Source organism: Myripristis murdjan, chromosome 11 (genome assembly GCF_902150065.1).
Source record: "Myripristis murdjan chromosome 11, fMyrMur1.1, whole genome shotgun sequence".
NCBI classification, from domain to species: Eukaryota; Metazoa; Chordata; class Actinopteri; order Holocentriformes; family Holocentridae; genus Myripristis; species Myripristis murdjan.
Window position 1 is genome coordinate 19667428 of NC_043990.1, and position 72089 is coordinate 19739516.

At 43.6% G+C, this 72089-nt stretch overlaps 3 protein-coding genes across 4 annotated transcripts; 1 reads left to right on the forward strand and 2 right to left on the reverse strand.

The window, feature by feature from the left end:
• Window positions 1-5356: 5356 nt before the first annotated feature.
• On the reverse strand, window positions 5357-13379 carry sp4 (sp4 transcription factor). The gene is made up of 7 exons (XM_030064267.1): window positions 12813-13379; window positions 12442-12512; window positions 11019-11363; window positions 9706-10918; window positions 9255-9453; window positions 7217-7416; window positions 5357-6698 (listed from the first exon to the last, which is right to left on the reverse strand). Exons 1-7 carry the CDS (start codon window positions 12817-12819, stop codon window positions 6427-6429), a joined length of 2307 nt encoding a protein of 768 aa, XP_029920127.1. The 5' UTR covers window positions 12820-13379; the 3' UTR covers window positions 5357-6426.
• A 10776-nt stretch (window positions 13380-24155) lies between these two features.
• itgb8 (integrin, beta 8) lies at window positions 24156-52744 on the reverse strand. Of its 2 annotated transcripts, XR_003929002.1 has the most exons (17): window positions 52070-52744; window positions 50560-50645; window positions 48004-48175; window positions 47782-47888; window positions 46779-46918; window positions 45454-45619; window positions 43923-44081; window positions 42995-43090; window positions 42733-42825; window positions 41279-41419; window positions 40188-40590; window positions 39849-40071; window positions 39642-39745; window positions 39087-39203; window positions 38201-38364; window positions 36567-37078; window positions 24156-24188 (listed from the first exon to the last, which is right to left on the reverse strand). XR_003929002.1 is itself a non-coding variant. In XM_030064266.1 (16 exons), exons 1-16 carry the CDS (start codon window positions 52161-52163, stop codon window positions 36959-36961), a joined length of 2385 nt encoding a protein of 794 aa, XP_029920126.1. In that variant the 5' UTR covers window positions 52164-52744; the 3' UTR covers window positions 35061-36958. The 2 variants fall into 2 exon arrangements, 1 of the variants encoding a protein (XP_029920126.1); XM_030064266.1 differs by lacking the exon at window positions 24156-24188 and having other exon boundaries at window positions 35061-37078.
• On the forward strand, window positions 30966-33686 carry sp8a (sp8 transcription factor a). Its single transcript, XM_030064268.1, has 2 exons — window positions 30966-30991; window positions 32229-33686. Exons 1-2 carry the CDS (start codon window positions 30971-30973, stop codon window positions 33486-33488), a joined length of 1281 nt encoding a protein of 426 aa, XP_029920128.1. The 5' UTR covers window positions 30966-30970; the 3' UTR covers window positions 33489-33686.
• Window positions 52745-72089: the final 19345 nt, after the last annotated feature.

The following is a 72089-nucleotide window of genomic DNA, read 5'->3' on the forward strand; positions in this document are numbered from 1 at the left end:
GTCCCTTGAAAGGCTTTTCATAAAACACATAATAGAGCTCATTAAGTCTTAATCTTAAATGTTTGTTGACGCCCTTTGATAATCACACTCGACACTCTTAAACTCTTGGATTGAACCTGTAATTAAACGTGCCATTTCATGCCCTGTGTAAGGAGCCAAAACATTTAAAATAAAATTTAGAAAAACAGGTTACAGTCATAATACTGTCAGAGCTCGCTGTACATTAAAATTTCTTTACACTTGAAGCTCTACAGAAGTGCCTGAGGCTGCCGCTGAGAGCCGGGTGTTTTTGAAGTGGTTCACAGAGGGTTATCTCTTCAAAGGAGTGGCACGTCCGAGGTATGCGTGACCCCGACGCTGTGACACTTCAACATTATGAGCTCACTCACACAGTGACCGGGCTGTGAACTCTTCAGTCACTGCTGCATCGTTGCTCAGTTACACTTGAGCTGTTTTTATATGTCATCTCTTAAGACTCCTATAAGGGACTCCTTAAGACTCTATAGGGTCCACACACACACACACAAATATAATTAATCAGTCATAAAAAGCTGGTGACTATTAGGGATGTGGAGATGTGCCATGTTTGTGACCAGAACTTTAAAAGGACATATAATTGCGAGGTCGCAGGTCCGATCCTCGCAGCAACGATTAAAGGGGTCAAATCAGCAGCCTTGTGTCCTGCTGATGTGCCCTTGAGCAAGGTGCTGAGCCCCTGCTAGTTGTAAGGTGCCTTCTGTAGCTGAGCTTGTGGAGGGGAGCAAGTGTTAAGATGAATTTTCTCTTTTGAGGATCAATACACACACACACACATTGGAGCTTCTTGCAGTAATTGTTCTCCAAGGAAGCACGGATACTCTGTCATCACAGCAGAAATACCGTGTGTGTGTGTGTGTGTGTGTGTGTGTGCATCTGCAGTGGTGTTATCAGGTCAGTTTATCGATTGGGCACTGTGTTTTTGTGACGTCTTCCATCTTTCAGGCTCCGGGGCCAAAACCTCAAATGCCAAGTGCAAACTTCAGTTTTTAAGGAGACAAAAAAAGAAAAACAATATTCTCAAAACCAGTTCTTATACTTTTTCTTAACCTTTTTCATTTTCTTAACTTAAAGGGCATTCTCACAACAGAGATTCTCTTTTTTTTCTTAACCTTGAGACAACACTTCATCTCTTAAAATGCCAACAGTGAAAAGCTTCAAAAGCCTTAAATCTCATTAATTTAAACACATTTTAGACACACTGGCTACAATTCAAAGTCTTCATGGGTTTACTCACCACTAACATTAATATTTATTGTACATGAATGAATTAAATTAGTGACATAAGGCAATGGGTTTGTAGCCCAATATATCAAATCAAGTCTTCAACTGTCTGATATACAGCTTAATATTTACAAGCATGCTTATTTAAATGAATATAAATATAAGTTTGGTCTCCTAACATCAGTGGAAGGAAACTTTTAATTACTTCAGGCCCTTTTCTGAGAAGTTCATAAGAGGGAAACATAAGTAATTAGACTGATACTGAGTGAATGTTTTAGCATTTCCTATATGAATCTGTCCCCGGGTTTCCATCTGTTTGGTTGACTTTTTAGATTCTTTCTGCTCTACTGAAAGTCACTGCATGAGGATGAAGCTGAGCTGAGAGATGGTCAACAGAGCTACACACGGCTCAGCGTGTGTTTGTGTCCAAAATGGCTCTTTGTTTTCCTTGAACAATGTCTTGTGCAGCTGCAGACCGACGCTATGAAATGCAGTTTAGCAGGAATGGCCAAGTGAGAAAAACCAGGCCCTCAACCTGGAGCAAAATACCAGCACATCAGAGGAAAGTTAAGATAGTTTTAATCACTTTATTGTCAAGTGTTATGCAGGCAAAGTATCTTTTCTGTTTGAAGTTGTCCTTTTTTTTCATTGACATAACACGTTTGTACAAACTGTTTTTTTGTTTTTTTAAAAATATCAATAAACTGGAGCCTTTGAGGCTAACCTGGCAGAAACCCATTATCAAATGTCATGGAGACGAACAAACATCTTAGAAAAAGATTTACAAATGAGATGTCACTAGAAAATATCAAAGAAAAAAAAGGTTGGTTGTCACACAAAATATTACCAAAAACATCTAAATTTGTTTGGTATCAACCATTTCAGTTTTGAACAATAATATCTTTTTTTGCGTTTCTTCTTCTTTTGTTATGTATTTTCTCAAAAAACACGTTATGGCGCAAAGAGAAGAAGAAATGAACAGCGATGGTCAGACGTAGAAAAAAGAAAAAGAAGCACAAAGAGTAAAGAAGAGAAGCAGCACTACGGCAAAAAACTGAAACATGCTGTACACAACCTCAGAATCAACGCGCACGAATACAACTTCCAGCAAAAAGGCAAATATTACAAATCAAGGATAAATAATAAATTAGCCGCACACAGTGGGGTCCTGTGTGTTAACATACTGGGAGGGGACTTTTTTAAAAACAATTAATAAATCTATAGCATAAAAGGATCTTTTAATTAAAAAAAAAAATGTACGCACTGAACTAACACAGAGCAACACCACCAGAAAATGTGTCATAACATCCACGTAGCTAAATAGGAACCACCCAGTCCCACCCACCCTCCCACCCATCTCCCGTCACCCTCTCTCTTCATCACCCGTTTCCTCTCTCTGTCGCTCCTGTCTGCTCCCTGTGTCACCCCTCACACCACAGGAGAGAGTCCAGCCTGAGTGTGTGTGTGTGTGTGTGTGCGAGACAGCCTCTGGGACTAAGATGGGAGAACATGACATCCTCTGCCATACACGCTCTGCTGCCTCTTGTACACACACACACACACACACATACACACACAACTGTCTGCTCTTTTTTCGCCTAAGACTCAGAGCTCACACATCACCTGCAAACACTGCACTTCCCACTGTACCACACCTTGAGTTAAAGGAGCTGTTCACCCAAATTATTAAGGAAAGACGTTTTAGTCCTTCTAGCCCTCATGCAGGGCTTCTCACGGTCGACCCAGACCCAGCCCGTACCTCACGAATACAAAACGTCATGAAGTGTAACATTTCTATTTTGTGTGTTTGTTGCTGCTGAGTTCACACATTAATGTTACACTGGAAAATTTGCTTTGGGGATGGTGCAAAGCTTTTATTGCACTTACAGTAGCATAACAAGTGGAGCTGTCAACTCGAGTAACGCTATCCTCACTGTCTCTCCTCTGCTCTGCTGTGTGTGTGTGTGTGTGTGTGTGTGTGTGGAGGGGCTGAGCTCCACTCTCGTTGAAACACAGAAAAGGGGAGAGAAACTAGTGTGACCATAAATGACAACTGATTGCAGGCAAATGCCATTTCTCCCTCTAGCCTCAAATGTGTTTTGACGATTTTGACTGTCTTGAACCTGAATGTATGTTGCTTATAAGTTTTCCGTGAGATGATTAAATGTTATTTGGTTGGCGCCAATCCTTCTGGACCTCTGACCTTGAATAAAAATCAGATGTGAACCTCTGAGCAATAAGTTTCAGAACCCTTGCAGTTATGCGATCAATCCATCCAGAAATGTTCAGTGTGATTTGGTGAGGTTACCAGTCTGTCACAACCTTCCCTGTCTCCCTGCACTGAGACACAATGGGGCTGGATGGGTATCATTTTGGAGCCCAAACAGTCAAAAACATGCCTGTGAAAAAGTCAATACTAAGGGCCAGTGTCCACATAGCAGTTTTTTCTGCACGCCAGCATCTTTTTGCTGCCATTCCGAGCTCATCAAGCTGAAAATCTCTGAACTTGTCTGAAAGGTGCTGGTGTCGTCACTGTTGCTCCTTTTCAGGCAAGCCAATCATATTGTCACCCTGGGACTGACTCATCACCTAGGTGACAGTGTGACTTTTGTAAACCACCAAGGGATGATATGTATGATGTCAGACAGACAATATTACAACAAATACAGAAAAGCCAATTTGTGTGAGCAGATCAGCTGGAAACTGGATGTTAAAGTAAGTAGAACATGGATAATAAAAAAGGGCAATGCTTGTCTGTCATGCAATAGCAGTTAGAGTGGTGATATGTTGATATTTCAATTGTCACAGATACAAAACCCATACACAGCTTTTTTTTTTTCTTCTCTGACTGCACAAGCGCTTCATTCCAGCACCCTGCTGCAGTGCACTTCTGCAAAAAAAAAAAAAAAAAAAAAAGCAAAAAAGCTAGGTGGACACAGGCCCCGAGGGTGTCATGATTCATTCCTTGCATCGATGCATGGAGAGTACATTCTGCCAATCTGCTGAAAGAAATAAATAGAACAAACTGCTTGGACTTTGGCCTGAATGGCTGTTGCTGCTCTGTTAATGCTCTGTATCGTCTCATTCATGATTCTTTAAAAAAAAAAAAAAAGAAAGAAAGAAAGAGAGAGAGACCTAATGTAGCAATCTACCAGGATACTTATTTTGCAACTTTTTTCTCTCTGTACATATATTTTTTTATGTATAGATTACAAAAATGTTAAAGTAATTCTGTTGCCTGGTTTCACATTTTAGAAGAGAAAGAATAGTCTTACATCAGTACAAGTGGCAGATTAATGGCCATAACACTTGGACAAAAATAACTGAATCAAATTGATGACTCAAAACACAATTTGCAAACTCGGAACTGAGTCATTCCAAAAAAGAAAAATCATTAATGTTGAATCGCTGATTTAACACAATGATGATGATGATCCACAGCGTACAGATGATGCCAGGAATCCATGCTGTGTACATTTCTGACGGTTTCAGCTCAAATGAATACTCATCCAGTCTCAGTGTACTGGGGGTGCTGAGAGACAGGGAAGATCGCAGCAGACTGGAAACCTCACCAAATCACACAGACCCTATCTCTTCCTCTATATTTTGGGTGAACTGCTCCTTTAAGGCAGTGGCGGTACACCAGGAAGGCTTACAGCTGTGGTGGCGGGGGGAGGCACGGCCGGAGCACCAAAAGCAAAACACAACATCGTTAACAGTGCTACCATCGAACAGACCTGCCCTGCACCGCCCACATACCATCCAGTGGTCGTTCATATGATGTTCGTGTTGCTCTTTGCAAAACAGACAGGTGTGTTCAGGTGATAGCACTGCCCTCACATGTTTTCCCTTATCTTAGAGTGAACTGGCTTGTTTTAGAATCAGAGAAAACTTCCCTCGGCAATGTAAACATGGTTTCACTAGGATTGTCGTTATAGTATTGCTTTCACTACACAAACTAAGTTGTAGAAAGCTAGATTGTTTCTCTCTATAGAAACCTTTTTTTTTTTTTTCTAATGGCCACTGTGCCTCAATAGGAATGCATCATTTTATAAATCTTTTTATATGTGCTTTTTTTCTACACTTCTTCTTCTTCTTTTTTTTCTTTTAGAATTATCCCCTCTTTTCTTTCTTAAATAACAGTTTATCTGTTGACTGGTCTCAAAGAAAACATCAACACCTGAATCTGATCCGAGGACTGAACCTGAACCTTGAACTGCTCCAATTAGTCTGATCCGCTCAACTGACAGCGAGGGAATACAAACACACTCTCACACACACACGCTCAGTCTCATATTACCAGGGGTGCAAAGTCATGAGGGCTGAAAAATGGGACCAGGATGTGAACCCCGCTCTCAGGTGTGGTGCACATGCCAAGCACAAAAGCCAGGAACTTTTTTTTTTTTTTAACAATTCAGAAGGCATTGCCCCACCCCTCCTTCCACAATGCGCGCGCACACACACACACACACACACACACACACTCTTTCAAAATCTCATTGAATCTAAATCACACAAATCAAACAACTGACCTATACTGGATTCGAAAGGGTGATTTTCACCAAAAGGTAACAAGGTTGCACCCCTGATTATATGCACACACACACACAGGCACACACACCTTCCCCACACTGCCCCTGCTCCGTCACCTGTCTGCAGCATTCCTGCATCATAATTGACCATCAGCGCCGTCCAAAACTGTACCAAACAGGAACACAACTTTGTGCATAGAGATAGATTCTGTTCCACTTAAAGAAATGTCTCTTCATGTTGGTTGATTTTAGATCCAGCAGGTTCCCCGTCTTGTGCTAATCCAAGTACTACTTACATTCCAATCCCCCTCCCGCATGGAATTATTATAGATCTCGCTTCATTTCATAAATGCCAAACTAATCTTTCATAAGCTTAGGCTAGATTTTTGTTGTTATTATATGTTAGTTTTTTGTTTTTTTTTAGATTGTGACGTTTATATTTTTCGGTTTCTGTTCATCACATGATCTTGTCTCTTATGAGTCCATGTTCATGAGAGAACGACAAAACTCTTTAAATGATGGTTACATAAAAAAAAAAAAGAAAAAAAAAAAAACAGCCACCACCACTGTCACCGAACAGACCTCCAAAGAAACAGGAAGCCAGCCTTCTGCAAAAAAAACAGGAATTGGTTGCCTATTCAAACTCCTCCTCTTCCTCCTCCTCTTCCTCCAGGTGATTGGAGGTGGTGGGCGTAGCCGGGTCAGAGTCACGGGAGAGGGTTGCCACGGTGACGATCCGAGGGGAGGCACCCAGACCTTCTTGGACGTCTTCCTCCATGTCGTCGGTGGTGATGATTGCCACTGAGGCTCCGCCCTTCTTGTTCTGGTGGGTCTTGATGTGCTTGGAGAGGTGGTCGCTTCGCATGAACCGCTTGGAGCATTCAGGACACTCGAAACGCTTCTCTCCTGCAGGGCCACAGAGACGAGAGGAGGAGAGGCACAGAGAGACGAAAAGGAAGAGATGAAGTGTGAGTGCACAAGAAGTCATGAGAACTCTGCAGTGTACGACATAGGGAACACAGAAAGGACCTCAGTGGGCGCTGTCTGGGAGATCAGGAAACCCAGTTACTGATAAATGTGAAATATATGACATCTGGGCAAGTGATGTAAGATTACAGAGAGATGTGAAAATGTGACTGTGCCTGGAAGAGAGCGAGCCACGCATCAAGGCTCAGTCCTCAATGCAGTGGCCCAGGTTTGACTCTGAGCCAAGCCCTTTGCTGCATGTCACTGTCTCTCTCTCTCCAGCCTGTCGCTTCCCCTCAGAGAAATTGTGACAGTAGAGAGAGACAGCACAGGCATGAACTCTGTGTCTTTCATACTGCTGAGAGGACTGAGTCACACACTTAGAAAGTTGTTGTCTTCCAATATGGCCACCAGAGGGCGAACTGCATCACCTGACAGCCATCTGTAAGAGTCCCTACCTGTGTGTGTTCTCCGGTGTCTCTGCAGCTCGTCGCTCCTGGTGAACCTCTTGCCACAGAAGATCCAGTTACAGACGAAGGGCCTCTCCCCAGTGTGCCAGCGCAGGTGTGCCCTCAGGTGGGACGTCTTCCCATAGACCTTCCCACAGCCCTCCATGTGGCAAATGTGCTGCTTCTTCTTGGAGGGGTCTCCACTGTTCCTACAACACACACTCTGGTCAGGTGTCATGTAATAAGTACATAACTGTATCACACTAATCAGAGAGGGACATTAGTTACTTATGTACACACACCCAGACACACACACATACACACACACACCAACTTTAGGTGACTATGTTAACCTCTGTTTTGCAGTGAAAAGTGATAGTTCCCCATATAGTGGTATTTTCTGGTCGATGTGACTGTAACATATCCACCAGGTTTGGTTCAATAAATGCCTCCCTGTTGCAACAGCAGCTTCACTAAGAGTGGATTTCTTCACAATGAAGTAGATATAGACCAGAAAAAATTTTGATTTATCATTGCTCAAAATCATTTTTGAGCAGTAATACAAAGCTAAAAAATTGTTTTGAAGTATGCACAGCAACCCACGCTTGTTGAGGTTTCACTTTCAGCGCTCTTTTAGGGAAGCTGGTTACCAAAATGGCCAAACTGTTTTCTGCCATAGCACTGCCTCTGTATCACCTGAATATGGCTGAATATGGAACTGGAGTGTCACTGCGTGGTGACACATTGGCAGTGCTAAGGCAGAAAATAGTTCTGCCATTTCAGCAACCAGCTGGCTAATGAATACGTCTATTTCATTAATTTTGGAGCAGTGCTGGTGAAGCTCCAGGACAGAGAATTATTTGATGGACCCAACTTACAAACTGGATGTATCACAAATGCCTGGAGGAGCAAACACCATTATATGGGTAAGAATCCAAACTATCAATTTAAAGTTGGAATAATTCATTCATTGACTAATCTAGCAGGTTTCTGATAATTCATTATTTTGGGACAATATGTTTGGCCCATTAAAGTGTTGTGTTTTGGATTGTGAGGGGTTGGATCTCTGACCTGAAGACAGAATTTGCACTGTTTTGTCCCACCAGAACACAATGAATGACCATAAGTATGTTTCAGGGAAAATCTTACAAATGGACTGTTTGGTTTGCAAATCATGGACTGGGCTATGAGTAACTGTGGATTTTGCAATAACAAAAAGAATCATGATCATTCCTGAGGCGGATAAGCTTTATCATCTGCTTTGGTGACAGCTGTGGGGCTAAGTGAGAACTTTAGGTGGGTTGAAAAAGCAAACACTCTATTCTTTTATCACAAAATGACTTTTTGACTTCCAAAACCCAGTCTCCTTGGTAACCACTACAACACCCTTACATGCACGTTATTAAAGCTGTACTATGCAGCTCTGAAAGTTGGTGGCTGCGAATGACAGCATAATGTTGCGGGAAATTTGAGATTTAATACCTAGAAATCATAATGTATGATTTTTACCTCTCCATAACGTGTCAGTAAACTGCACATAGCATGCTAATGTATATTGACTGGGGCCATCTGTGACGATTTTTGTCAAAGGAGGGCAAAGATATGCAAGGCAAAACATCTACTGCTGCTATTTAGGAGACAGTTTGTGTTTTGCTCATATGGTTTGATTCATCACTTGCTGTGGGCGAGGAACAGCGCATAACACCAGAATTTCATTTGGGTAAACAGGGCAAATCTATGGAGTATCAATTAGGAGATGGGAGCCCTAGTTTGTGCTTTAGCGTGATAAGATGGGTACATTTTTACATGATAAAATCTTGCCTTGTGCAGCTTTTAACAAATAACAAGAAATGCCATATGTATTTGTATACAATTTAACAAATAAAAAGACCAGAAATATATTTTAATTGATTTTTTGGTTTGATTTTCTTATATATATCTTTCACTACAAAAAAAATAATCTAATGCAAAACCAATAAACAATAATCCCTTAGGTCTCTCCTGGTGCATTTATGTACAATGTGCAGCATTTCTAGTGTATTCCTACCTTCCCTCTCCATCCCTGCAGTTAGGGCAGGAGCAGGCGACACGACGAAGCCTTTTGTTTGGTGGTCCTTCCTGGTCCGAGGAACTCTGGACAGAGCCCAGTGGGTCTGGACTCATTGATGAGCCTGGTGCCACGTTTCCCACGGTGACTGTCACCGGAGATGACTGAACTTTTACCCCCTCCTGACCCTGTGGTTGACCTGTTGGACAGTTGAGAATAATCAGCTGTGTGATCTAATTTTGAATGTGGAGGATTTTTTTTTTCATTTTGAAATGGTGGTAGGAACAGGGGAGTCAGTCGTGCATCAAATTTTCTCTGAGCCACAAGTCAATAGCTATTAATTCCCTCACTGCTCATGCAAATTGTTCTAACCACATTTCTGCCAAGGTAATGGATTCCACACACATATTGTTCACTACTCACTGTTCACACATTACTGACTTGCCCTTACCCTGTAGACCAGTGATGGTGAGGGGCACACCCTGCACCTGGACCCCCGTGGTACCCAGCCCTGCAATGCTGACTGTCTGCACCCCAGACCCTGGGTTGATCTGAGCTGCGCTCAGCGTCAAGGGAGCTCCACCAAGGGAGACCAGCCCTCCACTCCCCACTGCCGTCCCGCCGGCCACCGGGGCCAACGTTAACTGCTGGGGCATGGCCGCCCCAAGACCGCCCTGTAGGGAGACTCCTCCAGGTAGCTGCAGCGTCTGCCAGGTGATCTGCCCCGAGGGGGAAAGAGTGGGGGTGCGGATGAGGACCTGGGCTGGGTTCTGGAAGGCCTGGATGGGCTGCAGGGTCTGTCCTGGGGCAAGCTGCAGGGTTTGGATGTGCTGGGCCTGCTGCTGGCCCTGGGCCTGGCCCTGAGTTTGAGCCTGGGGCTGCAGCTGGATCTGCTGCACCACCTGGTGCCCCACTTGGCCAACAATGACCTGTTGGATGGTCCCTGCTGGATCTGTCTGGTTCTGTAGCCCATTGGCCTGGTTCTGGCTCTGAGAGTCCGCCTCGCTGCTCTGGGCCTGGCTGTCAACTGCCCCTGCCTCTGATCCAGCAGAAACCACTTGTGTCCCATCAGATACGCCGTCACTCCCAGCAATAGTGGTTGTGGTACCACTTGACCCTGTAACAGGAGCAGCTCCCGACACCGCTGTTGTCACCAGCTGGTTGCCATTGGCAACAGAGAATGTGCCATCAGCTGACTGGATAAGCTGCACAGCCCCTCCCCCTCCAACGTTATTGATCACAGGCAAAGCCAGAGTCATGCCTCCAAGGTTTATGGGTACTGTGGTCATAACGGGAGTCTGGGAGCCCTGCAGGGTCTGCAGCTGCAGAGGGAAGGACTGAGCGGGGCGGATCTGCAGCGGGACGCTCTGATTGGCTGAGCTGGTCAGGATGGTCTGCTGGTTCGCTGGTTGGAGGATGGCCTGCGTCTGGCCCGGACTCTGCGTCTGGATAAGTTGCACCTGCTCTGGCAGCCCCCCGATGGAGGCTGTCTGGGCTGGGCTGATGTGGATCTGCTGGCCATCTGCAGTCTGCAGGTGGGGAATAACCTGGTACTGGACCCCGCCCCCTGCGCTGGGCAGGTTTTGCACCTGGATAATCTGGAACTGCTGCTGCTGCTGCTGCTGATTGGCTGCTATGCTGTTGGACCCACCTACCGGCTTCACCTGCGGGACAGGAGAGAAACAATAACATTGAGAGGACAGATTGATGGCTAGATTACCAAAAACATCTGCTCAGACCTGCTGTTTCTTCCACTGGCTTCACCTTGCGTCCGCCGGGCGAGCTGTCATTGGCCACAGTCGTGGCCACCGTTACAGGCTGATTGGTGTTTTCTTTGGCCATAGTAGGCGCCGCTGTAATGATCTGCCAGCCGTTCCCTGTGAACTGAGCCGGGACCAGCTCCAGCTGCTGGGGCACCAGGGCCTGACCCCCAGCTGTGTCCACCACTATCTGACCCTGGAGCTGACCTGCCTGGAGCTGGATCTGACCCGCTTGGACCTGGATCTGCTGGGCCCCCGCCTGAGCCTGAGCCCCCTCCACTCCCCCCTGCCCTCCAATCTTACTGCAGGTGGCTGCTAGGAGAGCCAACGGAGAGGGCTGGGAGGAATCCTGGAGGAGAAACAGGAGGAGAGGGAGCAGAGTAGGGAGGGAGAGAGGTAAAGAAATAGATAAAGTGAAAGAAGGGTGAGGGGGGACAGGAAAGAAGGGTCAGAGTAAGAGATAGACAGAATTGCACACAGACATCACATGTGCATACATAAATAGAGAGTAAGACATGCAAGTGGAAAAAGCCAGAGGGGAGGGATGGGTATCCATGGGTCACATTATGCAAACACGCATACACACAATGAACATTTTAAACCAGGAAGAGAAAGAGAGAGATGGGTGGGGAGACAGAGAGAAAAAAAAACACAAAAAGCAGAGACAGAGAGAGTCAAAGCGAAAGAGAGAGAGAGAGAGAGAGAGAGAGAGAGAGAGAGAGAGAGAGAGAGAGAGAGAGAGAGAGAGAGAGAGAGAGAGAGAGAGAGAGCTGTCAGTGGAAGTGGGCGGTATTACAGGAAGCGAGTGGGTGGGCGTGTGAGAACCACATTTCTCTTTTCTCAGAACACTGGAAGAAAATGCCTCCTCTCTCGCTCTCCTCCCTTTCAAAGGAACTAGGTCGCAGGCAAATATTTAATGCCATACACCTCTCAACAGTGTGTGTAAAGAGAGCTTGGATTTCAGAACAAGTACAATGCCATAGAAAATATCATTGCAGCAATGCTTGTCATACACATTTAACAACAAAAGATGCACTTAGAAACAACTGCCAGGCTGAAAATAATCTCTGAGGTATATGCAACCTTTGAAACACAGCCGAAAATAGAAATACTATTGTTGTGTAACAACATACCAGAGCTGCAGGCCTTTAAAATAAATCCATATGCGGAAGCAAATCATTTTTGACCCTAATTCAAGCAGACAATTCAAAGTACAGTAGTTGAAGTGTGACAGCCGTATAAGCCTATTCATGAGGCTCTGGGCTGGCTCTCAGCAGGGCTGCACAGAAGCAGGAAGTGGAATCCACCAGAGAAACGCCCCCAGTGCTGTCTGGCTGGCTGGGAGGGAGGGAGGGAGGGAGTACATTTTTGGCCTACAGGCAGAAGAACAACTATAATGAAGTCTTTTTTTCCCTTTCTTTTCATACCTGTGATCCAGAACTTTTCCCCTTTTTAGATGCTTTCCCTCCTTCAGTTCCCGATGATTCCTTCTTCGAGTCTGCAAGGGGGATGAAAACACACTGTTACTGCCAGAATAGTCACAGTAGTAATTTCATCACATGTACATGTCTGAATAACACTGACACTAAGTCTCAGGCTGAGGTATGGTCATCCGGGCACTCTAAAGTGGCCCAAATAATATCAGATCTAGTGCAGATATAACACAACAAAGGTGATCAATAATGGCAGAGCAATAAGGAGTAACCTCATCATCAATATCAAAGGGGCTTGGAGCCTCCTATCTGTCAGACAGTGAGCGGGAGAGAGGGGTGGAGACGGAGAGGGGGAGGGTACCTACCACTCATAACGCATTAATATACCGAGAGAGAGAGGGTGTAGTTCACGGTAGAAGGCCGGCCGGGTACAGAGACGGAGGACGGCCTATATTTTCGGCGCTGGGCCGTGGCGGATCTGCCCGTTTTGACGAAACCACCCACCGGCCAGGAAGGGCGGTGCCAAGCGCAGGCACAATCAGGCAGCAAAATAACGGAAATAACGGGAAACTTCGTATCCGTCCGCGGCCCGTCGGCCCCTCGCAGCCCGTCGCGTATCCCTTTTACTGGATGGAGAGTCCATAAACAAGCAAATTTTCGCTTCGTAGAATTATATCCACGGCGGAGTTGGCAATGTGTGACCGTAGAGGCCCACCCACTTCCATTTAAGCATCAGGACAACACCCTCTCCGCTGCTCGGCTTGTCGCCACCGTTTCTCTCGCCGCATGAGCGAGGGACGCCGCGTCGCCTTCCGTCATGCACAGAAAACAAACCGTCACCAGTGTCTGTATTTTACGCCTATTCCGTTTTTATTCTTGCACAATTGATTTAGGGAGATACGGGTAGATAGCTGTGGCTTTTGTGGGCGGACGCGCTCCTCCCACATATTCAGATTGGATGGCAGTTCTCGGCGTGCGAGGGTCGAGATGGGAGTTGTATTTTGGTGAAGCCTCGCCTTCTCGAACGGGATTGGGCAGACGGGACTACAACTCCCATGATGCCCGTGCGCGTCAGTCGGTTAGAGCGGTGCGAGCGAGTAGTCATGTTGGTGTGAGAGGAAGAGGGAAGGGCGGTGACTTTTGTGTTGTGGGGGTTGGGCGATGGGGACGGGAGGTGTGTGTTCCCTCTCCCGCTGCACACTGAGGGTCACCCGGTCCGACAAACAAGATAAGACCGTGCAACTGGACAGAAGGGCGTCCAGGGTGCATCATGCATTAGCTGGAGGGACACCACATTTGAATTGGTTTTGTGCATGATTTATGCAAAGAGAAACTATTTCTACAAAGTCACTCGGGACATGGAACAAGGCTCCCCTCCAGGCTACTTTTGTTTTCACTTATCATGCATAGTTTCACTTGGCACCAGAGCTTCTGTCAGGTTGGAGATTTTGGTAGCAAATGATGCCATAACTTCACCAGAAGTGAATTCACACGAGGACATATCAGCCTACCTGTTGTCCACAACACAAATTATTATGTTCTGCTTAAAGTGGTCCATACACATGTAGACCAGCTCAGTAGTGATTACCTTTACGTTAACTGGATGTGTACCCATGGCTTTACTCTTTTAATATTTTAAGTTTAGTTTTTTATTTCATTGGTGAGTGATGGATATTTATGTAATAAGTCATAATTTTTGGCTGGTCACTTGAGAAGCTTTCGAAATGTGCATCAGTTATATGGGCCACTTTAGTAAAGACTTAAAATGAATATCCTTCCACACCTAAAAACAAACAAAAAAACAGTTATATCTATGCATCTGTATTGCACTGAATATTATGCAGGCCAGTGTGAAATGGTTGAACCATGGACTTTTTCATGCAGGGTTTGATAGGAGAGGGGAGGATAATTTAGAAAAGTTATGTGTTTCTGAAGCAGCAGTTGCAGAGAAGTTCCTGGCAATGTGTAACAGACTGGAACAGAAGTAACGTCTCCCACACAGCAAAACCAAAGCTCCTCCAGTCGGCTAGAGGGAAATGATGTGTTAAATTCATCCTGGCAAGCAGAGCTGCTAAGGCCTACATGAGCTCAGGCAGGTCTGCTCCCTTACGAAGAAAACCGTCCTGAGTCAGGAGTGACATCAAACAACTGGAGTAAAAGCTCTGGTGTGCCAAGTGAGAAACCAAACATCATTAGCAAGCGACCCAGTGAGGATGTCCCCCAGGAAACGAGGGACGTATTTAGGCCTGTAGCCTGTCAGACAGGACAATAATTTGCCACAGGGGTGCATGTTCACCGACGAATCTGAACCCAGTGCTGTTGGTACTGAGCCAGAACATTGCTGGACGTTGTTCAGTACGGATGCCAGTTCCAGTATTTTCATCGCGAATCGACACTGTATTTTTGTGATCGCTCAAAGCACGTTTCAGCATATGATGGAGTAAGATATATTTGTGCCATTTGCTTGTCTAAACAGCATCAGACTACGTTTGGTTGGTTTCTTTACTCAAAATGCTCTCAAGCCAGTTGGAAATTAGACATTCCAGTGTAGGATTTTGACATTTTGCAACTTTCTGATACATTTTAATCATGGCAATAATATGTGTAATGTTTTTTATCCTACTTCATTATGGGATTATGATGAACCTCCTCCTGTACAGACATGATGAGTCCACTATTTGCTCTTTCTCCATCATAGTCCTAAATGTAACCCATTAACAGCTCAGACTGAATTGACCACAGACAACATGAAAATGTTGCTGCTATATCAAATAGACCTAATACACTTTCTGCTCCTGTGGTTTCCCTGGCTCTTTTTTTCATGGGAGCAAACTGCTAGTAACCTAAGCATGTTTTGACAACTGAACTACACGCACACACACACCTGGGGTGTCCCAGAAGCACACACACACACACACACACACACACACACACGCTCTATAATTACTGCGGAAGCCAAATGCCTCGGTCCCGCCCCCTGGGCCGCTCAGCAGGGTCGTTGCTAGGCAACGGCAGCCTGGTCTGAAAAGGGGGTGTTGTCTCTGTGTGTGCGAGAGTATGTATGGCAGTGGTGATGGAAGGGGGGTGTGGTAGAGAGAAGACTATAGTCAATTACAGAAAACTGTGAGTGTAATGCTTGGCAGAAAAGCTCTGCTCCAGCACTCTGCTTCATTGTCTGTTTGAGTCGAGACTTCACCCCAAACAATATCACCCTCTGGGAAGTTACAGCTGATCTTGGCTGATCTTATAAATGGGAAAAGAGCTTAAACAAGCCTATAAATCGAATATAAACATAGTTTTTAGAGGGGAAAAAAACAGAAGTATATTAATATTTATTGGTAACATTATAACAATCTCACAATGTGTAGAGTGAGAGAGAGAGAGCTGGTTATTGAACTTGTGTTGCAGCCGTCACCACTAGAGAGCACCATATACCACGGTGCCTCTGTCTCAGTCCAGCCTTCATGGCACCTCACCACCCAGCCACAGCCTTACCTGTACCTCACCACACCTTTCAAAAAGACAGGAACCAGTCTTAAAATTAATATTTCTAAATCATGTCAAAGCTAATTATCAAAACTAAATCCTTTCTTTTTTGAGGAACTAACAGATAAACCAAAGCACTCATTGTTGACATTCCCTCTTTCAGTCCAAAATCACAGCCTCTTGGCATGCTGAGTTGACTTTGCGGTTTTGCTGTGCTATTCAGTTAAATGCACATTATAGTGGAAGAGCACTCATAACAAAGTGCATAACTCCATTTCTGAGACAGAGAAGTAGGCTATACATTTGGATGTTTTTCCACCTTTAAGAGCGCAGTTATGTTGCTAGCAGAAATCAAATTCAAATTGAAAATCTGTTTTCTGAATCATCAGCCCTGCACTTCAGACATAATGCTAGCCCTCTGAGCCTCACAGCATCATTTCAGACAGCTCTGATGGATTTGATACATAGGCTGGAAGTGATTGAAGTGTCCACCTTGGTTTCCAGATGTGAATACATAAAAACACACACACACACACACAATGGCACAAAGGTGTATGCACATGTGTAAGAATGCATGCATGTGTGAGTCAGTGCATGCTTACGTGCTATTCGGTCTTGTGTAACACACCTGGGCTTTTGCACACTTGTGTATGCGTAGGTGTGCGCCTGTCACACACAGCCTTGGCGTCAGGGTGTCTCCCTCTCCTAAAGGTTAGGGTGTATAGACAGAGAGATTTATGACCTCTACCATGACTTAATACTTTGGCAGACGCCTCTCTTGTTCATACCATCTGTATCTATGCATCATGTGTGCACACCTGGAGAACTTGTTGACAGGTGATAACAGATATGTTTCCCATAACCCTCCACATAAACAACCTATGTGCGTGCATGTGTGTGTGCGTGTGTGTGTTGCTGTGTGCATTTAGTGGTGGTATAAGTAGAATAATGCAATCCATCAGTGGGCACAGGAGTGGATCTTGCCTTTTATGTGTGCAAACTATGGCTATGGTGGGGACCTCTGTCTAACCACCCATGTTATAAGTCTGAAAGGGCAAAAATAAAAATAATGGCCAATGGTGCCAGGCACTCAGAGCACCCATTCGATTTCCACTTATGAGTGGGCATGAGTGTGTATGTATGCATACAGTGTGCATGAGAGAGAGAGAGAGAGAGATAGAGAGAGAGTCATGCAGCACTCATCCCTTTGTGCCAGTAAATGTGACTGAGAATAGGTGATGTCACTACTTGGCTATGCCTCATCATCATGACTTCCTACTGTCTGGCATTGCACCAGAGTGTTTACACACATGCACACACACGCGCACTGACACAAGTTGCTGAGTGATCGGGCAACCACAGTTGTAGATACATAAATCAATCCTCCTCGTTCCTCGACCTCTCTGCTCAAGATGAACTGTTCTCCCTTCCTCTGCTCCTACACCTGAATATCTCCTCCGGTCTAGGCGCATGTTATACTTACACTATAAACACAAGAATATCAGCTTGGGCATGTATTATGGTGTGCTGAAAGATCCTTTTCTTCTTCTTCCTGTAAAAATGACACATCGCTTTGAGTTAAACTGCTTGTGTGAAGCTCTGTGAAAGTTGGCAGAGGCTGACTGTAATGATAGTTGAATGATTGATGCTTCCTGATGTCTGGATAAAGTGGAAAACAACCGGCATGTCTCAGGTGGCGTGCCAGTTTAGGGTGTGGGCAGGTCATTGCCCTTCTCACACCTCTCTCTACGCATGACATGTTTTGTGAATGTTTTACTTCACTTTGGTTGATATTTCTCCATTTAGCACACGATACTCTGTACTGGTCATGACACTGGGGTCTGCCCCCCCCCAGGAGGCCTTGAGGGCCTTCCAGGGGGCACTGAGGAATAGTTTAATTCTACTATCATTTAATTCATCAGAAATTCTTATGATACAAAAAAGGGTGATTAAAAGATGCTTTAATCTCACCACTCTGAATCTATTTGTCAAAATATCTTTTCATATTTGGATCCTAAAGGCAATATCACATCAAAGGAATGTCTGCAGCCCAATGAAAGTCAACTTCAGAGTTCAGAGTGAGAAAAAGTTCAAAATCCGCTGTTCTGCAAGGTTTCACAGATGGATAATCGCCAGTGTCTCAACACCTATCACTTTTATTTTTTAAAACCTTCCAGCATGTGTCCTTTCATAATATAAGATCTTATAAAATTGTGGTACCAGGAAATATTTAAGTAACATTTTGGGCCTGTGGTGTAATTTATTTCCTGTTACTGGGAATGTTGTGTCCTCACTTCCCCAAAGACTGTCAAGTGCATCATCACAAAACAGGTAAAGGAGACAAAGCTCTTAGGAGTCATATTGGATGACAGTTTGTCATGGTCAAATCAAATCAATAAAACTGTAGCTAAGATGGGATCCGGTATTTCTGTTGTTAAAAGGTGTGCAAAACTCTTAACAAACACCTCACAAAAACAGGTAATGCAAGCATTAACACTGTCAAACATTAATTTTTGTCCTGTAGTATGGTCAAGCACGACTAAAGAGAAGATCAAGAAATTACAAATAGTACAGAATAGAGCTGCCCGGGTTGTGTTAAATTGTGATGTTAAAACAAATGTGATTGCAATGCACAATGTACTCAGCTGGTTAACAGTAAAAAACAAACTTTTGTTTTCTTTAATAATATTTTTCAGAAACATCTTAGTTACAAAGACCCCAACTATACTGTATAATAATTTATCCTTGATTTCAGAAAGACACAGCCATACAACCAGGCTCGCAACACAAATAAATTTCACACTACCCAGAGCAAAAACAAATGCAATAAAAAGGACAGTAATATACAGAGCAATTAGTGAATGGAATGCATTACCTAATCATATAAAACAAGAAAATAGCAAAAACAGGTTTACATTCTTACTAAAACAATACCTTCTGTCAAAGAATGATACATAAATTCTAATTATATTTAACTTCTCTGGGTGAGTACTTGTGTTGGCCTTTGTGCCAGTTGGGTATGTGTGTGTTGACTGTGACTGAAGTATCTATTATATATATTCTGATGTATTAAAATATGAGCTACAGGTGTAAGATTGGTGTCATTTTACCCAATGGGAATAATATCTTTAGTTACCTCTCTAGGGTACTAGCAATTATGCCTGTATTTAAATTCAGCGAAATCGTTAAACAGTTGTCCTGTTTTGTGGCCTGGATGTTTGTCTACTTATTGTATTGTATTTTCTTTTAAACTGTGTTGCGTCATATGTGATGTGATGTTATATGTTGTATGTGTAATAATATGATTTTGTGTGATGAATGCGGACCCCAGGAAGAATAGCTATGTTTACATGCTAATGGGGATCCAAATAAACCTTGAAACCTTGAAACCTCTAAGCAATAAATCAAGGATTTTATGTGGGCCTGCAAGAGAATAGTTTAAATGTTTTGTTTTTGCTGTAGAGTATAGCCATGCAGAATAAGTTGTAAGCACTCCAGAGAGACAGCGTCCGACTGAAGAAAGCTTTTTTTTTTTTTTTTTTTTTTTGTTAGATCAGATGCTGGTCCTAAATTTTGGGGCAGCAGGATCACACCCTTCATACTTTTCATGTTTCTGCTGGAAATGTTACAAAGCCCCATTTCAGACCAAATGCAAACTGGTGCATGGTGCATTCAACAGATGTCTGTCAACAGGATACAAATTTGATATATTCTGACATTTTCAGTGTCCTAAACATTTTTTTTTTCAAGAGAGCTTAATGATCTGGAATAATAACTAAATAATAACCAGAGAATAAATGTGTGGAGTAGAGTGTGTGTGTTTGTGTGTGTGTGTGTGTGTGTGTGTGTATGTGTGTGTGTGTGTGTGTTTGTGCGTGTGCATGTGTGTGCATCCGTGAGGAGTGTGCCAGTCTAAACTCAAATCAAACGTGAAGTGTTTCTGGGGAATTCTTTTGCAATTACCCACAACACCCAAGTGCCAAGGAGAATGTTAACCACAGTTGTCATGGTTGCGACAAGAGAAACATCCAATCAGTGGTTGGATCGGGGCGCATCGCGGAGGCTTGGCATGGACTCTGACTTGAAGGTTGCTTATTGAGGTCTTCATCATTTTTCTGCTTCAGTCCAAACTTACAACTTGTCACAAGATTTGTAATTCAGTGTCCTGCAGTCTGCTGCCCACAGGATCACATTCATCTCTGAATCCATCCATTTTCACAGTCCATCACAGTGAACTGAGCAATGTTTAGCCTACTTTATTTGATGAAAAAGTTCCTTTTTTCTTTTCTGCAAATAACTTTGATGTTTGACAGTGGCATAAGTAACAATTGAACTGATGCTCTCAGCAGGGGGATGTAGTTTTAATTGGAAGGGACTGATATGAATATTACTTTTGCACATACACATTGTGGATGAAGAACTAGAACTAGAAGTAGTCAGCACTCACTTGGTTTTCGCAACCTTGTGATAGAATATCAGATGGCATTGCAAACTGTGGAAGTAATTCAACTTTTCGTCAAATTATAACAACAAAGCAGTGCTGCTCTGGTGAGCACAGTAAAGGAAGTAACAGAAGGCACAGTATTGCAACTAGTCACCTCTTGTTCATTCCAAAGTTATGAAATATGACCATTTAATGGTATGTTGGTAGAGAAGAGAACATGTCAGAGCTGACCTAGTTAGCACAATGATGGAACAAAGAAAACATGCTTTGAAAATCTTACGTTTCATCTTTTGTGAAATGTAAAGTCAATCAAGAAAAGCACTTTATGAATAAATTTAAGTGTAGTATTTTTTATTATTAGTAGTAGTACAAGTAGGCCAAGTAGCAGTAGCAGTATCCAATATGGATTTGAGTCAATGAATGTTTTTTTTTTTTTTTTTTTTTTTTTCATTTGCCACTGTGTGCCTATAAATATTATCCTTTAAAACTGCAATTCATACTTGAATACAAGCAATCAGTGACTTTAGGCCCGTTTCCACCAGAATGTTCCTGTTAGTATTTGGGGGGCAGGAGCTACTACAGGAACGTCCTCTCGCTCGTCCCTCTCAGCTGCCGTGTCTCCACTGAGAGGGCCGAGTAGGAGGAAGGTTTCTGTAAAGTTACCGGGCGGTTGCGTGACCATGACTGGGGCATCAAAATGCCTGTTGTTAAAAAAAGCCTGTTGTTAGCGTTAGCCCCTAAAAATGCCGGCTAAAAAGTGTGTTGTTAACGTTAGCTAGCACGTTAGCGTTAGCTTGGTAGTGTTGGCCGTGTTGCTAGGGACGCCTGCTTTCTGTTGACATCACATCACACCGTGAGTAAACCCAGGAGTTTTTCGGGGCCGCTCAGAGTCCCTACCCAGAGGCAGGGCCGTTTTTTAGCCCCTGTAAAGGTTCCTGAACTCTCTCCATCAGGGTAGTTCCAGCGGTGGAGACACGTGACAACGGCCACAGCCCCGTAAAATTACCCCAAAGTTCCGGCGGTGGAAACGGGCCTTTTGCCAACTCGCAGGTTTTTGCACTCAAGGTGAAAATGTGAAACTAAGACCCCACAAACAAGCTCCCTCACCTCTTTCATCACTGATACACAAGCCATGATAATGTCCCGTGGTCACATATTCAGTACTTAGCAAAAGTGAGCTCATATGCACTCTACCATCCTCCTATCACTTTCTACCTTCTCACTTGTACACGTGCTAATAGAAAAGCAACATGTTGCATGGTATTGCAGAGCAAACAGCTATGACTCCTCCACACAGCAGAAGCCATGAGAGTCATGATTACAAGCCCCCACAGTCAGGGGACACCTTCAAAGACTCAATGTGAATGACTAGAATGTGCAGAATGCACATGCTGGCAACAACTGTAGGTGTTTACTTCTGGCCAGCAGGCTCCTGTAGGCACGCCATCAAAACCATGTTTACTGTTTCTGCTTCTCTGTCCGGCTGTCTGAAACTGTGTGCATGTTTACGTACATGTGCACCCGTGTCTTCATACAGCAGGCCACTTATAGCTAAAGGGTCCCAGGCTCCCCAACACTACCACTACGGCACACGCACACACACACACACACACACACACACACACACACACACACACACGCACACACACACAGATGACATTCCAGATAGACCAAGTAGAGAGAGAAGTCAAACTGCGGTCAAGCTCCTGTGCCGTATGACCTCAGGGGTTCAAAGGTCATGCAGGTAGCGTTCCTGAGGACAGGAGATGAGCTGCTCTAAGATGTGACATCTTTATGGAGAGCCAGGAGAAAAGCCTTGAACTGAGAGTGAACTCCGAGGTGACTTGTGACCCCATAAATCATGCGTTAAACACAACTTTGAAACGCAATTCAAAGATTTAAAAGCACTGCGTTTGCCTTAATAAAGAGGCAGTGAATGCACCTTTACACAGAGGCACAATGCAGTGGGGAGGCTGCAAAAAGCAAATTCCCCATCAGGCAGCTGTACTCCAAAGCATGTACTTCACCAGTTCAGGACACTGAATCCTTCCTCCATTGTCCTTGAGGGGTGGGTGGGAACACAAGCAACTGAGGAATACATTGAAAATGTAATTTGCACTGAATTATCTCAGTTGTTTTGCCTTCATAACTTCACAGACCAGATGTAGCTCAACTCAGAGAAACAGAATTAAGCCGAATTGAGAGATTATGAAAGAGGACGGGACCCATGCTGCGTTTTCAGACAGTGAGCAAGCGTGTGTTTAAACAGTCTCTTTGAAGCTAAATGTGAAATGATTAAGTCCTCTTAGAAGTGCTCAGTGAGCAGGTCTGTGTGGCTCTGCAGTGTGTGTGTGTGTGTGTGTGTGTGGACTTCTTTGAAGATGGTTTTGTTGCATGAGTTCAGGAAGACCTTTACAGCAGCACTAAGTGGAGGGTACAGCACATCATAAAGATTCAAGATAAGCTTGTATGCAAGGGTGTGTGTGTGTGTGTGTGTGTGTGTGTGTGTGTGTGTAGTGCACGCAGTACAAGATCTGACATGACTTGCAGGCCTGGTATAGCTGACGCCAGCCCCTTGTTTCTCGATGTCTCTGTGCTGAACGGCAGCCCAGGGGCTGTATGTGTGTGTGTGTGTGTGTGTGTGTGTGTGTGGACAGGAAACAGAGTGGTTCGTGTTTGCTGGGAACCATCAGTAGAGCAGCAGCTATGAAATCACCTCAAAACCACCTGAATCTGGTGCAGTAAAGTGTGTGTGTGTGTGTGTGTGTGTGTGTGTGTGTGTGTGTGTGTGTGTGTGTGTGTGTGTGTGTGTGTGTTGGGAGAGATGTGTATTGACGTGTGTTCTTTTTGCTCATCTGTTTCTCGCCTCTGTCCACCCTGCACTGATTGATGACCACGCAGGGCAGGATTTGTGTGTGTGTGTGTGTGTGTGTGTGTGTGTGTGTGTCTGAATACCTTCTCCTTCCATCTCAGTTTTGTTTATCTTTATTCATTAACCAGAGGGTTGACAGATGACAAACACATGGAAGATAACAGGCAAGTAAAATAAAATAAAATAAAATGTAATAAAAAATTTGTTGATATTATTTTGACACAGTGCTGAGCTTTTCAATGCTCACATCTTCTGGTGCAAAATGTTTCGAGGACGTCTCGGCTCTTTTGGCGATCGAACTGTGATCTAAGCAATTCCTGCTCTCACACTGGAGACGTTTTCACTCAAATTTGGGCTGTTTTTTCCATTTCTTTCTGGAATAAATTAACAATTTGTCGCATGGCAATTAGCATGAAAATGGAAGCAGCTTTTTTCCAGTCAATTTAACGTCAACTCATCTCTCCGTGCTTTTCTTAACCCCCTCTCCTCTCCTGCTCTCTCAGCCCCTGAATTTTATGGCCCGTATTGTGGGGAGGTGAAGCGCAATGAGTGGGAGGAGCACTAGTTAACCAGGACCATGGTATGAATAGTGTGTGTGTGTGTGTGTGTGTGTGTGTTATTGCATGGGTTTACGTTAGAGAGTGCTTTTGCCCACAGAGAATAAGTCATGGTAACCCTACAAAGCTCACACACACATTATTCCACAATCACGCACACACACACACACACACACACACACACATTATTTCACGCTCACACACACACAGATATACACACAGTTGTGCAATAGAAGATAAAATGAGTTGGGTTAGAGACCCCAAAAACAGCCCTTCTGCTGGGGCCATCTACTCAATCACTACTTCCTTCAGACAGCCAGCCACACTGCAGGCCAATGAAACACACACACACACACACACACACACACACACACACACACACCTCTAAGATGACCTAGACCTCCCACGCTGAGGTAGCACTGATCAGATGCATCAAGTCCATTCGTCAAGACCAAAAGTGAAAAATGACGTTTGGAAGTGTACGATTATGCCGTTGGGCTTCAATGCATCAATCAAGGGGGCATGGCAAACACACACACACACACACACACACACACACACACACACACACACACACACACACACACACACACACACACACACATACACACATTCAAACATGCATTAAACACAGAGAAGCAGCAGTAGACCCCACTGAAAAATGAGCAGGAGTAAATTAATCTCCTTGTCTGCGAACTTGTGTGTGTGCCTGTGTGTGTGTGTGTGTGTGTGTTCGTGAACAGCGGAGAGAGGGATGAACAGTGTTATTGGTGAGGAGAACAGAGATCATGGTCAGAGCCGGATTTAATCTAGGAGAGTGAGAGAGAGAGAGACAGAGAGAGTTTATGTGTGAAAGGTTTATTTGAGTGCTCTTAAAAGGTTAATCCAGGAGAAAATCACCAGGATCAGTCGAAGGGGGAAAAAATCAAGCTTAGAAAAGTCAGGATCATGGATGACATGACATGTGGAACCAACCTCCCTCTTCCTCTTTCTCTTTTTTCCTCCTCCTTCTTCTTCTTCCTCTTCTTCTTTAGATATCTTTTCCTTTCAGCCCCCCTCCTCTGTTTTTCTTCCTCTCTCTGTCATGGTAAACACAGCACTATCAGAGCATGTGAAATTCAGAAATAGAAATGATGATGATGATGACAGATGCCACATCATTCTTTGTTATTTACCATAGTGACTACTACAACAATCTTCACATGCTAGATAAAATAATATTCTATTCTTTTCTATTTCATTCTAGTCTTTTAAACTCCTTGTAGCGTTGCAGGACCCATGCGGCTGCAAAGTAGAGCAATTTTATTCAGCACTTTGTGGAAGTTTTGCAAGAAAATTAAGTCCTAGACACTTTTTTTAATTTCAAAACGTTACATATCCATTTTGAAAAAAAGAAAAAAAGTCATTACGTCAATTCCATTATTTCGTCAATACCTCTAAAGTTATAGGCAATCAAGTCTATAGAAGTGCTCTTTGAGTCCGCTGCTACTCCTTAAAAGGTGACTTTCATGTCGTGTTGCTGCTAATGTGTCTCCCTCTGAAGTGAAACTGTCAAACTTTTAAGAGCTGTTAAGTGTTTAGCCTGTATCACTTTCCCACACGTCGGTTGCCATGGAAATGGTGTTGATGTAAAACTGTAAAGCTCAAGAGGCAATGATGGTTAATTGGTGGTGAAATATTAAGAAGCAACTGAGCGGGAGAAAAATGCCAGAGAGAAAGAGAGAGGGGGGGGAGAGAGAGAAGAAGGGAGGGATAAATAAATGTGTGCGATCAGATAGATGCAAACTGAAACCTGCCACCGCTCACCAGGGAAACAGAGAGCCGGCGAGAGAGCGGACTTCACAGCGAGGCGAACACAACGGCAAAGATGCTGGTTGGTCAGAAGATGGCCTGTATCTCATGCACCACCATCTACGAAGATATTTGTTGTCAGATGTGATTAAACACAGCGCTTTATCACTCACTAGGCTGTAGATGGAGCTTCAGAGATTTATGGTCATAATCTTCATTCACACATTCTCTCTCTTTGGGTTAACTCTTATTGGAGAACCAAACAGTCCCTCATTTTGGTGGGGACCCGGTGAATTCTCATCAGGGACCTTTCGGTAGTTCCCTAGACCTCATTTTGGGAACTGCTGTTTCGCTATAGGAGACCAAATGAAACACGGTCAAACGGCCAGTAGCAGCGATGGTAAATCAACACAGAACACAGGGAGTGGATAAAAGCAACTGATCTTCAATCAACACACACACATACACACACACACACACACACACACACACACACACTTCTTTTGAGCCACCTCACAAACGTCAACAGCATTTGAGGGAATCAATGAGGACGCATCTCATTAATAACCCGGCACAGAGAAAGGGGCGCTCAGGCATAAATCACAAACTTTATTGACAACAGTTAACAGAGACAAGATGAAAGTTGATGGAGGAACCGAGAAAGTCATAACGCAGCAGCTTCACTGAAGACGCTTGTTAAAAGATACCAGTTTATGGCACGAGAGTGTGTGTGTGTGTGTGTGTGTGTGTGTGTGTGTGTGTGTGTGTGTGTGTGTGTGTGTGTGTGTGAGGGAGAGCATTTCCAGATACTAATCACAGTCTCATTCTCTCCTGGCCTGCATAATTCTCTCTCTCTCTCTTGCCTCTATAAATCTCCTTCCTCTCTCCACCTCTTCCTCTCTTTCAGAGGGGAGAGACAGCAGATGTGTTGGCAGCTTAAATGACCTCTGTGATGTATGGCTTAACGAAGCCTGGGCATCCATCAACCCTAACCTGTGTGTGTGTGTGTGTGTGTGTGTGTGAGAGAGAGAGAGAGAGAGAGAGAGAGAGGGAGAGATATAGAGACTGGGTGACTGCTCATAAACCAGTTTCAATTCACCTTCAGCCTTTCTAGCTCCTTACACAGGAGCACACACACACACACACACGGCGGCAGCAAGGGCCTCTGCGCACTCGTCCTTCCTCCTTGGCTTCCTCTCTCTCTCTCCTCACCCATGAATCCTTCGTCCTCCTCCTGCTCTCATCTCATGAATGACTGTGTCTATATGTAGATGTGCTGTATACATGAATGTGAATGAAGGGCCTCAACAGTGTAATTACATCGCCCGCGGATTCCCTCGTTCTGCTGGTTATACTGATGAGAGATGCCCTCTCTGACCTGTGTGTGTGTGTGTGTGTGACAGAGATATTGAGAGATATGGGCCTAGATACTTGGAAGAGTGTGTGAGAGACAGTGTGTGAGAGATAGAAAGATAGACAAAGACAGGAAGAGAGTGTGTGAGAGAGAAGCTTAGAGAGATAGTGTATGGGTTTGCTTGTTAACTAGGTAGAGAGAGAGAGAGAAAGAAAGAGAGAGAGAGAGGTTGAGTGCTCATCAATCAGTGATGGTAAATGTGGATGAAAAGGGATCTTGTAAATGGTTTAACTTGTGCGATTTGAGCGTTTTCATCACAGCCACCTGAACACGTTTCCCCGACTCTGCCTGTGTCTCTGTCTCAGAGTCGTCCATCAGCCCGGCGCTGACAGACAGCGGACATGCCCTCTCCACACTGTAATTACAGGAAACCAAGGAGGAGCAGCTCCAGGCACATCCTGGCATACACATATACACACACACACACACACACACACACACACACATTGCTCACCTGGATGACTTCTCCCTCTCTCTCGTAAAACTAGTTCAATTTGTTTCAGTGCACTGAGATGGCATCGAGAGGCAAATTCGGGTCAGACAGTCGGAGGTGAAACATTGCAAGTCTTCCAGTGGGGTAGCGGAAAATAGAAGTTGCTTGCCAATCACTGATCATCATGAGGCATCACAACCTGTAATATAAACAATTATACTTTCAGGAAAACATTCATTTAAGGTTTTGTTTTTCCAGTAACTTTTATCTGACACTTTCAGTAATGCACATTTAATAAATTTAACTCCATTTTCATGTCAGTCTACAAATTAGGATCATAAAAACACATTGTTGTAAATAAAAAGGCAGGTAAACTGGGCACTGTGGTGATCAAACTTCATTTACTTCATTTAATGTTACTGAATCACTCAGTACTGAATCATGACCTCATGATTACCCATGACCCACTACTCACCGGGTTTGTGCCTGACCTTAAGTTAAGTGCCCCTAACTTAAGGGGTCCACACTGAGTTGTTACTGAGTACTGAATAATTACTTCATGATTGTCTCACAGTTGTAATGAATATTTCTCGTGTCATGTTTAGCAGCACTAGTCTTTTGACTCTCTGATTCTCCCGCTAATTGTCTCAGCAGGGCCGCTGACCAAGATGGCGGCCCTGTCCTCTGGACCACTGTGGCTGTACTCCCCCAACAAAGAAAGAAACGAGGAAAACACCAAGGAGAAATAAAATACTTCACCCATCCCTCTCCCCGCTGAAGTGTCAGCTCTTTATTTCACCCTTTTCTCTCTGCTTTTCTATCTCAGTGCCCAGAAAGTGATTGGAAAGTGCACGACAATCTTTTTTTGTTGACGTTCGATGGCGCGTGATAATGTGGTCATTATAGTCACTAAAGGAACAGGTTGGGGCTCAGACAGGGTTTCATTGGGGGCCTTTAAAACACACACGTACAAACACACACACACACACACACACACTTGCAGTGTGGGAAAAGAGTGCTACAAAAAGAGGGACATCTGGCTCGTGGGGATCAGTGATCTGGCTAAAGAGAAGATGGCCTACAGTAAACTCCACCTGTGCACATCGGGACACCCCAGGCTATGGGGGAAAACACGGGCCAGCGTGGGACCCTGTGATTTTGTCAGGCTTATCGGGAGGTGTAAACAATTGTAATGCCCCTCCAAATGTTTTAAATACTCATGAGGCCATTGTCGCCCATTTTCTAAGATTTTATTCTAACAAATGCCATCTGAGAAGATTTTTTTTTTTTTTTTTTTTTTTTACCTTTTTTTAAGTGGGATAATGACTATTGTTGGAGCATGTATGACTAAAAAATTCATCCTTACAATCAGCTCTGACCATGCTCTAATTTCTTAGGAGAGAAATAATTAAACTATTTCTCATTTTGCTGGGGGTCACACTGGAACCCTCCAAAAGACCCCGAAGGTCCTCAGACCCCACTTAGAAACCAACAATGGCACAACATGCCGGTTCTACTGTTTTGTGTGTTTGTTTGCGTTTTCTTCTGCCCATTATATGTCATAATAATGATATGAAGCCTAAGAAAGAAATCAAAAATAAAACAGCACATGAAGTTTTACCCAAGCTCTACTAAAGGTCGCATAACCTATTCTTCTGACTGTCTTTCAAAATATGCATAAACTGGCCTTAAAATTCAGGTTTCATTGTAAATATAGCTTGGACATTTTATGCAAAGATCCGATATCGAGAATCTAATTAGGCCAATCAAAGTATCTCGAATATTCGATACATAGCCTATACGCAGTACTCGAGTTGAGGGGGGATGAGGGTGGATGGCATCCCCCCTGAAATAAAAACGGTCAAAATCATCCCCCCTGTAAAACTGCCATCCTCGCTTTTCATCAAGTGAAAAAAATTGACCATCCCCCGTGATTTTTTTTTTTTTTTTTTTACAACTCGACTACTGCCTATACGCATCCTTACACATTTCGGAACATATCCTCAAAAATATTATGCAACATATGTGAAATGTAAGCTCACTGACGCCGAGCGAGCAGTTTGTCCCCGTGCAGCATCACCGAAATTAATCTCGCGCACTATCAATCACCACGTACAAACGGGAGGAGGAGGAGGAGGAGAAGGGGGTGGGGGGTGGGGGTGTTGAGTGGATGAGGAATTTGATTAACTTTTCTCTCGATGTCCGGCTGGCATCATTCAGACTGGAGTGGTCACAGAGCAAGAGAAATGAATAAAGGGCAGGGAAGCACTTAATACCAAACAAATGAAATGGATTAAATCCTGCTGTTTTATTAAATTTGAAATTCAAATGAAATGATCCCTCTGTGCTTTGGATGCTCATATATTAAGTCCCGAGGTTCATTCCCACTTATTTCCACAGTGTGGGATGGTTAAACATCCTGTAGCCTAAGTATTGTTAAGAAGCAGGATAACCTGCCTATTATACACTCGATTTACAGAACTTTTATTGACACTGTAAATCCGCTTTCTTACGTGGCCCTAATATTTGAATATAAGACGTAATCTATGAGGTGGAGAAAAAAAGTAGAGAAAGGTATTCCTTTAAAAGCAACATTTGTTTGGTGCTGAATGACAGGAAATTGTGGAGGCAGTGGTGGTGTCCTCCCCCTCCCTCCCCCAGGGCTGACCGGATACGCCCCCGGGACAGGACGGGACGGCCCGGGCCGGCCTCTCATTCATCAACCCCTTTCTCTCTGCATGGCTTCACAACATCTGAATAAATTAATTTACTCACTCATGCATTCTTTTGTTTCAGTTTTAGCATGAAAATATGTAAAAACATTTAGAACCGACCCGCCGGTCCTCCGCTCTGATTGGATGATCACACTCGAGGCCACTGTGTGTAAACACCTGATACACTCACATCTGAGACCGCAGGAGAGTGAAATATTAATGCGCCAATTGGCACTACAACTTTAACATATACTGTTTAAATGCGTTATTTGTTTCTGTAAAATGTTTCTGTGGATATAATAACAGTGATCTATTTAAGAGTGAACAATGCATTCTTACAATGGTTATATTATATATAGCCTACTATACAATGGATATATTTTTTGATACCAAACATTTACTTTTTTTAATAGCCTACATATTAAGTAGGCTAGCCTAAAGAGCTCCCTTTTGAATAACCAACACAAGAGCGGAGGCACCTGCACCCCTCTGGACCAAGCGGCTCCAACTCACTGGGAAACACGGCCTCTCGTGCCTTTGGCTGTTACCTGTTGACCGCGTGTGGCGCGCGCGCTCGCGAGATCTTTCTTTGAAAATTTACGACGTCCTCGAGCGCAGGCGTGCAGACTTCTCTGAGCTGCTCTCTGATTGGCCCTCCGGCTGTCAGCGGCACTTCAAAGCCAAGGAGAAGCAACAACTACTGAAGCAGTCAGGGAGGGAGCGCATAGCTACTCTTCACCGCCGTTCACTGCACACACACATACACATATACACGTACACACACTTCTCTCGCGGATAGCACATCACAGACCATGGCTGCAACACTGCTTGGGGTAAGTTAGCCCTCTCTTTGAATATTTTAGTCAGTGTCACTGAGTTAGCTGGCCTAGTCTAAAACTTAATGTATGTGTGTGTGTGTGTGTGTGTGTGTGTGTGTGTATATCTATCTATCTATATATATATATAGATATATATATATCTATATAGATATATATATATCTATATATCTTCTTCTTCTATCTTTTACACAGCTAATGAAACACATTTTATCGAAAAAAACTGCTATAACATTATTTTCCTTTATTGTCGCTGTATCGTTCGTAATTACCCCATTATTAGTAGGCCTATTGTTTTTTTTTTTTTTTTTTATCTCATGTGGTATTACTTTTATAATAAATAAGCCCTTTAACAGCAACCTAAAATCTTGCTGTCATACCTGTACCCTATGGCTCCCTCTGAAATGTGTGATAGTAACTCCGCTGTTGTTTTAATAACTTGCTTTTCTCTGTTAAAGAGAAGACATTGTCTGTATTTGAGGTTTAACTGGAAGACAGTTTTAAAAAAAAGCCAACATTCGGCCTATAATATTTGGCATCACGGATGTCATTGCATTCGTGTGTCTTCTTTGGAACAACGTAGGTAACACGTTAGTTTTCAATTCAAAATATTGTTAACAAACCAACATAATTTGAAATATGTAACGTGTAGGCTTATTATCCCAAAAGACACACAGATGTGAATTAGGCTATGACACATGTTTTAGAGTGCGAGCTAAGACGATGAAAGGCAGAGGAACAGATTTGGTGAGCATTTGGTTTCAGAAAACCTCTCTGGCCATGTCAGGCAGAAGGCAGCAAACTGTGGTTTGAGGAAGAGTTTGATCATGTCTGATTGCAAACCATGTTCTTAGAAAGGTTCAACCGGCCAGCTTGATATAGTTCCAGAGCTGTAAACATTTGGACACGCGTCTTAAAACCATACTCTGAATGATCCAAGATAGAGACGTCCTATAGCCTAATGTTTGTAAGTTGTTAACCATTTGTTGTTACAGTGCGCTCTCACGCACCCAAAGTCAGTTATAGGCTACTATAGGCCTACCGTTAACATATGCTAAGTTTCTAATTCAAATGACTTGTGTAGTGTTTTTAGCAGATTTGGGCTTATACAGTTTAGTTTCAAGCGTAGCGCATGATCAATAGCCTGCATGTTCTTTTTGTTATGTTTTACGCACACTGTATTTTGCCGTTACGCACTGGAGTGCTGAGTCCGCGTGCCTGTCTATTCCTCCAGGAGGAGCCCCGGCTGGGCAGCACCCCGCTGGCTATGCTGGCCGCCACCTGCAGCAGAATCGGTGATCCCATCCCCTCATCTTCCCCCGCTATCTCTGACGGAGCCCCGGGACTCGTCAAGGGCTTCCATCCGTGGAAGAGAGCGGCGCCGGGCACCAGCAGCCTGGGCACATGCCTCACCGCTCTCGGGGTTCCCTCAGGTGCCTCCAGGAGTGAAGGGACCGGACTGGCAGAGACCTCTAGCGCTTTCTCCCTTACCACCAGCAGCTCACCATTTGGAAATGATTTTTCCGTGTACCAGACCACAGTGCCATTAGACAACAGTGTTCCCGAGCACCCACACGGACAGCGGTCTATGTTTCTGACCAAGTTGTCGGCAGTAGATGGCATAGCCGGGATTTATCCGAGGATGCACGCGCACCCGTACGAGTCCTGGTTCAAACCCGTTGGAGAGGTCGGTAATGTTCCCGGTGGGTCGCCTGCTTGGTGGGACATGGGCACCAGCTGGGTGGACACACAGAGCCAGGCTGGCCTGCCCTCTCCTCTGGGCGGCTACAGCACCGACTACAGCTCGCTGACCCACAGCCACCCCGCTTTCAGCCCCGGGCCCTCTCAGCAACTCCTCCCCACCACACAGCACCTCCTAGACGGCTTCAGGCCACCTGCCCCGGCCTCCTACTCAGAGGCCAACTCCACCGGCGCGCCTGTCCTGACAGGAAACTCTGTCGTTTCTCTACCCGCTCCGTCCCGATCCTCCTCCCGGCGCTACATCGGCAGAGCCACGTGCGACTGTCCCAACTGCCAGGAGGCGGAGAGGCTGGGTCCGGGGGGCACGAGCCCACGGCGGAGGGGCTTGCACAGCTGCCACATCCCGGGTTGTGGGAAAGTTTACGGAAAGACGTCTCATCTGAAGGCCCACCTGCGGTGGCACACCGGGGAGAGACCGTTCGTCTGCAACTGGCTCTTCTGCGGGAAACGCTTCACGCGTTCCGACGAGCTCCAGCGGCACCTGCGCACGCACACCGGGGAGAAACGCTTCGAGTGCTCCGTTTGCCACAAGCGGTTCATGCGCTCCGACCACCTCAGCAAGCACTTGAGGACGCACAGCGCGGAAGGATCAGAGGACGGCGGGGAACCGGGGTTTGTTAAAGGGAGCAGCGACACGGACAACAGTGTCTCCGGTAGCCCAAGCCAGTCCCCCGGTCTGCTGCACGTGCGGGAGACGGTGCAAACCACGGACGGCCAGAATGCAGTGGAATAATTCACGAGGTTCAGCACGCACTCTGTGCAACACCTGGGCATCTGTTTACACTTTTCCTTGGACACTTGCTAAATGAAATGGCACTTTATCATGAACCAGCTGAGGATGAACACTGTGTCCTTACCTCATTTTCTTTCATTTGGGATACTTTATTTTTTGTGTATCAAACGGGCATCATTTGAAGACATTTTATGTAGCCCTATAGGCCTACCCTATTTATCACAGTAAACTTTTTTTTTTTTTTTTGAGATTCAAATAGACAGTTCGCCAAACCTGTTATTCTACGTGGGATGAATATTTCTAGAAGTCAAATCGCACTTTCAGTTCTTATTTAAGGTTATATCATTATCATTATATCATACAGTTTGTTTGGCCGAAACCCTTAATTGTTATCATTGATATTTGCATGTATCTCATGATTATCTCTTGTGTGAATAAAACTGGACAGATTTGAGTCTTGGATAACGGCTCCCTCAAGTGCTTAAGTAGTTCTAATAATAGTTGTTTTAACAATGATAATAATAATAATAATAATAATAATAATAATAATAATACATTACAAATTCCCTGCCTATTATAACGTCACTGTCATTGAACGAGTCAGCCTCAAATAGGCCATAACTTAGGCTCTTTCAAAGCAAAAAAAAAAAAAAAGGATATAGGCCTAAACCTTAAATTTGTTGTGGACCATACAGGCTGAAGTACGTTAATCAAATTGTGTCTAATCAAGTATTCTCTGTTAATCAACTTTTCTTGTAATAAATAGCGTGTCTAAATGGACTGTTTGCTATTTGCTAACCTTTTTTTCTTAACCAAAAGTGCATTAAAGATCAAACTAATGAAATACAATATGAACTCTAACACCTTGTGAATTGGGTCGATTGTAAAACATTTCCCGTGTCATTAACACGTTAGTTTACGTGCAAAAAATTGTATTTGTGGCATGGATAATTACGTTATAACTGAGAATGGCTGTGAATAATTTCTCTAAAAAGGTTTAGTCACACTTACCCGAGTTGTGTTTGCGTTTAGCTCCACCTAGCGTTCATTTTACCGTGTCAACTGTGTTTGTTGGACTTGTTGGCCTATTATAATATTTTAAAGTAGGGGAGTCAAAGCATGTGCCATGAAGGGGCAAGAGTCTGCATGTTTGCATTACAGTAAAAAACTGAGTACATCATCCTCAAGCAGAGAGGAGACTGATCAGCTGATATAATGTTTGGCTGGAAAGAAAACCTACACAGCTTCCTCTTGTCCCTCCATTACACCTGGTTTGACGTCTCTGCTCTGTGGAGTCGACAGTTGTATGCAATCTCTTTGCTCAAACTCTGACTTTTCATACATTTTCTAAAACATATTTCATACAACACAAAATTGAGTTGTCAAATCAAACACAGCCCTTGCTTTACTTGGGAGAAGTTGTCTCAGTGGCAGATATTTGCCCAAAATTTTATTTCTTTAACACACCAGCACGGAGTAGTAGTTTGTAAGAGGTATATTGATGTAAAACTGAAAATTTCATGGGCAGTCTATGGGTCTAGAATTTTAGGATAGAAAAACTGAACCCACAAAAAAGGTTAAAAAATCTGGCCCATTTTATTTTGGAGAAAACATTCATGCTACACAACTAGTCACAAAAATTTACAGCAAAATTACACAGAAAAGTGCTGTTGTTACACCAAAGTCAATGCCCAGTTAGATGAGATGATTATTTATTGCTGCTGATTCATTCTCATGCCCAGGGACAGGAGTGTGCTCTTCATAAACACTCAACAGTACTTACTACCTGTATCTCAAGTTGCCCAAAGGCTGCGTGATATTTAGTATCACAAAATAGTACAATGAAAATGTACAATACAAAGAAATAAAATCACAATAAATAATAATTAGTGTTCCCAACTAGAAAAAAAAAAATCAGAGCAGCTATTGCTGTAAACAAAATAGTGTTAAAATCAAAAGGAGAGACTGGGCAAAAGGCCTTCTCATAGGAGGCCATGCACCTGGCGCTGGGATCCAGTGGAGCAAATGGACCAAACGCACCCTCATGGCTCTGGATGAAGAGTGTAAGGCGTAAAATTCCAGCTCTGATCTCCGTACCTTTACCAAACGTACCCTTGCCTGGAAATTAGTCTATTCTTAGAGTGTGGCCTTTTTAGTGCAGTGCAACTGGAATGAGTCACGATGTATGCCGGTGCATTTCTGTCCCTGACTTAGAGGTCACATGATCGTTCTATTGATGATATGGTTGCCAGTAAGCGTCAGTATGTTCATTTTTTGAGATATTAATCTTCAGTCCAGTGTTGTTATTTTGTTAACGTCAGTGTCATCCACACTTAATGTGCACATGACTCCCAAAATGCACAATGTACAGCAAGCAGAAGCAGCCCGTGCCACTTGATCCAGTCTCCCTCTGTGCCCACCGAGCCCTGCACCCTCCTCTGCACAGCCCGAACGGGACACTTTTCAGTAGTACAATGCAAAACAGTTGTTCTAGTGCAAGTCTAACCTGATTATTGACAATAGACAACAATATACAACTACATGCTCGCTTTACATGATAAAACATCTACAGTATAATACTGATGAGCAAGGCAGTTGATCAGCGAACCTCACGTGACAATGGAAAAACATAATAGAGAAACACTAAAGCACTTAGAAAAAAGACAGGAAACAAAACACTTAATCAATAATTAATCAAAAAGGTAAAAAAAAATCAAAATACAGCTCCACAGAAATTAACAGACTTTTCTATGATTTGTAAAAGCCTGCTGTACCACTGGCGTGCTTCATTTCTTAAATCCCAAGGCAACACAGCTGAGGTCAGTGATTTAGACAGTATTTGAGAAAGAAATGCCATAGCTCGCACTGACCACAAGGGGGCAGGCTAACACAAGATGACGTTACTGTGCCACAGTCATAGTATTACAATGCTAAAGTTTGGCGGAGTGTCATTCAAGCACATTAACCTAACACAAGTAGTGTGTATTTTGCTTTTTTTTGACCAGAACATTATAAATAGGAGGCCTGCATACATGTACCTGCCTACAGACCCCAACATACCCCTAAACTCTCTCTCACACACACACACACACACACACACACACAAAACAAACAAACATAAGTTAGAGCAGTAACTGCAGCATGGCTAAAAGTAAAAGGAATGACCACATCGTACCTTGTAGAGGAAGTAGCCACCCTGCTGCAACAGATGAAGAGGAGGAGGGAACATGTGCTCTTCCTCTCCTCACCTCTTCCTGTAAAATTTGCAGGATACTGGCCGAAGTCACACAGTCCAAATAAGTTTGGTCAATTGTATTTCAGTTCATAAGATTTACTAACTCGATTCCACTGCGCCCTTATTACTAAGTCTGCCATTCTTCACCAGTTTAAAGGCCGAATGAGGGCCTGAGCAAATGCGTCTCCCACATGTCTCTATTGCTGCTGACTTCCTCGTGACCTTTGACTTCTGCCTAGCACTGCCAGTGGTCGTCCAGGTTCATCTTGGGCACCTGGATGTGCATCTCCACAGACGGGCAGTCCCTCCTGTAGGTGACAGTCTTCTCATTGGTTCTGGGGATGTATGACAGCTCCTGCAGGGAGACAGAAATACGCACATACAGTAACACACACACACACACACGCACACACATGCACAAACACAGAAGTGCTCTCTTGTTAACAGCAGCTCAATTGGGTGGTGCTAAGAAAGAGTCAGCATTAGAGGAACAGCACATTTGCAACCTTAAAGGGGAATTCTGCTCCATTTAATAACACAAAAATGTAAAAAATTAAATCAATATTTACCCAGGCTGTAATCTCTGATGTCATCACCATGACCAAAGAATTGGAGCTTTTACAACCAAACAAGCCTGGACTCAAAACAGCGATAATGAAACTGAACCATAATAGGCACCCACATCTCCAGAAATCCCCCTTGTTGCTCTCACTCTCATTTTTTCCATCTTTCTCAATTGATTCTCAAAGCTGCCATACATCACAGTAACCTCACAGATTCGGATGCTCAAGAGAGTGAGCTGGACGCTGTAGGATGTAAAATGTAGGATACAGCTGCACCTCTGACAGCACGTTTGCCTGTTCTGCAGTGAATTCTACAAGATGTTGATGATTTTAACCTCCTCAGTCTTGTTGGTCCCGCTGGTGTGCCTGACATTAAAAATAAATTCTATGCAACCGAGTTTAGTTCAAACCTACGGGACTTTACTATAAATTCTAGTCGACATGCCAAGGTTTCCAAAGATATCAAATATGTCCTGATGAATTTGATATAATACAAATAAGTAATTTTAAAAAATGGCATATAGGCTTTGAATATTTCACTCAATACAAGTGTGATATAGCTTCAATGAAGCATTGCAACCAGCAGACACAGAATGCATTTGTGACACTTGCCTACAACACAGAGAAACATGTCTAACTTTGAACTTCCTCAACATGAACCTGATGACAAAATCAGCCCAATACAGCCCATGGGTTTTCCATGGCAGAATGTCCCCATTTGGTTTCCTTAACCCAGATGATTATCATTTTTAGCCTTTAACTGCAATGCTTATCCAAAATTCAGTAAATGAGCTGGTCACTGTCTTTATAAGGACAACTGGACAGAACAGGTGGTTGCTGGGAATAAACCAGCAACCCTACCTGCTTCTGCCTAAATAGAGGCGATAACTGAGCAGAGGCCTCGGTGAACAAACCTTGATAGTGGGGTGATAGCCTCCATCCTCAATAGGGTCACCGGGTGTCCAGCCTCTTTTCTGTAATAGCAATCTGGACACAGCCACCACCACCAGCCCGCACAGTACCGTCAGAGCACACACACTCAGGAAAGTCCCGACCAACCGACCGCGGCTAGCACATTCTGTGAACACACACATAAACACACATACGGTATGAGGACGTTTGATTGTAGAGAACTGGGCTACAGCGACTCCACCTGTGATGTGCAGAAAGTTACAGATTCGGATTTGAACACACAAGTGCGCACACACCCACACACACACACACACACACACACACACACACTGTTCAGTCAGTGGCAGCTGTGCCAGTGGTGGTGTACTGAATAGTGAGCTAGCAGTGTATCTGTTGGGGTCATGTGTGGATGATGGGCTCTTCTCTCAACACAAAGAGCCCACAGTTCTGCTCTGACATTTTCTAACTGAGTTACCATGGAGACCTGGCTCCTGGTGCACCCGGGAGGAGTGGGTGTGAACGGGAAGAGAGCGTCCCGTTGGGTGGGGTGGGGGGGTTGAAGGGATAGGGGGAGATCGGGGAACACACAATGACCAGCGCTGTTCCAAAAATTCAGGAGGCGGGGATGAATTGTAACACTTGGATGCGTGTTGATATGTGTGTGTGAGTGTGTGTGTGTGTGTGTGTGTGTGTGTGTGTATGGATGTGAAAATCAAGAAACTGAACTGGGAACTGAGGGGAAATGTAAAATACAGCTGTAACACTGACAGCAGGCTTGCTGACTCAAATACACCAGGGTGCCGTAACACAGCAATAGTAGCAACGGAAGTGACCTGGATTTAATGCATGCAGTATGTGTATGTATGTGTGTGAGTGAGAGCATCACACCTGGGCGTGTACTAATCTGTAGCTGGGTCCGTCCAGAGTCTGAGCTTGTCTGGAACCTATAGCGACAGCTGTCATTACTGATGTACACACACTGACCCCACGTCTCCCCCGACAGACCTGCAGAGAGAGAGAGAGAGAGAGAGAGAGAGAGAGAGAGAGAGAGAGAGAGAGAGAGAGAGAGAGAGAGAGAGAGAGAGAGAGGAGGGAGGAAGAGAGATGTTATGCAGCTCATGCTGAGCTCTGAGCCCTGGTGAAAATCCAACAGGGTTATTAAGAAAGAAAGGCCCTGGAAAAAGCAGCATGACCACAGAGCCGCTGCGGTTTTCAGCTTGTGGTTTGTCATCCTAAGTTCTTAGTCAAACAGCAAATAACAAGCCAAATCTTGTTGACAAGAGGGAAAATCAATTAGAGCCCCAGCTTGGAATTAAACACAACAAAACCCATCACATTGCTTACACAAAAACTTCCTTGAGATCCACAAAAGTGCAAGCAGGACAAAACCTGCATGTTAGAATTAGACTATAGTAAGTATCTTTTTGGCTGAACCTGTCGTACCTGAGGCATCGTCTAAGTAGCCCACCAGTGGGGCACAAGTGTGGTTGCAGTGTCCCGCCTCGTCCTGTGTGAGACCGTGAGACAGATGGCAGTCCACACACTTCCTGAAGGAGAGAGAGAACAAGAGAGTGAATAGCTGCTTTTAGAGCTCCCACCATGACTGATATGCTTTATGGTTGCCAACAGAAACCAATGAGGGACAGTTACCAGTATGATTGGCAGGTGCTGTGGCACATGGGGCATCGTTCGCAGACGTTTCCAGAGAACTGGGGGTCACTGCACACACACTTGCCACACACACAACTGCCCCGCCCACTGCATAGCAACCCATTGGCAGATTGGCAGGTTGCCGTGGAAACAGGGCAGCCGCAGTTATCGCCTGTCCAGCCATCATTACACACGCACTCACCTGACACACACACACCCCGTCCTGGAGGGGACGGACATGGAGGACAGACAGAGGGAGATAATGTTACCAAATTGAGATAAGAATTGTAGATTTTGTGTGTGTGTGTGTGTGTGTGTGTGTGCGCATCTCCTCCTTACCTCCACAGACCAGTCCCTCTTCATATGGGCAGGAGAAATCATCCTTCTCACAGTATTGTCCATACACAGCGCCCAGCCTGCTGTGCTCGCATACACACTTCCCGCACTCACACACACCTCGGCCGCTGCAGTCCACATCCGACCCACCAGCTCTACAGTTGGACTCCGAATTCCTGTCTGAGTCCTTATTCAGTCCAAGAGCGGCCTTGTGTGGAGTCTCGCTGCATGCTGATTGGGCGCTGTCGTGGCAAAGTCCCGCAGGTCCACAGCTGCAGCGGCACCGAGAGCGGACCCTGACAACGGTGGATTCGTTGTAGCCCACAGGGCGAACCTCCACTGACACATCCTCATCCTCACCATCATCGGGACAAGAGCGCAGGCCGATGGTGATGTTGAAGTAAACCTATAATGGAAGACAAGAAACTTGATTTGAATAGTCCAAAGTTGACAATCGAGTTCATTGTACATTTTTTTTCCATATTGTTTGACAGTGTCACATATACATTTTCCATCTGCTGGTTGCAGTGCTTCATATTCAGTATTACATCAAATACAAACTATCTAGCAGCACATATTTGATGTCTTTGGAAACCTTGTAGTCTTTATTAGAATTTAAAATAAAGTTCTGTGGGCTGGAACAAAGCTCATCCGCACAGGAATGACAAGTGCATCGATGGGACCAGCAAGGTTGAGGAGGTAAATATCAAGTAATTACAATGTGTAAGTAAAAATGTCAGGTGTAAAGGCAGAAAAAACAGCAAAGTTACTGTTTGAAGTAAAACCTTTGTGGGAAAACTTAAGCCTTTTGTTTCAGTGGCTTAACAGAAAAGGTATGAAAGGAGGACTGATATTTCTGCCCGGTGGCCTATTTCTAAATATACATGTCCTATTTATGTGGATTAAAGCTCTTATGTTTGGTCCATAAGGTGAGGAAAAGATTCAAGTGAAAAAAAAAAAAAAGTTGGAATCACACGACAATGTTTTCCTGGTAAATACAGCTTGATATAATCTGCTCAGCATGGATTATTCACCAAATCTGTTCTGTCACGCAACCCTCTCAGTGTTGTGTGTTTTTGTACGTGCGTGTTTACCGTCTGGTTGGGCTGGACCCCGGAGCAGCTCTGGTTCTTGGCCGTGGAGCCGTCGGGACAGAGTGGAGTGACGGACACCCAGTACCTGCTGACTGCCTTGTCCTCCACAGCCACCGACACCGCCACCTCCGACAAAAACCTCTGGAGAGATGGAGGCGCGGAGGAGAGAAATTACAGTGCAACGTTGACTTTAGTGCCTGGGTTTCAAGAACTATATCAAAGCCAGCATGTTGGAGACGTTACTTTCCAGTGATTGTAGGGAAAGCCTGTAGTCAGACACAGAGAGCTGAAGATTAAAGGATAAGGACATTAACAGAGAGAAGATGGGATTCTTTTATAGCGTTGTAAAATTTAATGAATATAATCTATGAGTGTAAAAAGTACTGGAGCCAGAAGGAGAAAAAAAAAAAAAGAGAGAGAGACGGAACGGGAAGATGTGAGTTTAATTAAAGTTGTCACATGTACCCAGAAAGCCCTCATTGTTACCCTGTCTCTCTGATATGCACAGGGGCTTATGGGAAAAAGGAGGTGGGACCAAAAATAGTATCTTTGTATTTTGTCTGTGATTGGAACACATGGTTTCCGTGGTGATCTGATAGCTATTATAATGCCAGCTTCTGTTCTGGCTCCACTGCTTATGCGTGAGTGTGTGTGTGTGTGTGTGTGTTTGTGTGCGTGTGTGTGTGTGTGTGTGTCCATGCACCCGGATCTGTGGATTCGGCAGAATCTCGAAGCAAACAATGGAGCGCTGTGCCTGTAGCAGATTATAGCCTAGACTGCTGCCAACTGAACAAAGTCTCACACACACACTCATACAGACAAGGACAAAGTCTAACCCTCCTTGCCCTCCTATTCTCATCTGTATTTTTCTGTTCATGATTTAGCCCTCAGTGCCCCAAAGCATGTGCCATCACCTGGTGCCACAACCACATAGCACAGAAGCATAGCAAACATCAGAAACGTTGAGTTGAGAGCGTTGCAGCCTTTTTTTTTTTTCCACCCTTCACTGAGTGAATAACCAAAATTTCCTAAAATATAAGTTGATACATAAATGCTTGACTGCTTTGTGCATTTTTTCCCTCATTCGCCATGTCTAGAAATACCTCTGATTCCGAGGCTTTTGCTGTAAACAAGCATGTGCTATTAGTCAGCTTGCATGATTAAATGAGGCTAAATAAGTCGGGCTCAGGTTGCCAGGGCAGCTAAGCAGACTAATGCTTCAATACTTGTGAACTAAGACTGCGTGGGCTTGTGAATCCAGCTCATGTTGTACTGCTTCAATCCCCTCTCCTACTTTTTCCCTCGTCTCTATGCCTCTCTCCGCTGTCTAAAAGATGAGTAATATACTGAGGGGGGAAGAAGGCCATCTAAAAATAAGGGGGACAAGTTAATCTCTAGGGGCGAGGAGGAAGAAGATAGTGAAGGTAATAAGTAGGTTGTGCGGTGCCTGGTACCTTGTATGCATTCACCACGAGCTCGATGAGGTTTGGGGCTTGGAAGAGGCCGACTTTTCCTAGGTAGGAGCCAGACAGGAGGCCAACCAAGTCCTAGAGAGGGACAGGGAGAACCGAGGACTTAAAAACAAACAAACAAAAAAGCCTGGAATACCCAGGAATATCTCTGGCCAAAGTGAAAGAGTCATCCAGATACTCATGTGCCAACATATATCAGCACGAGTGTATGTGTGTTTGTGTGTGCTTATTTCAGAGCGATTACCTCATACCACTGATACTGTTGCTTCTCCACAGCGAAGATGGAGTAGATGTGGTTTTCTAGCAGCTTGTCAGCCAACAGACCCATACTGGGATGGTCCTGAAAAAGAGAGGAGAGACAGGCTTATGCTTTGTGTGTGTGTGTGTTTGTGTGTGTGTGTGCTCGTGTGTGTGTGACCTACAGAAAGACCTACAGTTATTCATTGTCTTCAGGTAACAATCAACATAAACTAAACTTCTGCAATATTTTCATGTAACCCTTTTATTTAAACTGAACAAAAACTCAACAAAATTAGAAATTTCTTTAAAACTTATTCCTTAAAAAAAAAAAAAAAAAGCATATTTTTTATTTGCAAATTTGGAGGATGATTTTCTTGTTGAAAAGTGTAGGGGCTTTTCTTACAAACACAAAAAACCCAAAATATATAAAAAAAAAAAAATTCTTTTTTTGCAGGGCAAGACTGAGAAAAACTGACAGAGAAAGAATGCTTATTCCAATTTTATAAGGTTTATTTATTTATCTTTTTTAATTATATATTCTGTGTTTCTAGCAAAAACGTCATAGGTGATAGTAACAATATTGCTTTTTTTTTTTTTTTTTTAAAGAAATTATGGCAATTTTGCACAGGGGGTTAAATAAATCCTGTCAGAATAAGGCCCACCCCTGGTCTTCTGGGTTTCAGAGACTTAATTTGTGTGGACACAACCTGAAAAACAATCCCTTCTGAAAACTATCCAATAAACAAAACAGTGAGTGAGGGTGGGTTTACCCTCCGCAACATCCCTGATTGTGTCCACTTTACTCCTTCCTGTCCCTATTTCAGCTACTTGCTTTGGCTGAACCGTCCTGTCCCGTCATCTGCTGTTCCTCTTACTGTTCCTGAGAACATCCTGTGACTCCCAACATCCCAACACACATCAGCTCCTCTCACCATCCTGGTGCTCTCTGAGTAAATGTTGTTCTCCAGGTGACACAGGCCGTCGTGTGGTGTGACGATGCCCGCCAGCCGGCTGTCCAGCGCCAAGTGGGATGGCTGGTCGGTCATCAGCAGCAAGAGACGCTTCGCCTCTGGACGCCAACCCAGCTCCGTCTGTGAGAGAGAGAGGGAGAGAGAGAGAGAGGGAGAGAGAGAGGGAGAGAGTGAGATGGTTAATCAAAACTTCATCTAAATAATGATAAATCACGCTTATCAATCAATTAACCCTGATGCAACTATTCCTTCACACTATTTGATCTTGTATCTTAGATAAGACTAGATCCACAACACCTCCAATAGGCTCAACAGCAGAGAGATTTCCCATGAGTGTAAATGCACCTATACTCACTTTATTTACCTTTTTATTTGCAGAACTGAATTAATCACCTTTTACTGATGACAACTTTTTTTGTAAATTTATAGCAATTTATAATAGATCTGATCAAACTGGTTTAAGTTGTATGAAGATACTGTGTTTCAGGAGAAAAAAATGCACAAATTACGTTTTTTAAAAAGTAATTTATTTTATGGTGCCACACTGGTATGTTCTATTTTTGGGACATGTTTTCATAAATACCATGGCTAGAGCTAATTCTGCTGTTGACCTCACAGACTGATTTGGAAAATCTGTGCCTGCTTCATATTTTAAAGGTTAGATATGCGGTTCGAAATTGCTCTCATTAAAACATCATCCCGACTACCTCAGTTCCCAGGGAGGTCGGGGCTTTCCGTAATGCCAGAAACATGCGGCCTTAAAAGTCTAAAGGAACCCCGGTGGCAATTCTCCTGCCGTTCGCAGCATCTCCATCGCTCGGGGTCTGACTCGCTCAGGTTAGTCATAGGCAGAGTGTAGGCCTCTGTGTGTGTGTGTGTGTGTGTGTGTGTGTTCGATGGAAAAGCCTGCCATATGGAGAGTCTTTTCTGCAGTCGTGAGCAGTGTGATGTCTCTCTGTTGGCTGGTTACTCAGGACCCCCTGCCTGCTCTGACTCACACCCCTACTGGAGGACACAGTGTAAGCAACCGTCTGTGTGTGTCTGCGTGTGGTTGTGTGTGGAAGAGAAATGCCCACACCATGGAGTCAGCCTTATTGTTTGTGTGTGTGTGAGCGTGTTTCTGTCATAGCCCGGCGACGGTGTCATTAATCAGTGGGATGCCAGTGGCGCTGCTCGATGCTGAGTCAGCGTGCCACCGTTCTCCCAGACTGAATGTCTCTAACACTGGTATGCGGACTTAACACCACAGTTGGAGTGAATTCACAATACACTCAATCCGTGTAAGGAGGAAATAACAGAGCTGATACTGAAAATTAATACTGATCATCAGTGTAGGATTAAGCAGTTTATGTTTTGAATGGACCTAGGTGAACTTAAAATGACCTGACCAGGAAAAAAGCTTGAATTGATTTCAGAGATCTAACCTTACTGCCTATGTGTCAGACTGGCTCGAACTTGGTCTCTCTCTCTCTCTTTCTCTCAGCACACACACCTGACAGACAGCAGCTTGCAGCATAGCATCCAGGCCTCCCTCAGGTGTGTCCATGTTGCCCGAGATGCGCTGGCGTTTGACCACACGTGTAAACTCTGTGATATTTGCTGTCAGACTCAGGACGTGGTGGAAGCCGTGGGCTGGACGACAGCGGATCTCATAGTCACTGGGGAGGGACGGACACAGACAAAAAAAAAAAAAAAAAAAAACATTACAACATCCAGGAATGCACATCTCCAACGCATTCAACACACTTACAAAAACAAACTATAAACATAAGAAATACTGAAAAAACCCTGGTGTTCCTGTCTCCCAACACAGCTAATCACCATAACAATGTTGCCCCTGACAACTGAGTGATGAGCCAATTATCTCCCACTGAGTCAGACACGAAAAATGGGACAAAAAGTGGGAACAAAAAAAAAATGAGAGCAGCTTGCTTTGAACTTTTTAATAATCACTTACATTCCCATGCTACTCTTTGGCTCATTAATGTTATCAGAAAGTTAGTTATGGATTATAAAAGAGCAAACTTTGAAGGTCTCCAAGATCTTTTCTGTTTTGCATTTTATCTGTTTTAGTCAGATGATGAATGAAAAATGTGTGGACGCCAGGCATATAGTAGAGGAAGTAAAATCTGAGACTGGCTGTAATGGGGATTTGAACCTTGGCAAGCTGCCATGTGGTGTATGAAATCTGCAAACTTCTACCTACAAGGGCTGCACAGTGGATCAAATTGTTAAATATAACAGCACACCTACAAATCATATTCTCCAGACATAAAAAAAAAAAAACAAAAAAAAAAAAACATGATGGTTCGGTGCAGTTAGAATGAAATTATGATGCAAAAATAACAAATATTATTGCAATTGTAATATCTGTCAAGACAATTGCAACATGACTTTTTTTTTTTTTTTACCACATCATGCAGCCCTTCTGTCAACCCGTATATTCTCCCTCAATGTGTTAACTTTAATTCACAGTGGAATCTAGCCATAAATTCTCTGAAGCAAACCTGACATAAAATGTCTCCAGACATGTGAAAAACCACCTGTCCTCATAAAATCAGCACTCTATCATCACCACTATTAACACTACTACCTCTGCTACTGCTATTATTACAACTATTATGACCTCAACTAATATCTATTGTTGCACTTTGCTTATGAAAGACTCAAAATGCTGCAAAATATAAAGCACATAACACGCATATTCACAAAGACTTGGCTATAATAAGAGGAAGATTTATAATGCTGAATCCATTAACATCCACAGATATCTAATTCTCATTTTTAATCCAACCAAAAAGAGATTATGTGTCTTACCTGCAGGGGTTGTTGATCTTGGAGGGATGGACGTTGATGTAGGGGGAGACGGGTTTGTCCACAAAGGAGCCAAAACCCAGCCGCAGGTCTAAGGAGTGTTCAGTCATACGATGGGACAGAGCTACACCCACTGTCTTCAACTGGACCACAGACAGAGAGGAAAAGGAGAGGAGAGGACAGGAAGAAGAGGAGGAGAGGAGAGGATTAAAAAAAGAGAAAGACAGGTAAGGCAGAATATGCGGGAAGAGCAGAAAAGGTAGGCGTAGAGAAGGAAAGGCACAGTGGTAGAAACAAAGTAAAAAGGATGAAAAGAAATCGGGGAGGAGAAGGAGAGGAAAGGATGAGAAAGAGAGTGGATGATACAAGTCATAAAAGAAAAAGCAAATTCTATATTTATTTTAATTGGATTCCTTGTTTAAATCCTGACCTACTAGGTTAAAGTATTTCGATGCTTGCCTCATAGTCCAATATAAACTTTATAGACTCAGTTTCTTTCCACTCTCCTCTGAGCTCTCCAGTCAATGAGCTGTTTATACTCATGGGACTGCTGCTGACCGGATGTTTTTTGTTTGTTGCAGTATTGTCAGCAACCCACTGACACAGTGGTGCGTGAAAAGCCCAGGAAGCAGCTTTCTGAAGCTCTGGAACTGATGCAGCCGGCAGCGAAGATCAAACCGTGCACAGAGTTACTTGTACAGCCTAACAATCAGTCTCACAGTAACTGAATCTCAGTTCTGTGCATTCCAACAACACATTTGCGTTAATGCTGTATCGTTTCCGAATATGAAGAGGATTGTGGGAGTTGTGTGAAAACTGAAGCAACATAAAAAATACGCTGTTACATTTTCACAATAACACAGTTTCTTCTTCATTTTATTAAGTTTCCTACACAGATATTGAGGAGTGAAGTGTCTCAGCCCTTAACATTTATAATCATCATGATTTTGTGCCACCATGGCGATGGCATCATGTTACAGTGACAACTGTGTGCATCGGCACATACCTGATCAAGGTTTTCCTGCATAGATGCTGATACATCCACCAGATAGTACAGATCCACTGGATAACGCTCCAGCTGGTTTACAGCCACGATGAAACTGGCCTCTGAACCTAGGGCAACACACACACACACACACACACACACAAATTTTAAATTTTAATTTGATGACCAATAAACACACAAATCAAGTGGTGGTGCTTCTCAGCTACCCTGTTTGTCACCCACCTGGTCTGAGGGTGATGCTGAGGTCTCGAGGGGACACTTGTGTGCTGCTGATGGTGGCGTTCACCTCCACCTGGACCTCTGGCTGTTCGATGAACTCTAGCTCGCAGCCCCTCCTGAGCAGGTTCAGTGGCAGGTCGCAGCGCTGGCCCACCCCCGCCCCATCCAGAAAGCCCTACAGATCACAAGAGGTTGAAAGGACAGGGTCATTTATTCAGTTTAAATGTAGAGCTTTACAACAAGCTTTACAATTGCCGTTTAAAGGACTGCCCAAAATATGATACTCTTGAGAATTACAAAAGAATTCTTACTTCACAGCTGACACGTCTTGTGTATACAGACTGCAATGTTTTGAATGGCTTTCATGCGTCCTGAGATCATAATACCTATTAGAATTAGGACCACACAGCCGCCGAAGCAAATTTGATTTCAAGGAGGAAAATGAATTATCTCAAAATGGTGTTTACAAATCCCAGACTGGTTTCTGTCAGCTCAGGGGGTTTTATTCATATTCTGACCTGCAGCTTGCTGAATCAAGATTCATCCCGTAAGAATGTTGATCAAAGTCATTCATCCATCAAATCCATCAGGCAATCTCATTGCTAAGAACTTCCATTCTGATTTAGCTTCACTGATGTGAAAGCAGAGTGTATTGTAGATCCAGACATGGATAAATAATACAAGCCAGGTACATTCTCTTGATGTTCTGACCAGACGAGGAACTTGGAATCAAGTCATCAAACTTTTATGGCCCTCAGATCAATGTAACCTACACAGTGACTCAGCAAAAAACAAAAACAAAAACAAAAAAAAACATCAAATAACAGGCAGTTACAGTTGTTTAGTGAGTCACTGAATATTTTTCTGAAATCTAGAAGAGTTTTTTTTTCCGTTTGACGTAGTGAGTAATTTCCTGTGACATATTTACTTTAACTGATGTCTGTGTCTAAAAATAGCACCTACTGAAGCAGATTTGGAGGCATGTGTCCTGTACTGAATGTGTGTGTGTATGTTGTGGTGAAGTGTGTATATGTTTGCATGTGTGTATTAGCTCCCTATAAGCTGCCTATTAGCTGTTTTCCACAACAATACAACAGAGTCATGCATTACGGCTTTGGCAAAGCTGGAGTGGATTAGTAACCTTTGGTACTCTGGTCTGTGAGAAACACATTCACTTACACACCAGCTGATATTCAATATGTAAAACCAGACCGCTGTTTGTGTGGACTTAATCTCTATTACCAGATTTGGATGAGTTCATTTGAATAAGTGTGACATGGCCCGCAGGAGGGACTAAATGCCCTGATTTAAGTACGATCCATTTTAATGGATATCCCGCCCCATTTAAGTTAATTTTACATACAATACTACCCAAACACAGGGCAGCGAGCAGTGCAGAGTATTCAGTATGCAGTAGCTGAAGATGTTCACAGTGCGAGAAAAAAAATCCTGCAGGTTTTCCATTAGGGAAGAGAGCAGGGAAGAGCTAGACTGAGTCAGTGAGCTTTATTTATGGCTGTCACACTCTTCTTATCTACTTATTAACTGAGTTCCTGTGGCCGTAACCTGTCCTGCAACAACTCTGGATATCACAGAAGTTCCGGGACTTTCCAAAAGCACGTTCTTTGGACTGGCACTGAATTAAAATAACACTAGGATGTGTGTGCACACACAGCTCCATTGCCTGATTAAATGCAAGCGTGTGTGCATGCATGAGATTGAGTATTTGTAGGAGTAGGTAGACTTGTTATCTGAATACTTGTCTGCTTGTGTGTGTGTTTGGGTGTTTAAGGGTGCTTTCACACACCAGTGAACCCATCCTCCTTTAAGGCCATGGTGTCAGGTGGTTTCCCACCCATTGAACCCTAAGTTAAATGGGTGGGAAACCACCTGAAGTCTTTAAACACACACATGTTGACAGACTGGTCTAGCTGATGAATTTTGCGTACTGTGTGTGTGTGTTGTGACTGGTGTGTTAAGTGGCTGGTGTGCCATTGGTGCTGGGCAGCTTTACAGCTTCCCATGGCTGTATAGTGATTCAGGGTGGGCTCTTTATGAGGCACACAAACATGAAACACACAATGGCAAGGACAGATACAGACAAACATGCAGGCGGAAGTGCATGCACGCATACACACTTCCACAGAATTGCAATGACATGTGTGAATGCGTGTGTCTGTGTCTAGACTAAACACATGGATAAAAAATGGCTCTGTCTCTGCTGCCTCATGAGAAAGAGCACACGCAGACATTCACACACACACACACACACACACACACACACACACACACACACACACACACAGGTCATAGGACAGGCCAGCTTTAGCTTGAACACACATATTATACACACATCTGTGGATGGCATCAAAGCTTTGCTGCGTGTCATCTGAGGAATGCTCATGTTTGCCCCATTCCATTTCTCTCTAAGACTCTCTGTCTTTCTCTCTCTCTCTCATATGCGCACACACGCACACACACACACACACACACACACACACACACACACACACACACACACACACACACACACACACGCATACACAAACACACTCCTACCTCCTTGAAGCACCAAGCACACTGCGGTCCACGTCTGAGACAATCTGTACAAGAGGAGATAGTAGGAGACCAGCACACACTGTCACCTGGAATTATAAAAAGAAAGACAAAGAGAGAGAAGAGAAGAGAAGAGAAGAGAAGGGAAAAGAAGAGAAGAGAAGAGAAAAGAAGAGAAGAGAAGAGAAGAGAAGAGAGGAGAAGAGAGAAGAGAAGAGAGACACCCAGACAAAAGGCAAAATAATCTGTGATTAGCATATGAAAGTGTGTGTGTGTCAACACACATTAGCCATGCAGCAGAGGCCCTGCAGACATTTAGCGATCGCATTGGACACATATGGTGATCAGAGCGGCTCGCCACATCTCTGTTTAATGCAGACATACAGGATTATTAGTATGTTGCAGCCCAGCTTGCAGTGGAAGAATGGCAGGGAGTGTGGGAACAGGTGCTTCAGTTTTGAAGTGGTGCATTAGATCATTCACCCCCCTCTCTCTATCTCGCACACACAGATACACAGCATCTCTCATCATGAGTCAACAGTGAATGCTATGTGTGCACCAGTGCTTCCCACATCAATGCACTGACACACTGACAAGTAATTTGTGTGAGATTACTTCAGCAGGACATTCTCAGGCTGCAATATCTAGTTGAAGGATGCAGACTCCCCAGAGTCCTGCCATAATAGAGATGTTCCGGAGTGACAAAAGGCACAAAATAGACATTTAAAGTACAATACAGGCTTACTGTAGCTGGATTATGTGCTGAATTAAAGAGATTTATCGGATGAAATCCAATTTCTGCTGAGCCATTTCAGTGAGCCACATTACTAGAATGTGGGACAGAGAAGTGCCGCAGGTTTCAGCATCACTAACAGCCGCTAATGAGCCGCTCTGACCCAATTAGCTCTCAGGCCCTCAGCAATGTGCTGAATAGGTGAAGCTTTTAACTTTTAATTATAGTCGATCAGCGCCTGGAGAGACCTGCAACAAGAGGGTGATGTGGTCAGCTATTTCCCAGAGTGGTGTCCGGGGACCTATAGAGGATCCAGGGGGTCGCCACCAAAACTGAGCTTAATTTCACCTTTATTTTACCCCCTGAATGGCTGCATTAAGAGAAACGTGTAAGCATTCTCTCAGTGGTTTCATCTTGTCCCACTGCTGTTATCTCCTCACTTGTAAATGCAAATGAAATTTTGCTCAAAAGACCCTCTCAAACAAGGTTCTTTAATGGAAAATCTTATCAAACAGAGGTAATGCGGATCTTATCGGGTGTTCTGACGAGAAAATGTTTAGGAGCCCCTGGTCTGAGCTGCTTTCACCCCTGCAGAGGTGTCAGTGATGCGGGATAGGATACTGCACCCTGATCACAGATCGATCTGACACCTCACCTTGTAGGATACAGGCTAACTGCCATATGATATGATATGATATGATATGATATGATATGATATGATATGATATGATATGATATGATGCGGTGTAGTTTAATTGGCCGTAATGAGCCTCCACTCACCCGGACGGGAGGCTTCAGCGCAGATGGCGACCACCAGGGAGGAGAGCACGAGACACAGAGGGACGCTACCGTCTGTGCGTAGCCAGGAAGTCATATTATCCACACCGGGGGCGACACGAGTGGAGCAGCAGAGGAGGACCTGGTAGCTACTGAAGATGACGTGGAACCGCCGGGGGAGACCGGGCACCGTGCGTCCACCGTACCAACAACAGCCGGGAATGCAGGCTCGAGCCGCGGGGCATTGTCAGTGCTTTTTGTTTTGTTTTGCTCTTTTTCCTCCTTCCCCCCACCCAATAACCTCCTAATCCCGCGTGCGTAGCGGTATTCACATCCCTGGTCAAATCAGCTTATTACACAGAGAGTTCAGTGCCGGCGGCGGCGCGCGCTCCTCCGTGGACTGCGAGAGCAAGAAGTGGAAACGGGTGAGTGCGGCGGCGGCGGCGGCGGCGGCGATCCTGGCGGCGCCCGCGTAACTCGCTCCATCTATTCCATCCGACCCGCAGGTGTGCGTGTCCCGCGTGCCTTTCCTCGGTGATGATCTCGCTCTCACAGCTGATGACGGGGACGGAGCAGAGACACGCACAGCTGGAGTAACACTACACGAGCTCGGTGCCTCCCGGTGAGCCTCCACATGCTGACTGCTCGTGACCATCCACACCGGGAGAGTGACCGGTTTTTAACCGCTGCCCTGACTCGGGCAGGCGGTGCCATGGCAACGAGAGTGAGTGAGTGAGAGAGAGAGAGAGAGAGAGAGAGAGAGAGAGAGAGAGAGAGAGACTCCCTCAGAGTGCTTACTTGTGCGAGTTGAGGCAGACACATTCCAAGTGAACCATGGCCCTGACTGATGTTTAGAGAGAGGAGAGCCATTTTACAGTGCTGAGGTGTCCTGTGTGTGGGGACCCAAGTCTGGACTGGAGCCAGGATGATGGAGGGTGTGTGTGTGTGTGTGTGTGTGTGTGTGTGTGTGTGTGTGTGGAGGGGGGGTTCACAACGCGGTGCTAAGGGGGGGTTTGGGGTCCATTGTGAGCAGAGATTCCAATGACATGGAGTAACCTCGCCTCTCGCCGGCTGCACTGCTGAGCAGGAGCCAAAGACTTACTGAGCAACTCAACTCTCTGGCGGGAGGAAAACAGAGCACCGTGACAACAAGGGGCACAGTCCTGGTGACCACTCCTGGTTTGCTGTCTCCTGTAGACATCTACTGGATAAAACGAGCGTGTTTTTCTTGGAATGCAGCCTAAACAGTGATTGTGAGCGTGCCAACAGTCACAATAAACACGCAGCACCAGGCTTATCCAACACACAAGTCCCTTATCTGCTGCATTTGACCCTCATCTGTCAATCAGGGGCTCAGAACACAGCCAACTACGTCTCTCATTCATTCACATAATTTGTCAAAGAGGAATTGTGGGAGGAGTGCCAACACCTCCCCAACCATGCCCTCTCAGCAGTCATTCTCAATTATGGTAATGATGCATTACACACACCACACTGTTGTGTGTATGTGTGCGAGAGAGAGAGAGAGAGAGAGAGAGAGGGAATGCTTGCATGCACATACATTTGTTTGTGTCTGGAAACCAGACTGCAGCCCTCCACTCAGGCCACTCTACCCAGGCCAAGTGTTGTCCTCTCTGGGTTGAGGCAACAGGGAGTCGAGGGCAGAATTTGGATCTGTTCCCCTCAGAGCAGACGTGGTAATGGACTCCAGTGTAAACACTGGCTCGACCCTGTCAATACTGGTCAACATCAGCCTCTTAATGACAGCCGTCAGAAAATGCCATCGGTTGTAAAATTGACACAAAACATCGTCCTGCTTGTTTTTTCCACCACTCCTCCCCCAACTTTTTCTTCCCTGGACTCCCCCTCTCCTCTCTCTCTCTCGCCCTCTCCCTGGTGTGTTTGTGTTAGCAGTCGGCTGGGCTTTCCATCACGCTGGTCTGGTCTCATCACTTTCCAACAACACACACACACACACACACACACACACACACACACATCCACATCGTTCCACCTCATGTCCACTTTTTCTCATTTCTCCCCATCTGACACCTGCCCACCCTCCATTCCACATGCCCCTCTAAGTCTACCCCTCTCAGTGGTTTTCTTTCCTGCACACTCCCCTCACACACACACACATTCTTTGGATCAACCAGCTCAGCCAGTGGAATGACAAAGGAGGGGTCAAAGGTGAGATGGGAGCCAACTGGGGCGCCACATGTCCAGACCTACACCAACAAATAGGCCTACAAGTGCATACAACTGTGCAAGTGCATAAGGCTCATGAGGATTTTCTGATTCTATTCTATTCTATTCTATTCTATTCTATTCTATTCTATTCTATTCTTATCTTCTCTAAAAACAACAGTTTTAGAATTTCTAGTAGGCGTATAACTCACACACAAGTGAAATTTTCATAGCACCTTATCTGTGAAGGGAATGAGGGGGCATATGCTATTATCATCCAGCCACACACACAACTAAATTCCCCTTTTTTATGTCTAGACCTGGCCTTTAGATGTCTGAATTTCCCCTTATCAAAATGTTATCAGCTCCTACACCTACACACAGATGCTTTGCACACACACTGAAAGGCCTTGATTGTTGCAGATGTATGTCAGTTGTATGACAAGCAGGGTTTCAAGTTATACTGAGGCTTCCGTCTAAACTGCACATCGAAAGACAAAAATGAGGTAATGGCAATTTAAATTTGGCTGCTGTTATTATTCAGAAAGAGAGACAGACAGCACATATGGCTTTGTAACAGCATGGAAGTCTAATAATAGAACTGACACACTTTTAGTTCCTTCGGTGTATTTGTATGTTCCTGTTTTGCTTGTGTGTGTTGACGTAGAGTTAATTCAGTCATGAACCAAAGTTTCAGTGTCAGCCTTCTCTATGGAAACGCAATGTAGAACTGAAATAGTTGAGGTGACACCAAACATCAGATGTTTCCAGGGAGGATGCTTTAATCTTGTCTGGCTTTTAATGCTTTTATTGTCACCACTTCACCATTTTAAATGTTATTTGTAAGTTCACTTGTTTCCCCATCTCACATGTTGAAAACCCGTGACTGCTGTAGCTCTGCTTGGACTGGAAAAATGGTGACCTGATTTGTGCCATAAAGCAATTCCACTTTACGGTGCAAAGAAATGCAGCAGATTTCTAATAAATCCTAACCCAGTGGCGTACAACGTGAAATATGGTGCAGAGAACAGCAGAGGTTACCAGTCCTCTCAACAATCGTTTTCTTTTGTTATGTTAGTTACTCTTTCTCAAATATGTATGTGATAATAATTTACTGATGTTAATGCTTGCAAAGCTTAGCACTCTTAATGTGCTTTTTCACTACATAAGATACAGTAGCACAGAATAAAGTGAAGGAAATAGGATAAGATAGATAGATAGATAGATAGATAGATAGATTTACTTTATTGATCCCAAACTGGGAAATTATTATGTTAAAGCAGCATCAATGGAAACATAAAAAAGCACTCTGTACGATATAAAGCAGATACATTAAATAGAATAAATGCAAAAATATATACAATAAAGACTCTGTACAGTAAAAGATATAAACATCTAACAATATGAAATATACAGATGGTTGCAATAGCTAAAACAATGAATGTATATTAAAACTACGATATAAATAATATGAATAGTAAATAAGCAGTTAAGGTGCTGAGTAGTGGAGGACCATTGTTTAAACAAAAACTGAACAGCAGAGAGTTGTGAGTCTCTGTCAGACAGATGTGAGTTATTGTATAGTGTGATGGCTTGTGGCAGGAATGATTTCCTGTATCTGGATAAGAGAGCAGCGAAAGATGTTTGCACTTGGATGCAATCTATATCTCAAAGTTGGAGCAAAAAATGAGCACAAACAACAGCAAATATTTCCGTTGTGGTTTCATGGTAGAGATCGTAGTCCTTAAATTTAAAAAAAACATCCATTTGGTGCCCCTTGAACACAACCGAGGAAACCCCGTGGTCTATACCATGTCACTGCTAACGTTCAGACTGGCTGTTAGTGGCCTTGTGGTTCAATGCACACACACACACACACACACACACCTACGCTCCACTCAACCACCCTAATCGTCAGCACATAACGATTCAACCCAAGACCACAACAACCCATGTATTTTGTTTTTTTACTGCCTCATTGTCCGGAGGCAGTTCAGTTTCTGTAAGTAATCTCAAAACAAAATCTCCCAAATGACACAATTTCCCTCTGCAACTGATCTCTACTGCGGTCTGATGGCATTTTTGTGAGTCAATCCAGATGAAGTGATTATGAAATGACACATATTTTCAGTTAAAAACCAAAAAAAAAAAAAAAACAAGAAATTTTGATTTTGGCACAGTAGGGAATACACAAGGAACTCTGGCTCTCTGCATTCCTCTTACTAAAACCTTGCAGGACATTTATCTATTCCCATAGCCTACGTGGCACATTTCAGTTGTCCTTGAGATGAGAAAGTGAAATGCAAAAAGAGGCAGGGAGGTGCAGCTCAGTTTTCTTTTCTCTGTGTGATGTCCTTCTCTCCTCTCCAGGGAGCCTCGGAGAGTCCCTGATTTTCTCACCCATTTCCTGGGTGCCAGTTGCTGCACACTATGCTGCTGTAATTTTACCAACGCTGGCACCACTGCTGTCCGGCCCCATGCCAGTCACACTGTCAGAGAGACACAGAGAGCGAGCGAGAGAGAGAGAGAGAGAGAGAGAGAGAGAGAGAGAGCGTCTATATTTGGGGGAATAACAGTATGGGACGGCAAGGCTGCAACAAGGAGGAATAACAAGGTTGTACTATCCTGTGGTTCAGTAGGGTTAACCACACACACACACACACACACACACACACACACACACACACACACACACACACACATAGATATATATATATATACATATAGTCATTGCACAGACTAAATTCCACAAATGCTGCATGGCTACACTCTCACACAAAGTGCAGTGAACATCCACCCAGGTTGTATTTCCCTGACACAACAGTGCGGCTGTGCACTGGGAAGTGACCCAGTAGTGATGTGGACAGAATCCAGCTCAGATTTCCAGGTAATACACCCACTATCTGTTTCACTGTGGTGCAAGTTACACTGTAGATGACTCAGGGCTCAATACAGCCATTGTGTCTACTGTTTCCCACTCAAGGCCAAGGAGCAACAGATTACTGAAACAAAAAACAGCGACAATACAGTAATAGAATCACGGAAAAATGTAAAACTCTGCGATTTCTTGTAAAACGATGGTTGAAAGAGAAAGGTCATTTGGATTGTGATGATATACGTGTGAACACAATTTTGCATGCACTGAAGAATCAAATAAGTTCATTAATTCTAAGCCATCAGTGTAATAACAGAAGAAAAACAAGACCATCTGAGAAGATTAGCAGCTATTTGCCTCTACATTGCTTTATATTGTGTGCTGCTTGGTCAGATTTAGCAGAAAATTGCTACAAAAAGGAACACTATTCTTCCCATACAAATGCACCTAAAGCACTCGGAGTTTCTGCTAATTAACCCTATAAAGTCTGAACTATGAGAGAATTGGCAGAAAATTCCAATTTTTTGAAATTGAACCCTTTCTTTAGTCCTATAACAAAATGTAAATTTTTTTCCCCAAAAAAATATGTCTTCATACCATTTTTCTGTTGTATCATATATGACAGTACTTGAAGTGCCAATGGTATGGTCCAGGGTGAACAGGGGAAGTGTCTAAAGGTATACAACAGTATTTTGGTCAAGTATTGATTAAACTGAAACAGAATGTGCTATCTGATAACGTGTATCATATATGATACAAATGGCTTTATAGGGTTAACCCCTTTCATGTAGTGGCAATTCTAACAGCTCAGTTTGCTAGAAAAAACTCGGATTAGCCAGCAGTCTTGGGTACAACAACCACAATGCCTGCTTGACTTTAAGCGGTAAGTTACAGGAATGATAGTCACCTAACAGAAAATAGTTGCCTTCATAGTGGGGATGCTCCAGGGGTCCTCGGCAAAGTGATGAACAGCTTAATTTCTCTTTAATTTAATTCATTAGAAATTGTTGGAATACAGAAAAAAAAAAGTGTTATTATTTGCACATTATTTCATCTCACTCTTTTGAATCTATTTGCTACTGGCCAAGTATGACAGCCAAACAATTTCATACTTGACACAAACCATCAAACTATCTTTTCACATCAAAGTCTGGAGGGAACAATCACATCACATGGGGATCTGTGGTTTAAGCATCATGGTGTAATGTTGCTTTTGTTGCTCTGTATCCATCACTGTCCTTTAATTGGCCGGGGCCTGTCCCACTGTGATCTTCTGACCACTCACTCTGGGAACCAACAGCTACAGTAAGCTATTACATCATATCTACAATTGTGTGCCTGAATGTGTGTGTGTGTGTGTGTGTGTGTGGGTGTGCTTGTGTATCCCTCCCCCTCCCTGTGCGTCATCCTTATGTCATCATTCAAGAGTTTTACTCATCTGCTATGTTGCATTTCAGCACTCCTCTGATCTCCCTATATCAGCAGCAGGCCTGCGAATGACAAAAAGGGGGGAAATTGCCATGAGAAAGGAAGAGAGGAGGGATTGTTTTCATAAAAACAAACTGCTGTGTGTGTCAGTATGAAAATCAGGCTTTGATGCTTTGTGATACACTTGAGAGAGCAGGCTAATGTGCGCCTGCTTATACACGCTCCCTCTCTGTTTTCTCTTTCTCTCTCTGTCTCTCTCTCTCTCTCTCACACACACACACACACACACACACACGCACACACAAACAAACACACAGCTGCTTCAGTGGACTTTGGACAGCCATCCTCTGGGAAAGCAGGGAGTTTCCTTCCTGGGCGAACTAGTTACTGTGTCATTGAGTGGGCTGTTGTGGTCAGGGCTCGGCCAGGAGAGGTGGAGAATGAAAACACGCCGTCCTAAAGTCAACCTTTTAACCTTTTGGACTCAGGGTGGATGTACATACCAATGACTTTGACCAAATGTGGCCCTGTGTCTCTCATACCACACAAATTAGTTTTTATATGAAATCCTAGTTTTTCTTATTGTCTTTCTTTATATATTTTGCTCTCAGATTGCACCCAAACGAAGAGGCTTGATGCTTTGTGACATTGTATAGACCATGGGGTTTCCCTAGTTATATGTGTGTGTGTGTGTGTGTGTGCGTTTGACCACAAGGCCACTAATGGTCAGTGTGAATGTTAGCAATGACATGATATAGACCATGGGGTTTCTTTGGTCATGTTCAAAGTGCACCAAATGGACATTTTCTGCAATTTAAGGACTATGTAGAACTCATACTACATGTAGTACTCATACTACACAGTACTACATAGAGATCAGAGTCTTCACTCTGATCTCTACCACAAAACAAAGGAAATATTCGCTGTTGTTTGCACTCCAGCTTTGAGATATAAATTGCATCTCAGTGAGAACTTCTTTAAGACCTTTAAGACCATCCTATTTCTTTGTCCCTTGTTTTTTTTTGTTTTTTTTTTTTGCTACTAAGTGTAAATAAAAAATTACACTAATGTGTGTACAAGAAACAAAAATGACTTTCAGCAAACCAGACGAAAAAGGCAATGTGAGAGAAAAGGCATTCATCCACCCAAGTAGTCTGGGGGCAACTAAAAACAGACTTCAAATTGTCCGCAAAGAGTGACTACTGTATTAGCAATGATGTAGTGGTTAATGGGGTAGGGGGTGGGGGGTGATATGAGTCAGCAGTAATCAGATTATCACCAGTATAAAGAGGTACTTTTTCCTGTTCCAACATTTTAAAAGTGTATACCCTGATCTTACATTTGAAAGTGCTTGGAAAGATTTCCAGTTGATTGCATTTTGTACTTTTCATCAAGCTTCTCCTAGGGTTGAACAAGAAAAACAATCACTCTGCACATCGCAGTTAAAAGGCTGTAGACAGGAGGGTTCTTCAAAATAAATAATTTCATTACTGGTGCTCAGAAAAGTCCTGCCTATCTTTAAAAACTTTAAAAAACAAATTCTGTCTTAAATTTATGTCATTAGTTCACTCCACAAATGAAAAAGTGAGTTTTATTGCATTTCTCCTCCACTGTATTCGCACCTATTTTGAATATTTATTTGCTTTGGAGCTGATGCTAATCAATGTCCGACTGCAGCCTCTGTGTGACAGGGCCCTCTTGTGGCGTAACTGGTACACACCATTCCAGTCATGTCTCCAGTCATGACTACAGCCTGTAAGAAATAAAAAGAAGTTATGACATCACATAGTTAACCTCAACAAAAACAATGAATCTGACCCACCTGTCCTCGACGCTTCGTCTGGTTTCTCCTCTGTGCTTTCTTCAAACACAAACTTTCCTAACTGATGATGAATGAAATTTTTGAGAGTGAAAGAGAAACAGAAAGAGTTTAACACACACACACACACACACACACACACACACACAGAGACTTGCACACACATACAGCATGTTTCAAGGTCTTAGGTGAGCTGAATCAGGTTGGCTCGGACTCTGCTTACTAAGTAGTTCATCTGTCTGTCCACTAGTGTGTAAGTCGACAACCTCCCTTAGCGACTCCTATTTCACCGTGGCTGGAGGAATAGAGACCACTGACTCTGCACTGGGACTCCCACCCACTCCTCAGACACACACACACACACACACGCACACACACACACACACACACACACACACACATACACACTGACCTACCCAACCTCTTAAGCAGGCATTTTTCTTTTTTGTCAAGAGGTATGTGTGTGTCTATGCGTGTGTGTATGTGTGTGCATGTATGTGTGCATGCATATGTGTGTATGTCTGAATCTACATTATGTACTTGAGTTTGTGTCTGCATTTGTGAGCTTTGTGTAACTGTGTGTATGTGTGTGTGTGTGTGTGTGTGTGTGTTTGTTGTGGTCCCAGCTGTGATGAATAGTTAATATGGGCTGTGTTTCCTCAGCAGGGCTGCTGCCCACACAGCAGATACCTCTTGAATGCTGAGAGATACAACTTAGGATTTTCTTGTAGTTGTGATATATTATCAGTCTGAGCACAAAGTCCAACATACAGCAGACAACATACACATCCACTGCCTCTGAATCTGAAAAACCTCTGTGTTTGAAACTGTTCTTTTAGGGGAACGAAAGGGAGAAGAGGATTAGGAGGGTATATATACATACATACATACATACATGAATATACAGTATATATATATATATATATATATATATATATATATATACACATCTGTGTGTGTGTGTGTGTGTGTGTGTGTGTGTGAATGACGGAAGTGGTGTTTTTGAGGTATACTTCTGCTCCTGAAACTTCAAATAATATGATTTAAAAACAAATTACTTACTAAAATTGTGTTCTTTATAACAAATAAAGGTTCACTATATAGTTTTGACTTATACTTGTTTTGCATTGGCAGAGTCTGCTACTGTACACGTATTTTTTTTAGATTAATTTATCAAATAAAAAAATATCATTCTGGAGCACTTTAAACCAAACATAAACCTAGGTGATGCTTTTTTCAATGGCAAATTTGTAAACAAAATTGCAGGCCCATGCGACTGTAAACAAAAGTGATTTTTTCCCCCAATTTCCCCCTGAAGATTGTTACTTTGCTGTGTGTGATATGTGTATTTTCTGTACAGTAGCATTTTTTCTGATTTTCGGGATTTTAATATTTATCTCTCAAAACTACATATTGCATCTTTTACCAAGATGATCAAGATGACTCAGCAACAAATATAAAAGAGAGAGAGAGAGGTACAACAGAGAATGTCTACACACACACACACACACACACACACATACACACGCACACACACGCACACACACACACACGCACACACACACACACACACACACACACACACAGATTGTTAATCTTCATACTTAATACACTGAAAATTAATCGCACGCTCACGCACACACACACACACACACGCACGCACGCACGCACGCACGCGCACGCACGCACACACACACACACACACACACACACACACACGCACACACACACGCTCACACACACACACACACACACACACACACACACACACACACGCACACACACACACACACACACACACACACACAGATACTTAATCTTCATACTTAATACACTGAAAATTATGCCTAACCCTAACCGAACCTTAACCAAACCCTAATTCTAACTAACTTCTAGCTCAACCAGTAAGGCCACCTGCCACAGGAGCGACACAACCTTATTATGTATGTGTGTGTATGCAGGTACATCTGTGCACCTGCATCATTGTTAATGTTAATGTTGACAGTATAACAACTGATCCGGAACAAGCTGTTGTTGACAGACAGCGCGGGTCATGTCAGGACAGAGAGATCCGACACGATAAACAAGCCAACCTGACAGACAGGAAGAGGCACGCAGGGAATGGGTTTCAAATGTACACCAACCCTAATTATCTCTTTTACCATTTACCATTTCATTGTTGTGCGATCACTATTGTTCTCTTTAGCCACAAGTCTGCAAATGCAGGAGATAAATAACTTTTGCTGTGGGAAAGTGGGTACAACATTCAGTAAACTGTAACAGTTCATCGTAAAATAACCACTGAAAATATACTGAACATCAAAAATGAATGGGATTTAACAGTGTAAGAGTGTGTCGGGGTTTATTTATCCTTTATTGATCCTTTATTGAGAATGTAACAGGATGTTGAGAGCCTTAGTGAGAACATGTTAGCAGTAATCACACTTGCTGAGTTCATTAGTCATCACACTGCAAAAGTCTCCATCCTATCAAGTCATTTAATCTCATAATCAGTGTTAACATTTTGTTTTTCCTCAAACAAGTGAAAAAAAAAAATCTGCCAGTGAGATGAGATAATCCCATGTGTTTCCAGCGCAGTTTCTTTCTTTCTTTTCTTTTTCTGGGAACAAGTACAAATATGTTGAAACTAGGCAGAATAAGACAGACAGACAGATCAAAGCACAAATATCAAACACCAAATCCGACCACAGATAACAAATTACACTTGACTCAAGAAAATTCTAGAGACCAGTTAACTAGCTTTGAAAATAAATGGGATTATCACATCCCACTGGCAGTTTTTTTTTTTTTCACTTCTTTAAAGAAAAACAAGATTTTAACATTGAAAATGAGATCTAACGACTCAAGTAATTATTTTTATGTAATGTAGGAAGCTCACAGCTGCAAAGCACTCAATAGGCTTCTGCTCACTTCAGTGCATTCCCGATGAGGATTCCTGTAAATAGCTGTATCTATCAGTTTCCCTTGAGTCTGTAACCCTTTCTAACCCTGCCTACTGAAACACTGGGCTCTATGACAGGAGTATTGACACGAGAAGAACAATGCCAAAGAGCTGCTACATCATTAGACTCCACCTTTGACTTTCTAATACATGTTTGCCGGGCTAACAAGCAGCTTGTCTTTCTGACTAATGGACTTAATAAGTGGGACAATATAACAAAGAAAGGCGCTGTATTGATCTCTGCTGTAACGACCGCATACATACCTCTTGTTAGCTGTGACTCTGTGTGTGTGTGTGTGTGTGTGTGTGTGTGTGTGTGTGTGTGTGTGTGTGTGTGTGTGTGTGCGCGTGTGTACGTGTGTGAGTGTATGTGTGTGTGAAAACCAGACTTTAAATGTGCTTTGCTAAGGCAAGGCAAAATGTAGGTAAACAATAAGGTGAAGAGGAAGCTGTGCATATCGTTCTTTCTTTCTTTCTTTCTTTCTTTCTCAACAGCATCTTTCCCTTTCTCTTTCATATTTGTCAATGCCCTCTTTAACTTTTTTTTCTTGTTCATGTCATTTGTCATGTCGTTTTTCTCTTTCTTTCTGACTTGCTCTCCTGCTGCTCCTGCGATCACTACCAGGAATGCAGCACAGAAAGCTGTTTGAGTTCTGGCAAACAAGGATATTTTCTTTTGTAAGTCCCATGTTGAAAGAATGAGCACTCAGTGTCTCAGTAAGGCTCTCTCTCTCCCTCTCTCTCCCTCCCTCTTATCTCAGACCCCTTTATGAGAGACTGGGAGTGATGCCAGCTCTCTCCCAGTGTGTGTGTGTGTGTGTGTGTGTGTGTGTATGTGTGTGTGTCTCCAGTTCAAGGGCATTCCTGCACCAGTGTCCTGGCAGTGACCATGGCTGTGTACCCTACATTCAGAGGAAGTGAGCATTTTCACACTGCATGTTCATTGCTTGGAGCCAACCACACACACACACACACACACACACACACACACACACAAGGGGAGAGGGAAAATGCTTGGCTTTGCGTTATGAAACAGGAAATCACGTCTGCGTGTCTGTGTGCTTCATCCTTCTTGACAGATGTGACAGGTGATCAAAAGCTCACGACACATCGCATTCAAGGTAGACTGACAAAAGGATCTGGCTAGCTGTTTCTCCAGCTTCCAAGCCCCCCCCAACCCACACACACACACACACACACACACACACACTCCCCTATTAATCATTGTGTTTCCCTATAAGCTGGTGAGCCTTCCTACAGCCTCAGTTCCCTATATGTTATTCTGTCAATGTGAGGGCATCAATTAAGTGGGCCAGCCATGTGACCTTTGACCCTCTAAGACTGACACTGTCACATTCTGTCGTAAGCAAGATCAGAAACACTGAGGCAGTGCTGGCTGCAGCTTTGTGTCAGTGGGTGAAAGGAGAGCTGTGCATGCATGTGTGTGTATGTATGTATGTATGTATGTGTGTGTGTGTGTGTGTGTGTGTGTTCAGTAGTGCAAATAAGAGTGGGGGGGGGGGTTGAGGAGAGAAGCACCTCTGCTCAGAGAGGCTCAGAGGGCAAATTGATTTTGGAATTGGTTGCCTTTGTCAAAGCTCACACAGTGGGACTCTATTGATTGATTGTATAATCTTCTGTCTCTCTCCTTCCTCTCTCTCCCCCTCCCTCTCTCTTCTCGTTCATTCCTCTGTCTCTCTCTGTCGTCTTTCCATCTCTCTCTGCTGTCATCTCCTCATCGCCTCTTTCTCCCCTAACTTTTGTCTTCCTCTTCCTCCTCCTGCTCCTCCCTGCTCCCAGGTTCAGGGACTTTCTCTAAGTCATCAGCAGGAGGTGAAATACAATCTCCCCTCCTCTCCTCGCACTCCCTAACTGATCTCACAACAGGAGAGAGGGAGAGAGAGAGAGAGAGGGAGAGAGAGAGAGAGAGAGAGAGAGAGAGAGAGCGGGTGGGGTGGCAGATGTTGGTGTGCTTCTGAGCACACAATGCATACACGCAACAGGAACCACAGCATAGTAAAGCAGTTACTGTGTGTACGTGTGTTTGTGTGTATGTGTGTGTGTGTGTGTGTGTGTGTGTGTGTGTGTGTGTGTGTGTGAGTGAGTTAGTGAGCCAGCATGCTTCCATGTGCATGTGTGCATGTGTGTGTGTGTGTGCGTGCGTGCATGCGTGCATGCGTGTGTGTGTGTGCTCACATGCAAACATACAGTATGACGACGATCATGTTACTGAGTATTTTTTTTTCAGTGAATGATCTATTCAACTGCTGTAATCGAATGGAAACGTAAATGAGAGGAATGATTTGGTTAATGCAGTGTGTTACTTACTGAACATTTCCCTTTATTTCTTTTAAAAGTTTATTAAAACTTAAGAAATGGATAATTTGACCTTTGAAGATTTTGGTTGTTGAAAAGCACAAATTCTTGCATGAAAAATATAAAAATATGTATTTAGAAGTCATGAGTCATTACTCCAATAAGATGGGTATTTTTTGCAATGCAGGACAGTGTCTTTGTTCTTCTTGTCCACTGGACCATGAAAACTGATCCAAAGCAAATTGATTATTTTTGGCCCATATAATTATATCTCAATTATTTCCACATCCAACAGGAGACAGCAGAGCAAGGAAGGGTCTTATCGCCGTCCAACCTGATGCTGTCACACCGTCTCTCCTCCCCTCCCCTCCCCTCCCCTCCTCTCCCCTCCCCTCTCCTCTCCTCTCCTGGGAGTGATGACAGATTGACGTTTGCCTGCTGCTAGACTCATTATGGGCTGCCTGCCATATATCTCCTAATGATTCAGAGCCACGCTGAGAGTGGATGGCACCACTGAGGCTCTCATAATGGGCCTCAAGGGACTCCGTAGATTCAGGCACCTCAAGCCAACTCTTCCCTTTATCCACTTAGCTGGATGGAAGTTTATATATCTCCAGCTTACCACTGCCTGAAGCCAGGATAATGGGTGCATATGTGTGTGTGTGTGTGTGTGTGTGTGTGTGTGTGTGCACACGTGCATTTGTGTGCTATAGAAAGGTGTGTGTTACAGGGACTGTGTTTAGGTGTGGGAGGATGAAACTGGTGATCTCAGCTTTCCCCATTGCACACTGTACTGTAATCACATAACTATCTGATTACAAATGAAGGAGATTTCCACATGAGTGCATCTTGGATTTGAGTAATTCCCTGTGACTCTGTGGATCTCCCAGAGTGCGACAGGAAGAAGAAGAGGACAACAGCCAAACACAAAGCATCTTGCATCTAAAAATAGCGTACGACTCTCAGTGCATAAGGAGCAAGATGCCCAGTTGTGAGACAAAGAGAGAGGAAGACACACGCACAGGCATACACAAAACCCTGTCAGTGATTTTAATGGGAGTTAATTTGGCCAAATGAGCTGCAGTGGAAGATAAAAGAAGAAACCACTTGGAGTGCAATACGTTGTGCCGCCCTCTCTCTCTCTCTCTCTCTCTCTCTCTCTCTCTCTCTCTCTCTCTCTCTCTCTCTCCCTCTCTCTCTCTCTCTCTCTCAGTGGGGGGAGTTTCTCAGATTTGTCTTGGACAGATCTGATGTGACATGTTATGGAACCAGCCTCTTCTTCATTTGTCCACTACGAGGACAGGAGGCTCGGCCACAGCACCACCACCACCACCACCATCACTGCTGAAAATAAAAAAGAAAGAAAAGGAAAAAGAAAAAGAAAAAAAAAAAAAAAAAAAGGAAAATTAGCTCATTAGCTAACTCCAGCACATTTACATTGAAGTGGAAACTGAAATGTTGATTGATGTGAATTGTCCCTGGTAAATAAATAAATAAGTAAATGCATACTTACATACATAAAAAATCTGCGATAAACAGAGACAGTGGCTTAGACTTTAACATGAAATCCCATAATAACTCATGGAGAAATGCTATGGAGCTGTAAAGCAATGCTGATGTCAGATAAATGTATTTTGTATGTGTTTACTGGCTGCTTGTCAAATTTATTGTTGGATGACGGCACATGATTTGTGGACACAGGTCACATAACATCTTCCATCGCTTCCGGTTAGTAAAACAAATGGTGCAGTCCACTGAATTAATATCATACGATTTGCCAAAGCAGTGCACCATGAAGATCAGCACAGTATTTACTCTTCAGTGCAGTACGCTCCTGTGTCCATTGTTACAACAAAAGGTTATTTGTGTTCAGCCCTTTTTTTGCGTGCTCTGATATCACCTGATCTGAAATTCTAGAAACTGGAGTGTTGAAATGACGCCAGGTTTTCTAACTTGTACTTCCATGCCAGATGACAGTTGCCACAGTTGCCACAGCTATTTGTTCTCATACCCTGTTTTTAACAGACTCAGTTGTGGCAGAGCCTGTATATCTTGTATGGTTGTAACAGGTTATAACCATATATACTGAGCTGAACTGAGTGCATGCAGCATGTTTTTATGCAGTCAGGTTGGGTTCCACTCCCATTCTAACAATCAATCCCCACATGGGCGCATACACACACATATATACACAAGTGTGCACGCACACACCCACCCACAGACACACACACTCACACACACACACACCAACAGCCACCTGGTGTTGTTATTATCCCCAGACCGGTGCAGAGAGTTTTGGAGGAGCAGGTGCTCAAAGGGAAAAAGGAGTGCATGGAGCCAGATCTTTTTTGTTTTGTTTAACAAGGAATGGGCAAGTGAATAAATGTAAAACTGTGTGCAATGTGCGATAGGGTCTAACCAATGCAAAACTATAATAATAATATTCCTCATAGTTCAATTAAACACAACAAAGACACATTATAAACATAACTTAACATCTATAAAATATTACCAGACCACAAGTTAGTAAACAATAAATATAATTAGAACACCAAATAAACATGGCAAGTGCTGTTAACATACAGTATAATATAATAAAAATGTTTTTAGATTCTTAAAGATTTCATTTTTTTTAGGTCTATAGCTGTGTCACATTGTAAGCTCTTTTTATGTGCAGCATCTGTTTACAGTTCCCTTTGTTTTATCCTGCCTTTACATCATGTCAGTAGTAATCAGAATTGCAAATGCCCTCATAGAAAAGAGCCAACAATGCAAGCTCTTTAATAAAATAAAATAAAATTAATGTCTTTTCAGAAGGGGCAGCATGGACGACCAGAGGCACCTCTGCACAAGCATGATCATCACTGAGATCACTAGGGGGCTAGAAGACCTGACATTCAGCACTTTTATATTTAACTCACTGCAGTCTACAGGAAAGGCAGAGCATGATGGAGGCTGTGAGAGACAACCATTGGGTGACAACAAGTGAGATTAAAAAAACAAAAAACCTAAATAAAACCTTTTCTGTAGAGCAGATGAAAATAGACTAAGTAGAGCTGATCATGTGTTTTTCATTATGTATGTGTGTGATGTATGTATGTGTGTGTTAGTGAGTAAAACAATTGGGAACAAAGGAGAAGATGTGTGAGGGAGCAGGGAGAAGGTGAGGGAGAGGGAGAGAGAGAGAGAGAGAGAGAGAGAGAGAGAGAGAGAGAGAGATCCAGTGTGTCAGCAAGTTGGCCATCGATCAGGAGCTGTGAGACGGGCAACAGGCCAGTGGCTGCACCCCATTCCAGACTTACAGAGGCCTGACAGGCCAAACCAGCTGCAGCTCTCCTCTCCATCTGTTGTTACACTATAATACTCCTATAACTAGACAGAAGAACTCAAATGGAAATTATGTTTGTTATATGCAACACCATCTAAAGAAAATCAATCTACTGACAATCAGAGGTCTTACACCTACCTATAACTGTCCTTGTGACCTTTTTTCATTCAATAGAGCCGTGACCTGTGGAGACTTTTTTCTGTTTATGAATCAATGGTTTGTGAACCTCATGATGTTTCTGTATTTGTAGGAATGGCAGCATCGATTGGGGAAAACAATGGGTACAAACTGAAGACGAGTTTTTGACTTATTTTGCTGTCAATTAACCGGTTTTAGCATTTTTTTTTTTTTTTTACCAGTTATAATTTTGATTATTATTATTTTTATTATGTCAATCTGCCATATATCAAGAATTACTTTTATACACTTTCAAGTTGAATTGAGATGGTCTCTCTCTCTTTCTCTCTCTCACTCACACACGCCCACACACACACACATAAGTGTTTGGATATCAGAGATGGTTTACCATGAAACTCATGAGACAAGTCACTCCTGACCCATTGCTACTGTATCCCACATTTCTGTATTAACTGCATCTATTTTCCTTCTCTTCTCACCCGTCTTTTATACTACATTATGGATGCATTATTGAATTGAGACACAAGCATCATCGAATCAGAGGAAAATAAATTATTGACTGGCTGCACCAGAGAGACAAGTGCTGATTATAGAAAATCATTCTGCTGATTTTAATGAAAAACAGCGAGAGCTGTCCTAAACCGTATTTTTCTGCCAGTTTGACTTTTTTTTTTCACTCAGCAGAGACAGAGAAGGCATAAATTAGAACCCACAGCTGTCACCACATAATCTTAAGTCTACATTTGTAAATACTGCTAAAATAAACACTATCTTTGTTCATGCATAACGGTTTGTCTTTACTAAAACCTCCACCAGTGGTATGGCGAGACACAAGGCCGCTACACCTGGAGGCACAACCAGGACCTCAAGAGTCTGGCAGCAGCTCTTGAGAGTAAGAGGAGTACGACCAATGCTTTGCCCCTGAGAGCAACCAATCACTTCAAGGCACCAACATTCATCCGAGAAGGACAGGAAAAGGCCAAACATCCTACTACTAAGCCAGAAACTGGAAAGCTGGCCATGGCCCGGGACTGGAAGATGCTGATGGATATCGGCCAGCAACTAATCTTTCCACCTGAGATTGCATCCACCACCCTTAGGCCAGACTTGGTACTCTGGTCGCCTTCACTGAAGTTGGTGTACATTGTGGAGCTCCCAGTCCTGTGGGAGAATGCGGTTGAAGAGGCCTATGAGTGCAAGAAACTGCGTGACACAGAACTGGCAGCAGGCACACAACAACAAGGATGGAATGCGAAAGTATATCCAGGTGAAGTGGGATGCAGAGGATTTGTGGCTTCTTCCACCATCAGGCTGCTGAAAGACCTAGGACGCCATGGACAGGCCCTGCGGCAGACAGTTAAATCAGTCTCTGAAGCGGCCGAAAGAAAGCAGCCAGTGGATATGGCTCCAGCGGAAGGACCCTTGCTGGGCTCCAAGAACAGCAAGATGACCCACTCACTATCCATTTCCCCTCCCCCCACCAGGTCAGAGCTCTCCAGGAGGAGGGGTACGAGGTGTGCGGACAATGCTAGGCTTGACTCAGGGAAGAGGACGCCCTGCCTTGCATAGTCGCTGAGGATATGCCATTAAAACAGCTAGGCTAAACTCATGATTGGGCATGGGACACAAGCTCAGGCTTGATCACCCTGTAGCCGGCCGCTTTTGATGAGGATGTCTAGTGTTGAAAGGTCGAAACACCCCCTGATTCAAAGTGCACACTACTGATAATGTGTCCCGAAATTGTCATCCTTCCCATGTGAATACCATCTGTTGGCACAACGGACAGTTTTAACATCACGTCCTGTGTTTTTTATGATTATGCTTCGTCAATCAAGAGCACTATCAGCTCTTTATCAGCACACTCACTTCACACCCAGACCACATCAAACTGTACGCATTTAGCCAATGACAGTAAATGACAGTAAAGCAGACAGTAAACCTTCACATGTTTGCACACTTTATTGCTGTGATGAAATGTCCTGTGTATGAATGTCTGTTCAGGGGGAAATTCACAGGCAATGTGATTATCTCCCTTTTCTGACAATGATGTGCACAGAAATTTTGTCAAATATTTGCAAGCATAGGGTAAGTGTTCAGTCACATTACCAGGTACTGTTTGATTAACATCCCCTCGTTTAAGTTTTCCACACAGAAAAATCATCAGAAATTGGTCCTGGCTGTTTTCGATTTTCATATTATCTAGCAAGAATGTCATATTGCATATAGAATGAAGAGTCACCACACTTCTTGTGATGCCTGCCAACATTATGAAGATTTGTCTACACCCTTTCCATGCCCACAATATTTCTGAGCATTCACCGTAAAGGTACGTCCTTCAGAGTGGTTTGCACCATCGGCCTTCAGATCACACTTCACATAATCTCTCTGGGCTATAAAGGCAATGTACATCTCTCCTCTTTGAGCTACTACTGCTCTGAACGTTGTCCAAGGTTTCTGCAAGAAATGCAGCTATATCTATGTCCTGTAGTAAACCTATTTCCAAGAATAATGATAATAACTCAATTTCCATAATTTAGCAAATCTTTGATATCACAGAAACTATATGTGGAAAAGCTGTATGAGCAGATACTAATCAGACAGATGCCTGGATTTGTGATTTAACACCTCAACACTCCAGATGGCTGAAATTTAAAAGATGAATTTGAAAATGAAGTTGACCTCTACTGGGCTGGAGATACATCAAGTTTTGCTGGGGGTTGAATTTGAGTGCGAAATGAAGTCAAGAATCTGTTTGTGAGGCTGTGAACAGACAGCAGGTTGACCTCAGGTGACCCACGGACCTATGCACTGCCTGGCTCAGGCTGGACTGTCACACTGTCTTTGAATGTGTGTATGTGTGCTCCTGTTACATGTGACTTAGTGCACATGTGGGAGTGCATGTTGGGTTGTTTAATTGATGGAGTGATCACATGCAAGTGAGCATTGCTGATGCAGTGCATTGTGTGGAGG

Excerpts from the sequence above, each read along its gene's own strand:
- itgb8 (XM_030064266.1), bottom strand. The coding sequence starts at position 52,163 with ATGACTTCCTGGCTACGCACAGACGGTAGCGTCCCTCTGTGTCTCGTG. Across the intron at positions 46,919-47,781 it reads TGCAGGAAAACCTTGATCAG|TTGAAGACAGTGGGTGTAGC; the intron begins GTATGTGCCGAT and ends TCTGTGGTCCAG. Across the intron at positions 43,091-43,922 it reads ACTCAGAGAGCACCAGGATG|GACCATCCCAGTATGGGTCT; the intron begins GTGAGAGGAGCT and ends TCTCTTTTTCAG.
- sp8a (XM_030064268.1), top strand. The coding sequence starts at position 30,971 with ATGGCTGCAACACTGCTTGGG. Across the intron at positions 30,992-32,228 it reads TGGCTGCAACACTGCTTGGG|GAGGAGCCCCGGCTGGGCAG; the intron begins GTAAGTTAGCCC and ends CTATTCCTCCAG.
- sp4 (XM_030064267.1), bottom strand. Across the intron at positions 10,919-11,018 it reads GCTCGCCCGGCGGACGCAAG|GTGAAGCCGGTAGGTGGGTC; the intron begins GTGAAGCCAGTG and ends CCTGTCCCGCAG. Across the intron at positions 7,417-9,254 it reads TGCAGGGATGGAGAGGGAAG|GAACAGTGGAGACCCCTCCA; the intron begins GTAGGAATACAC and ends TGTGTGTTGTAG.